Raw genomic sequence first — 72,089 nt, 5'->3', positions numbered from 1 at the left:
TGTCCCGACCACGTGAGGCCATAACATGCCAGCTTTGCTCTTGCCTACATACCCGCTACCTTCCTCCTCTTCCTGAACACGGTGACCCCTCACAGCACCCCCACAGCACCACTGCCCTGGCACACACACTGCAAGGAGCACAATTCAGAGCCACGCTTCTGCCGGGTGCTCCCGCAGCACACACAGGTCATACCCACACCCCACGGCATCGCCCTCCTTCGTGCTACACTGCTGACCTGCCCAAACGAGGCAAACAGAGCAACAGCTACTGAGTTTTAATGAAAAAAATGAGAAAAATAGCTTTTTAAAATGCAAACCAGGCATCTCTCCCATTCTTCCTGGGCAGTGTTTTAATAGGGAAGGGTGGTCACGCAGAAAGCCTGGTTCGGGGCTGGCTGAACACTGCAGATTAGAGGAACGCAACCATTTTTCACAGATGGCCAAATGCTTCTTGCAAATAATGTTTTTTAGCCACAAGGTTGATTTTGATCTTGAAGACCGAAGAAACATCAAAGGGAAGTACTTGTGGGTATACGCTAGTGCTCTTCGAACAAGCACGGGCTCATGAATACCAGTTCATAAATATTTTACTTAAATATTGTAACATCTCAGCACAGACCACAGCCATGTTCTCACCTTATCTCTGCCCTCATCACCTCACCACACAGCGCCGCAGAGACTCACCATCCCAATGGGTACACCCAACAAAAAGCCATCAGTAGTCACCATCAGGAAGGCTGGAGGACAGCCTCAGCCCAAGCCCCTGCTTCAGGGCTGGACCTGTATCACTGGGTAGTTGGTTGGTTGGTGCCTTTTATATCCATCAGCTGGTACCCAACCCTTCATCACACACCTGACCTCTTCCCACTTCATTTTCAGCCCCCAGAAGGACAAGGTCTTGTTACCAGCTGCCCCAAAGAGGAGACTCAGGACCTTCTCCCAAATACCTGCCCAACGCCGCTGACGCTGCTGGGTCACAAATGCTGAGGACCTGGGAAGCTGACGGGTGGCAAACACTCCTTGGGCTCCAGCACCCCCAGGTCAAAGCTGAAGTTCATTGAAGTGCTTCAGGTCGTTTCTCACCTGGAAGTCAGCCCCTCGTTTCCCAGTCCACCTGCAGTTTTGCTGCTGAGTTAAGGCTGGGCTGCGCAATCCCATTTATAGGCTGGCTGTGATTCTGTGACGGTGAAGGGCTTTTAGAGGCAGCTCTGTCTGTGAGGAACAACAAAACACTTCCAGCTGAAATTATCAGTAGCCCAGGATGAAACCCAAAGGTGGTTACTGGAAATAGCTATTATCACTTAAAGTCATTTCACAGCCAAGTGTGCAGCAAAAAAGAGAACCTGAAAGAGTGCTTCCTGAATGCATAAGCTTTACATAAGCTTCCCATTAAGAATTTCCCATGGTGTGCAAAATTAATTTTGATTTATCTTCTCCATAGCTGTTTTAAGAACCAACTGAAGAACGGAGGGGGGTGCTTAATTTCATTTAAAAAGCCAACTGTTTTGGGACAGCACTCACTAGCTTTGAAAAGCTGTTTATGTTCATGTTCCCTGAGTTCTCCTTTAAAGACCTGCGTTACTTCTAATCTCACCCTCCCCAAATGTCTGCAAATCTGCTACATCACTCCAACCTGAATTTGCAGTCCTCTCACTAGCAGCCTGCAGAATTGCCATATCAAATACTTTCCCTGCCCTACTAGATTTTAAAAGCAAGTTTGTAAAAATGAGGGTCCATAAAAAATCTAGTAAGTCTCTAAGAAAATGTGTCTGTTTTCCACACCGTGCTGGAAAAAACTTGGAACGTTGAAACAAGCAGGGGTCCGGTGCCAGCAGAAATCAGTCTCAGTTAAATAAAAAGGAAAATATTAGTTAAAAAACCTGTATCTGTGCATACATAATATAGTTTTTGCAGTCAGGAGCTTTAAAGAGCTGCAGAAGCCTGACTCATGGTTGTAATTAAATTGTTCTGTAACGGTGGTAATTACCACATCAGGTGAAGCACAATGGATTGCAGCGCAAACCTACCTTATAATTGTTATTTTAAAATTTTCATTTCACTTTTTGGAGGTTTTGCAGATTTTAAGCAACTTCTTAGTGCCAGCGGAGCCCGAGCTGTGAGAGCAGCCCCGCTCCTCGGAGCTCAGTGACCGTCTCTCTCTGCAGATGCCAGCTCTGCTTGAAACTTCTGGAAAGCAACCCAGCACATCCCAGCTGCTACTGCAAGGACAAAGCCCTTTGCAAACGGGTTTGAAGCACCTGAGCTGAGATGTGCTCGTTTTTTATATTTTTTGTGGGTGGGGAGGTGTGAGGAGCTGCAGCAAGCCAAGTACCACAAGGCATTGGGTGATTCCTGCAGCTCCGAGGTCTCCATTTCGGCGATGCTGCAGAGCCTCCTGCCCGTGCTGCCTCCTGCCCTTGCCTGCTTCCAGCACGAGAGGCTGACAAAAGCTTTCCAGTGAGCAGGGCGCTGATCCACCACTCACGGCTGTAACCAGCATCATTTCACTGCCCTTCTCAGCAGTCTGGGAGCACGAATTATCCCTCTTCTCTTCTTTCAAAACCTAATGGCACGTCTGGAGAACGCCTAACCCATGCCAATTCCCTCCATCTTCCCCGCTTTCAGGCAGTGCTTTGCAAACAAAATTCGCCCTTTCGCTTTGGAATGGGACGATAAAGATGATGGATGCTTTCTGGAGTTTATTTTAGATGTGTCCATAAACATTCCCCTAATAGCTTATCACAGCTGATGAGAAGTTTTGAAAAGCCAACTGCTGTTGACTGAAAATATCTGACAATTTTTGTTTCAAATGTGCCGTGCAGAAGGAATTATTCATATTTGAATAGCGCTTTCCTGTGATCATGAAATATACATATTTGTCATAGTTAGCGCTGGGACCAGCGGCGCGGGCACCGTTAATGAGCTTTTATTCAGCAGTCCTCTTTTAGGCTCTCTCAATTCCAATCCCTTCCTCCCGGGAGGCAGCGTGCAGCTCGAGATGTTTATCTGGCATGGTTTATTTTCCCCTGCATGCTGAGGTAGTTAAATCACTGTGCCAAACTCAAGGCAAGAGCCGAGGTGACACCCGCTTGCTTTTCCTAACCCGAGGGGCACGCTGCGAGCGGGATGTTGTGGAGGAGCTCAGCCCTGCCGTCCTCTCCACACTCACCTGAAAGCCACCTCGGGATGTTTGGGGCATTTGTATGGCTGCATTTCCAAAATGCTCATTGGTATCCACCTCTGGAGAAAGCAGTCCTAGAGATAAAACGGAAATGCCCAGGGTTTGGTGTGGCTGAAGCCCTCCAGAAGGAGAAGCGGGTGCACCTGTTAGAAGCACCGTTTCTCACCACGATGCCTGGCTTTCCGGGAGGGAAGTGAAAGTGAAAAAACATCAGCAGGATGTTGAAAAAGGGGTTTGAGCAACTTCTCCCACGGTCTGCTTGTTGGCAGAAGGAAAAGAAACGCGCAGGGGTGGATGAAGGCAGGGCCTGGCGGAGGGGACGGGCTCAGCCCCCGTGTGCCCCCAGTGCCCCCAGCACCCACTGGACAGCAGGGACAGGCTGGGCGCTCCCTTTGGCTGAAATGCCCATTGCTTTTCCCCAGGGGAGAATATTGCATCTAGCACCCAGCTCTCTGAATTGCGTGATGCCTTTAACTCTTCGTTCCCTTGATTGCAATGGTTGGGCTTAGCAAGTGCTGCAAAAGGCAAGTTGCTGCTGTCACTTAGCAACCTAAAATGTTTTTGGGAACAAAGATCTTTATTTCTGGAATCGTTTAGCAGCAGTAGCTGACGAGGATGGAGGAGTGCAGGGGAGGTGCGAGCCCAAGCCCCTCTTGCTGCTGTCCCCTGTGCCCACACCGAGCTGCCCCGTCCCCTGCAGCTTCCTGCCCTCCTGCCAAGCTCCTGAGCTTTGTGGCACGGGGCAGGAAGGACAGAGAGAAAATTTAGTAGAAAGACAGCCAGCTGGTGTTCTCATGTGGCTGATGATGGAGCAGAAAATTCGGGAGCCCTTGCACATGGACTGAGCTACGGGTGGCTCTGGGGGGAGCTCAGCACATCGGGCTTCCCCGGCCCCGCTGCAGCCAGGTGGGCGAGCCCAGAGCCGCTGCTGACTGCACTGGCTCTTCCTCTAGCCTGAACTAGGACACATTTAATTACTGCCAGCTTTAATTACTGTCCCAGCCTCCCAAAGGGCCGTCAACCTATCTCGCTTCTCACATCTCAGCCCTGTGAGCTCCTCGCTTCTCTGGTTCGCACGGTGGCAACTGCGGGAGCTGCACGGCGCTCCCAGCCCAGCGCAGGACGAGCAGAGGATCCCCATAAAGTGACCAAAGTTGAGCCTCATAAAACTGGGAATTTGTGTGCCCTGTCTGCACACCGCTGTGGATGAATGCTGCTTTAATGGGCAATGTAAAAACAAGCATCCATCATGAATTTGGTGTTGGTCACTTGCTAGAAACAAACGCTGCCCGCTACTTGCCTTTTTCTGCTTGTGTCCCCTGTCACCACATACACCAGGTCAACTCATCAAACTATGATAAATCAGGATACCTTGGTGATCAATTAGCACAGGCAAGAAAGTATGAAATACAAAGTGAAAAATGAAAAGGGGAACCAAGGAATCCACAGCGTTCATAATAGCTGAGAAGTGACATTTACCTTCTCCTGAATTCTCCTCCTCCAGGAAAGATTCAGGATGACTTCTACCTCTTAAGTCCCATTAACCAAACTGAGATGTTTGAAGAAAAATAGGAGAATATAAAATAAATCGTATAAAATAACGTGCTAGAGTAAAACGTGGATCCTAACTCAGGACGCTGCCTCTCATCAAAGCCTGTTATTATTCCAGCCAGGAACTCTGTTATTATTACAGCCACATTCATCGCACTGCTTTGGAAAAACAGTTTTTTGCTTCTGCATTTTTAAAAATTTCTGTTAAGGACAATTGAAGAGATATTCATTTTATAATGAACCAGTGTCAGGTATAACCAAAACACCGAGGAACACGGAACATGACGATGAAACCAAACTGTGTTCCGTAAAGCACACCTGGAGTGCAATGCCAGTGAGCAAAGGTTATTGTTAGAAACCTGAACATGTCCTTTCCCAAATGCCGTTTTATTTTTGTAGCCATATCTCTTTATTAATGTGGTTTTTTTACACATCAATTAACTCCCATGATTGCCAAACCATTTTGTGACCCTTTGGAAGGAAGAACCTACCCAAATACCCTGACACATTCAGGCGAGGACGGCATTCCGAGGTATCAGCACTCCTCACAAAAGTGACCTACTTTAAAATGCACAGCAGAAAGCAGTTTCCCTTACAACAACAACCGTCTGGCCATGTGCAAGTTGTCTTTAGTGAAGTTTTCATTAAATAAGATTCCAGCCCCACTGAAATCAATAGGAGTCTTTCTATTGACTTTGGTGGGCGTGGGGTAAGGCTCGTGCAGCTGCTGCTGCTCTGAAACAGAGAGCATGTCGTTCCATCGCAGCAATTTATATTGTTTAAGTTAATTTGCCCCACTATAACTATGCAGATCCGCAGAGAACTGCGCTCCTTTCTGTCCCCTTTAAATCCTGCACACATTTTCCTTGGTTAAAATGTGCAAACGAGTGTCGTTTCTCAGGCTCAGCCAAATCCCAGGCTGGTCCACCCCGCAGGTTTCCCTGATGTCTCGTGATGCCACTGCTCGAAAACTCCCTAAACATAATGTCTGAAAGAAATCACAGGTCAAAAATTAGACAGCTTACAATTTATTCTTACCTCCTATTCACTTGTGCCCTTCAAAAGAACTCACCCCTGGGGAGCTGACAAATAAAGATAAATTACCCTTCTGCAGCGTTCTTTCTAACTAAGCCATTGTAGTGATTAAATGAACCTTAGAAGCCAAATTCAGCTTTGTTAGCAAAAATTGGGCGGAATTTTTTTGCCTTGTTACAAATACAAAGCTCATAACTTCCTGGCATGAAGACATGATCTCAAGAAATTTTCCAATTTTAGCATTTTCAGGGGGGCTGGCTACATGTTCATTTCTCCGGGCTCAGTCACATAGAGTAGATACCGAGACAATTTAGGCACGCATCTCTAAATATAATCATGCCTATATGCAGCTGTGGGCCCAAGGGACATTTTCTGTGGCTTTTCCTTTTCCTCCATCATGTAAGAGATTCAAACCTTTCCGGTGTTTCTGGGGTCCTCAGAAAGGTGCCAAGAGGTGTAAGGAAGCTTTGTACCTCCCCACTAAGGACACCAATGTTACTACAGCAAGCACGTTGTTGTAAAAACCACATGGAAGGCCAGCTGAAGATACCAAAGAATGATTCAAGGCCTGCCAGGGAGAAACTGGGAAAGGTTCAAACTGGCTTAATCAAAAACAAGACTGAGAGATGACTTGATTACACTACATTACCCAGACTACTTTCAGGGAAAAAACAGCACTGGAGGGTTCTTCACTCCAGTACCGAGAGGCACAAGAGGGATAAAGGACTGGATGCTGGAAGCAGACAAACTCAGCACAGAACACCCTACGAAGTTAATCAGCACGGCCAGCTGAAAGCTGGGAAGTGGCAAGTTCACCATTGCCACATTTCTGAATCAAGACTGGGGCCCTTCAGGAAGAAATGCACTTGGCCAAACACAACGTGTTTGCCTAAAGGGACGGGTGGGTGAGCAGGAAAGCAGCTGCGTTTCTTGCACCCACATGCAAGAGCCCGACAAAGCCGAGCGGTGCCTCCCAGCGCCTGATCTGCACCGTGAGGTGCTCCCTGGGGAGAGCTCAGGCACCTCAGCCCTAGGTAAAACTGTTAGTAAAAAGAGTGAAAATTCCTCAGCCTGAACACTGATTGACCACCCCCAGCCGCCTCAGCACAGCCGCTTGCCTTACTCTCGTGTTGGGGAGGCGGTTTGTAACCACAGCAGTGCTGGATGCTTGCAGATGTGGTGTTTAAATAGTGAGCACCCAGAGCTGCTGCACAAAGCCCCCGTGAAGCCAGTCACACTTACCTCAGCACCAGTTTTTGTTCGTCCTGGTGCATGGACTGCAGTAATAAAGACAATGTGTCTACACACTGCAGGCCATAGTCCTGACAGAATACTTCTCGTTTGCAGAAGGGCAGGGTTTGGTTTTATCCAGAGAAAACGAGATGCTGTGCTTGCACTTTGAGGCTGGATAAAAGACAAGATTAATTATTCTCCTTTTTAGCCTGAATTTTGTTGCACTCAAGAGAGGATATATAGAGAAAAATATATAAAAAAGAGGATATTAACCCCCCACACCTTTGCCTATTCTAATAATTCTTATAACTCATTAGGCAAGCTGCACCGCTCTGTTGCTGGTAATTAGGTTCAGAGTTTGTGTCACTATTGTAATGGGCTATTGATCACTTCTCAAAGAACTTCATAGTTCCTGCAGTTTGAAAAAAAAATTCCTCGTAATGAATGCTAGTCTTGATAAATTGGGTTTTAATTACATATTACAAGTCTGGTTACATTTTCTCAACACTAAGCTTTCATTTCTCCTCAGTAACAGCTTTATTTTAAGCTGTCCTCCAGCAGACATTTTTGTTGGCCATTTGTCGGGGATTAAATTTTTCACCTGTCCCAGGATTCTTGTGAAGAGCTATTTTTCAGTCCATATTTTCTAAGAGAGAGCACGTGCCTGAGGATGCAGAAATAGCCTGCAGGGTGCTGTCAGCTGCCGGAGCCGGTCTGCGGACGCGGGGAGCATCCCGTTGGCACGCCGTCCTGGCCTCCCCGTGGCTGCTCCTGTCCATGTCCCCGTGTGAACAGCATCGCGGTCCCCAGGGAGGCAGCTGGACGCTGCTGTCCTTGTGCTGGTTTCAGAGCTGTCCCCAGCAGCTCAGCCCGCAGCCCAGGCTGCGTTCGGGAGAGGTCCCGAGGGCCTTGCAGGAGCAGCCATCAATCTCTGCCCACATAACGCGTGTATGATTACAGATTGCAGCAGTGTGCGATGATCCCGACATTTAATTAACGCATTATAAATGGACAGTTAATTATTCTTCCCATCTTTCACGACGCGGCTCTTTGTTCTGCTGCCATTTCACCTGGCTCAACACAAGCCACGGAGTGGGGCCGGCAGGGAGCGAGGGATGATTTTGTCACCCTGTAATGTCCCAGCTTGGCAAATGGGAGCAAATGCTGGTTAATGGCATGGGGCAGGGTGCAGGACGAGGAGACGTGTCCCCAAGAAGGGCACACGTGCCACCAGCCAGCCTGGCACAGGGATGCCACCACCCTGGAGCCCTCGGATCTGGAAGGAGGTGCTGCACTTGGGCAGCACAAATCAATTAAGTGCTGGAGGAAGACGGGAATAAACACAATTAAAGGAGGGGAGGGATCCCAAAGAAAGTTTTAAAGCCCTTTCTTGCTCCCCAGGAGACCAGAACTGGCACCCGACAGCCCAGCTGGGGGCGGTGGGCAGGAGGAGCTGCTCTCTGAGGGGAGGGCAGGCGGCTGCTGAAGTGAAGGCTTCCCGTGACATCGGGTCAATACTGCCTTATTCTAATTGCATCCAAATATTTATGCCAAACCCGTGAGCTGCCAATGTGCTAACAACAAAAGGAAAGGTGAAAGCTCTTTAACTCTTACCATGGCATGCCCAGACGGCAGCGGGTGAATGCGCTGGGCAAGGTGGATGCACATCAAGCGAATTGAAATTTGCTGTTTTTTTGTCAGCTTAATGGAAAAGCCAACGGGCTTTTTGCTCTTGAACGCTGCTGTGACTCTTCCTATATTTTTAAATGCTATATAAGTACATAGGCAAGCACATTTCATCCTGCACATTGATCTGGGCCCAGCAGAAAGCAAGCTGGTGATGCGGGACCTGGCCATGGGCTCAGCCCCACACACCAGGTCGCTGCCAGCATCTGAGATTTTGGATGGCACTGCCCTGTGGGGTGCCCGGGGCAGCAGCACTACATCCCCCCACCACAGGCAGCAGCCCCTAAGAAGGGGACAACAGCTGAGGAACTTGGAAGCTGCTCAGGAGAGCAGGGGATGGCTGTGCCGAGGGCTTACCCCGTCGTATTCACACCGCCGCAAAGCCAGACTGCTCTTTTTAAGGCAGTCATAAATAACCCAGCCGTGCCTTTAGAGCTGGGGCCATGGAAAGCCACGTCAGCCAGAAATAGCACACAAAAATCCTTCCCGTATTTCGCTCCGTCTGCGTGTCCCTGGCATCTGTACAGCTTCGTCCTCGGACTCTCAGCCCAACAGGGCGAGAATTGGTGTGCCAACCAGGGCCCGACGAGGCTTCCAACAAGGAACAGCAGCGTACTCAAAGGCAGACAGACCTCCGAAAATGCTCCTTCCTGGGTCGTTTCAGGCAAAATGGGATTTTCAGTCCCATCTTGTTTTATCTTTTTGTACGTCACTACACAGCCCAGAAATCACAGACAACTCCCGTAGCCTATTATATCCGTAAGAGTTAAGGGATGCATTTTCTCAAAAAAAAAGTAACCTGAGAGCTTCACTAGAGACAATTTTTCCTTTAATTTATTTATTTATTTTAATAATAAGATCATTTTCTGATGTAAGTATGGGCCCAACTCAAGCCAAAGGTGGAAGGAATACATCTTTAAATAACGTGCAGGATCTAGGCCTTACTCCTGCAGTACAAATATCCTATTTCAAACATAATACTTTATACAGTTACTGCAGTGCTAAAGAGATCATTAGGTTGGGGATCTTCCCTAGAAATAGCTGTTTTCAGGAAGCCAGAACTCACTTCTCTGAAGTTATCTAGGTAAGCATTTAAGAAGTCTGATTTAAAACACTAATTTACATTTGTTAATTCAAGGTTGTTCAAACTATTATAAAAAATTCAAAGAAAAAAAGAAGTGAATAGCTTAAAAGCATCCTTTGAAAACTAAGATATTAGTTGCCTGCAGGATTTTCTTCCCCCTAATCAGAGCGCATAGAAGAGTTGTCATTTCTATCTAGTTCACCAGCAGATACGCTTTAGTTATTAAAATATTAAATCAGAGAGAACAGAGATTCGATTCAGAAAAAAATAGCTCAATCTGCCAAATTGCTACTTTCATAAATTATGTTGTGAACATATTTCGATAAAAAGGGCGTTATTTAAAGATGCGACCAAGTCTGATGATGAATGAGACCCCGTTTCAATTCAATTCTGCAAGTTTCAACTCAATAAATATAAAAGAAATCAATCTTCATGCTGCATTTTCCTTTCCTTCTTTAATTCTTTTTTTTTATTATTATTATTTTTTGACTTTTGCTTTCAGGATAGATGTTTGCAATAAGAAATAGTGTTTACTGTATGTAAAGATTTTAATATAACATCCACAGAGGAAACAACAATTTTGCTGAACAGGGTAACACAAAAGAGAGAAAATTATTGTAAATCTTTTAACAACTAGGGCTGAGCAAATAATTCATCCTGAATAATTTTGTCAACAAGTGGAGCCTTGTTTTATGCTCACAAGTCATCTATAAACAAACTGACTTCCCTGTTTCGATTTCAGTTATTTGTCTTAATTCAATAATTTCATCCTTCTAAAAATAACAACCCCAGAGATGGATTGGGAGCGTTCTCCAACAAAACCACGTTTCTTGGTTTTACTTGACCAGAAAAAAAAAAAAAAAAGCAAGGATTCCTCTTCCCTTCTGAGCGGAGGTGTGTGCTGTACCTTTCGGCAGAGCATGCATACGATGATTTGAAGTCCCTGTCCAGCAGCCGTTTCGGCCTGAAGAGCTCTCACTTGAATGCTCGTGGGGAAAAGTCCGCCCGAGAGGGTAGAGCATCACAGGCCAAGCAGGGATTTACAAGCTGAACTAAATACTGCTGGATTTTTCTTTCTAGCTCACTGCCCTCCCCAAAAAAAAGTTTGAGGAGAGAAAAGGGAAGACCTGAAATACCTTGCTCCAGCAGGGGACTAAACAGCCATGTCGTCAGCAGATCCAACTTAAGGAGGATGAGATTCACAGGAAAAAAAGAGCTGCCACTGCCCTCCCTGGTGCTACTGCTCCAATAACCCGAATTTCTAAGCCATGCAGTGGTCTCCCAAATGAGAAAAGTAAGCACTGCTCCTGCTCTTCCCCGAGCCCTCCTAATGAAGCACCTAGGGACGTGACCTTCACTCAGACAGCGGGGTCTGCAACACATGCATGTGCGATTTCTGTTCCCTCTGAGCGCACAGAGGTCTGGCACACATCAACCAACCCAGCAGGCGGGGAGCTGCCTGGCAGGACAGCCCCCTACCTGCAGGGCACTCGCAGGGTCCCCATGGGCACAGGGCTGAGCAGGCAGGAGCTGAGCATGGCCCGGGGCTGGTGCTGAGCTGCAGGTGCTGCCCAGAGAACCGCAGCGATCCGCACGGCCCTGCCCACGCCAGGCTGCAAGGAGAGCTTCTTGCCCCCCTTTCCTGCAATCTGCAATTTGTTCGGCAAAACCAACAGTTCTTAACCCCAATGGAAGGGCATGTAACTTTTGATTTTACAGAGGCTTTCCATGCACATTACTGCAATCAAATTAAATTCATTCCCTTCTAGTTGAGCTGGCACTCATTGCAGATTGAAGTGGTATCAAATAATAGCCCCTTTCAACTGAATTGCAGAATGAAAGTCCAAATCAAGCCCTGCTTAAAGCAACTTCACATTCGGACCTTACCCGGCTGCCGGTGAAGAAGATGCACACACAGCAAGGCTAATGACATCGTTAAACTTTAAATTGGTTGATTCATTTCACGAGTTCATCACCGGAATGAGAACGTCACTTTCTCATAATATTGTTTTTACGATCATCGTTGCCCTGTGACTTACTGGTATGCTGAATACTAAAACTTAAATTTCAAATGTCTTCTCTTAATTAGCCAATACACTGATCATCTCATTTTAATTTCAGGCCATGAGTTAAAGGAGGCATCTCTGCAATGCTTCCAGTTTATTTCAATAAACTGTATCGTAATGGTCTTCTGGGGGGCACATCAATCTCCAGTCTGAGCCCATTTGCTATAATATATAAATAAATGAAATGTTAATATAACATTTAGGGCAAAAGAAATTAATTCTGCTTTAATTCCACATTTACTCAAATGCTGTTTCCAAAGCCCTGACTCAGGAGTATTGTAGCAGTTATGTCGTGCCTTGCAGAAAGGCAGGGAAAGGACTGAAAGAATAAACCAAGGAATGGATGCTGGCAAACTACCTGGAACCAGCCAGGGGACAGACAGCCACAGACCCCAAGCACTTGGGAGGTTTTAGTAATAGAGGTGTGAGACCACGTTTTTCACTCAGCATTTCATCCAAGTCTGTGATATCTGGATGCTCCAAGAAAAAGGTGAATTAAAATCTTATTTTAATATAAAAATTAACACCCACAGAAACACTCTCCGTCCCTTTTGTAAGCAAAATCCTTGTCGCCTCATCATCCCAGAAGCACCTGTTGCAAATAACTTCAACTCTTCCCAGATGCTTTCTGGAACTGCACAGAACACCCCAAATGAGGTCGCACCCTGGCCTTGCACAGCAGCTGTAACCTCTCCTGGTCTCTCCTAAAAATGCCTCACCTAACATGTCCCAAAAAACACAAATCCATCACACAATCTTCTCACAGGTGGCTGACAGCTCAGAGCTGGGCCTCCTGCCTGAGACATCTCCAGCCGCTCTCCTCGCAGCTGAGCAGAGGGGATCAGCCACAAGCCGGGCGGATAACTGGAAACCTGCGCGAGAAAATCTGGAAAACTCTTGACTTGAGGTTGCCACAGGTCAAAAGCAAGTGCTATTTAATGTCTGCTGTCTGACCATTTCTCACTGCAGCATTAATTTATTACACAGAACCCACGAGCAGGCAGCATTAGCAGAGGTCACACACTGGAGTATTCCTGACCCCAGCCATTACCGAACCGATTTGGTTTTCCGTAACAGAGTCTCTGAGAGTACAGGGAGGGGGGATGGAAGTCAGCACAGCACCGAACAGAGGCAGAGAAAACAGGAAAACAGCCAACAAAACCATTCAGCAGTGCTGGAAGAAGGCTCAGGCTCAGATCCCCGCAGCTACCTGTGAACATTTCTTTAGGACACAGCTGCAGAGGCAGAGCCACGCGGTGCAGACGCAGGCTCCAGCACCCCGCTGTGCTGACAGCAGAGCCTCCGAGGCAGCCTCGGGGACTTGGCGTGCTCCTAAGGTAAGGGAGACTCAAAAGGCAGCCCAGAGGGCGTAACTGGGGGGTTGTACACGATGCTGGGAGCTGGGGGAAAGGTGAGCTGACCTGGCTGAGGCAGAACAAGAAACCAGGAGGCTGCGGGGTGAGGACTGCTGGCACCCTTGGGTCCCCTCTGCCAGCCCATGAGCACCCCTGGGAAGCTCGATGCAGCAGCAGAAAAATGGTGCATGGAGATGTGCTGGGTGTCTGGAGATAAAGAGCCACTTTCCTCACTCCTAAATATTTCAGCTGAACTCACAGCACCTGAGATGTAGATCTCCATGAGTATTGACATTAGCTCTTCTGTAGAGAGCTGGTATCAAAGGGCATCAGATCTGCTCTTGAAACACTGGGAGCAGCTCGCGGTGCCTCGGCAGTTGTGAAGCAGCCAAACGCACGACAGAGATGGAGAGAGCACGATGGAGATGTTGGGAATTCAAACAGCTGAAGGGCAGAGCACGTGGCGCAGCTGCTGAACAGAACAGCATTACCAAGCCATCAGGCTGAGTTCAAGGCCCCCAAAATGCCTCTCTGCAGACAGGGCTGCTGCCAGCCAAAGCCGCAAGGAAGGGACCCCCGGGTGCGTCCCCACAGCTCTGAGACGGGCACACAGCAATCGCTGATGTTTCAAGCCTCAGCAACGGTGAGCCAGCAAAAACCAGTCACAGAGGTGTGAGTGTAGAGGTACACACATCACAAAGTCCCAAACAACACTTGTGGGCTCCCCGGTTAACCTCACAACGTCGCCACGCGGGGCTGTGGGATGTCACCTGCCAAGGGATGGTGGCACGATGAGCGGGTCCCAGCGTCAGCACCAGCGGTGGGATCTGACAGCCAGTGCTAAGATATTATTTTTTAATGTAGGACTTAGCTTGGAAAAAGAATAAGAGGAAGAGAAATCCCGTTTTCCTTCAATCTCACACCTTTCCGTATATTTCACCCTCAGTTTAACCATCCCCAGAAATGTGTTGTGATATGATAAAACTGATGCATTTCATTTCCTTTTCAGTCCCGCGTTAAATCTCCCGCAAAAGACAGACCTTATTTATGTCGGTGGGGAGCTCAGCCTCCGGTGGCAGGTATTTATCGAGGTGATTCTCCAGGTGCCATTTCTCTTCCCGCAGCCACACGCGCGTTTCCTACCAACATAGCTTTGCTGAAGCACCCGGTGGGTTATCAGCTGGCAGGCACTGAGCACCGTGCCTTGCTGCCGTTTTCTGCTCTAGGTGGAGATGAAGGTGTCTGACTGACTCACCTCCCTTCTGAGCAGACGTTCACAAGGAGCCCATATGAAGGAGCTGTTACCACCAGAGTGCCCGCGGCGTGCTTCAAATTGCAGCGGGCAGCAGGAGGGGATGCTGCCATGGTGCTTCAGATAAGAAGTGTCTCCTGCTCCTTCCTTGGCACTTAGGTTGGGAAAAGCAAACGATCACTGAGCCTCCAAACCATCCTTCTGCAGAATATTATATATATATACATATATATTTATATTGTCTCTGAGGAAGACACTGGGATGAAAGCGCATCGACGAACAGGCTCCTCCTGAACGCCCCACCGCACACACAGCCCAGAGCAGATGATGGCAGGGACAGCCAGCTTGCTATCCCTTAATGTTCCTCCAAATATCCTGAACTCATTGACGCTTTGCTGGCGTCCTGTATTTCCTCGGGATGAGGCAGTCTTCAATCTGCACTCAGAACAACGTAAGGAGAATTGAAGGTGACTTACTGCCTGCAGCATGAAGCATGCTTTCCTATTTTCCTTCAAACACCAGAAATTCACCTTTCCCTTGCTTTTCAAAGGCTCTGTGCTCAGCAAACATCCTGCTGAGAGAGGCTGGCACTTCCCAGCCATCAGAGGGGATTTCTGCAGGGGAGCGTGAAGCGTTCATCGCATGCTAAGCGCCGGCCCGGAGAGCAGGGGCTGTGCCGCGGCTAACGAGCGCGCGCAATCAAAGCAAGGCTAATGCTCTCCTTAAGATCTGGGCTTGTTAATTTCAACAATACGCTTTTACCAGCCGTAGGTAGTAGTTTTTAAAATGAGACTCCTCAGTCATGGTTGCTAAAAGCCGGTGCATTCCCTGAGTTTCTCTGCTAGCAGCCGGCGCTCGCCACGCTTCGCGGAGCATCCTTGAGGAAGCGGCGCGCTGCTCTGCGGCCAGCGGCAGGCTTGAAGTTCCTGGGTCCCTCGCAGATCAGAACGAGCTTCTCATTCTGTTTTAAATAAATGAATTTAATTAAATATTGAGGAAAGTGGTACTGCAATCCATCCTGGGCTTTCGAAGGAGAAATTCGGGGATGCACAATTATTTTGTTCACTGAGACAAGGAGGAGTCAATTTTTAATGCGCCATGAAGGATTTATAAAGAATATATCTTACAGGAGAAATAAATACAAGTAGACATCTTTATCTCCCAGCGTTGATTCTGTGTCCATCTTTGCAGATTTCAACTTCTTTAATTATGTAGATAGAAGAGAAAGAGCAGAGAAAAAGCTAAAAGTAGTTCCAGGCTCTATATGAAAGCCTCATGCCAGGACGAGTGGTGCAGGCACCCAGCAGCTCCACGACGCACGGGCTGCCACGGGAACCACGGCAGCACTGGAGGAGTTAAACAGGCAAACAGTGAAAATCTGTCATGAAGCAAATACCAGCTCTGGGTGAGGTTAAACAGTAATATTACACGGGAATCGGGAAGGGGAAAGGAAGGGTAAGATTTCAAGACCTAAGTGAAATTGTACCCGCCCAGAAGCAGCACCGGAATTGAGGTTAATTAGCACCCTTTAATTCCTTCTATACATTGAAGAGTTCATATTACAAAACAGAAAGAATAACAACCGTGTGCTTATATGGGAAATTGTGGGGAATTAATGCAAATCTGTAATTTGCTCAAGGGGCTCTAAATACATCATAAGCTTCGAGAGCACAATTCAAAAGATTTACGGGCGGTTGTGGAGCCTCGTGGGGGCGTTAGCTGTAGGTCCACAGCCGTCTCTTGTACTGGCAATTTACGCAATAAACTCTGATATTAAAGAGTAATTCCACGGGTGGTAAGAAAACATGTTAACTTTCAACTTTCTAACGATTTTCCCTCCCTTTGAACGCACAGAAATAAACTCAAAAAAATACCCGCTGCATTTCCCGGCGCTTTGGCAATTTTCCGCCAGCACCGTGGCAATTCAGGCACTTAGCGAGCAGCAACCTGCGGGAACAGCTCCTCTGGGCTGCCAGGTTGCAGAGTTTCCACGTGTCACAATCTCAATGCAGGTTTGGGTTTGGCCAGGAAGGGGATGAGTCCTGCCGGTAACGCAGCCCCCCCGTGCCCCCAGACGCTCCCTGCCGTCGTGCCTGCTTGTTGAGGGCGAGCACACGACCCTTGGGCAAACACCAGCAAGTCAAACCAGCACTAAACACTGTGCCCTGCCATCCACCGTGCTCCTCCTGATGCTTCAGCCACGCGTTTCTACTGTTTTAAGAGCAATACAACACCAGGGTGATTTATTGCCGAAGAGTTCGCTGATGGTTAAACTTTTATAAGCCATAATACGGCGGGTCCCAAGCTCCAGTGAAATTATCAGCTACAAAAGTAATGACTAAGCTTGCAAATAATTTAGACAAGGAAATCAATCAATTCTGCCCTACGCAGTAATGCTCAGACCTTAGCTGGCAGCACCAAGACTGCGTGTTCATTGCTACTCCAAATCACCCATCACGGGAGACCCAGCAGCCAAAAGCAGTTCATTAATTTTACTGGCCTTCGCTGGGTACTTCCTTACGCCTCACTCTCCACCATAGCAGAAAATGCTCAGCTTTCCCCAAAAAAGGACAGGTTTTGGTTTTTAATGATAGCTAGTGTTGCATTTTATGTCAGTTGTGGATGTGTATATTTTAAGTAATGATCTGCCCTGCAAGCAATTCAGCAGCGTTCCCACGGCCGCTGCTGGCACTGGGGTGAGGACTCAGGGCGCTTCTGCAGGGTGCTCGGAGACCTCGGCCAGGAGAAGCACCCAAAACACTCACTGCAAGGGTATGAGAGAACTGCCATTACAAGCAAGAAGCTTTCTGTGCATTTTGCTGGTGGCACACGAAGCACGAAGAGCCTGAGCAGCTTGCTGAGGGTGTCGGTGGGCAGCCAGGAGAGCAGTACCCAGACTGAAACACGCGTCCTGCTAAACACAGGGAACGAAGAACACAAAACTACATGAAAAAAAAAATAAATAAAACTTTTTATGCTAGAAATCCAATACCCGAGTGTTCCCATTACCGATTTACAGCCCAGTGAAACTCTCTGGTGCTGTGCTGGGCCCCTTCCTACAGCACTGCTGCTGAGCCTCTGCATGCAGCGGGTATGCTAAGCACTGCTGATACGGAGATCTATTTTCACATCTTAGGAGAATATCAATATCTGTCCTTCACCAAAACAAGTGACTGATAACTCTTTGCCTGATGCCTGCGTGATGAATTTGCAATGGAAACGGCCTTTGGAGGAGAAGAATTGGCCGCGAGTGAGCCATTAATATCGGTGCATTGCAGCTGTGTCAGACGGTACAATATTTAAATGAATAGAATATCACTTCTTGTACTTAACCACAAGGATTGTGTACACACATACCCAGACCAGCGCTGCGCAGACCACACCACGATTTTGCACTCGGGGACAGCTCGACAAGACGACTCAGAAATCACTGCTGCAAACCTTGGAGCACAGCCCGGCGGGGCACCAGCCCCTCGTTTCCCAGGGCAGTGTGCGGGCTGGGTGTGCAAATCCAAGCTGAGGAGAGGAGGCACCAGTAACACGCTGCTTTCACCTGAAATCCGTCGTAAGGTTTAAAATCCCCTTTAAGGAGCTGCTGAAATGGAAAATTGCAATGATCCGAGAAGGTTACAGCAGAATAACCCTTGATGTGTCCGAAACGCTCAGCAGTAATGTGCTTATCTGCCATGGGTGGCTCGGCTGCTGCAGCGCCCGGCCGGACAGCAGCGGGTGTCAGGGTCTGCCCCGGGGGTGCTGCAGCCTCTGAGCTGCCCCCAGCCCTGCCGACGGGCCAGCCACCAGGTGCCCATGCACCCCGCTGCAAGGCAGGGAATGGAGGCGTTGCAGAAACAAACAGGTAAAATTCCTGCGATGCCAGCTGCCTGCTACAGCATGGCCCACGTAGGCTCCAGGTGGGGACCAGAGGGAGCTGCCTGAGCTGGAGAGGAGCCGGGGAGGACTCACAACAGAGAGCTGAGGTTTGATTCCCTCTCAAAAAGGACACCACGGCACATCCATGCACACAGCATTAAATACAGGCACAGCTGCTTGCCCTGAATCAACACCTCTAAAGCTCTGGGACCTCTGCAGGGCCGGCAGCCTGCCCACGGGGATCCCAGGGCAGTCCCGGTGCTCCCAGCCGGGACGCAGAAGTGCTCAGGGACACGTTACGGACTCATTTCTTGAAGAACTTTGAAGCCCCAAATATCCCATTCTGAACCACCCAGCAGGCAGCATCGGCCGCTGTTTATTTTCTGCAAGGAGGATGGTTTTTAACGGGCTGGTAATCTTTCAGTACAGCTCAGGTACCGTAGGGTGAGGCTTCCACACCCCAGGAAAAAATATTTTTCCAGTGCTTCCCTGAAGACCTCTAAAACGTGGGCCGAGACCCACCCATGAATCAAGCTCTTCAGCACTTTGTTTCTCTGCAAAGTCCTCCAACACCTACGCCTTAACAGCGGCCAGGGGAGCCCCTGCTCCCACTCGATGCCCAGCTATTAGCCTTTCATCCCTCGCAGGGATTTCCAGCAGGACGGATGAAATGGGTTCCCGAGGATGCTATTCTGAACCCTAACCCGAAACCCAACCTTAGCCCTAACAATACCGCAGTGATTTACAGCTAACATAAAACTCGGTCTTCAGGGACATGAGATTTAATCTTAACTGAGAGCTTTCCATGGGCAGCAATAAAGTTTTCTAGCACGGAGCGGTGATGATAGCATCGTCCTCAGCGACGGCAGCCTGAAGAGCCGAGCAGAAGCCACTCACTCATGGATATCAACCCTCGCCCTGCAGCTCTGAACCTTCACCCCAAGGCCTCCACCTCCAGCTATTTGATTCCTTACAGAAATCCAGCCCCGGCTGAGGTGCAGGATTCCCTTGCAGCCATTCCTCGGTTAGTCCTCGTGCCCCTTGAAGGAACCAGCAAAACGTTACCCACCTAAACGGGATCTTTTCTACGAGAAATGCGTATGAATTCACAGAGCACTCTTCCAACAAATGTTTGCTGTGCCCTTGTGGTGTTTTTATAACCTGCATCTGCCTGTTTGGTGCATCCAATGCAGAATGGAGAAACGCCAGAAAAGTATATAATATGTCACAGATGTTCACACCGCCCCAGTGAATGCAAAAAGATTTAAAACAATCATGAGAGTAACACGCAGAGGATTATCAGTGAAGGAAAGACAGATTTAAAGTGTGCAGGTAAAAGCAAATTATTTTTTCCTGAGCCCTACGCACTAACCTGGGTTTCCATAGGTCTAACACATAACAGAAATTCCTTACTACAGCCATGGCCAAGTCTGTATGTCATATTCAGATCCCGATACCTAAAGCTGATTTGTGCAAATGTCATTAGTTTTGGTGCCCTAACTAAATGACTCAGAGCTCTAATTCAGTAACCAAGCCCTTTGGTCGGAGGCAGGCAGCTCGGTGTGCCACCAGGCAGCTCAGGGACTTCAGCAACAGGAGCACGGAGCCCCTGCACTGGGGGGAGCTTACACAGCAGCTCCCCAGTTTTTTCCCCAAATCTCTGGGTAAAAAGCATCCGGGAAGCACAGGACTGATCTCCGTCCAGAAATCTGCTTCTACCCCTTAATTTCTTTTAAGTCATCTCCCTTTCACTCTTGGATCAGGTAACAAGCCTACACAGAGACCCAGGACGCTTCGTGCTGCTGCTCCAAAGGATGCTTTTTTTTTTTTTCCTCTCCTTATCACCTTTCCCAGCCAAGTACAAAACTATCATTAACTGCACATTATTCCAACACAAAGTCGGGGAAGAATTGCTGTCAGGTGGCTCAATGGCTTCAGGGAGAAAGGATTTCATTAGGAGCAAAGGGAAGGTGTTGGTGGTGGAGCCTTGGCCGCCGCACAGCCCCTCCATTGCCCCCCCACTGCACCCAGCCCCGCTCAGCTCCTGCCCCAAGGCCAAGCCGAGGGAGGCTCTGAGGTTTTCTGAGTTGTTTTGAGGAGGGATCAGCATGCTGAAGATGCCATTGATTGTTGGTCCCTGTCAGTCAGTGGCAGGCACAGTTACGATGACACCAAAGGCAGCGTGTGGCCACCGATACCAATTACAAGGACTGATCTGTGTGCACGAGCACAGCAACACAGGGGATATGGCCTTATATTCAAGGACACCTTATTAACTAGCTGCTCTATGCAGCAGTAAGACACCAAACTGCACCGAAGCAGAAATGTAATCTCCACGGATTTTCTTCATCCCCACAAAATTCGAGTCCAGCATTGATTTTTTCCTGTTGAACAAACATATCGCGGGGCTGAAACGAGATAGGTGGATTCATTTGGAGTCTTTTCCTGCTCAAAAAAAAAATAAATTCCTAGAAAGCAGGTGAGGGAGCCCCGTAATTACCCAGCCAGGCCTAAGCCAGGCCATTTGCAGGGGCTTCATTAAATTGCAGCACGGCTCCCTCCTGGCCCTCCTGACCTTCCTCCAAGCCCTGGCACTCGCTGCAGCAAGGCAGAGCAGCAAAAGCTCCCTGGGGCTGCTGAGACCCCACGCAGCCGACGTGCCCCGTGAAAGCTGCCACATGCAGCAGCCAGGCCCTGCTCCCCCGGGGCACAGCAGCATTTCCTCTCCATACGTTTTTTGCCTGTTTTCTTTCCGGCTATTTAGCTGCTGTGAAAAGTTAAGGAAGCAAACAAAGTAAAGAGCATCCCTAAAGGTTAGAGCTTGGAGCCAATCTCAGCCTCGCTGCACATCAGAGCAGTTTTTCACTCCCTCCTCCTGGTGACACGTCAGGCTTTGGTACCAAGCAATCAGCAACTCCAAAAGCATTTGGAGAAGTGGGAAGCCACGCTGGATGTACATCCCGCAATGTCTACTATTCCTCCTGTTTCACCCCATTCGGCGAAAACCATTTCAAAGGGTAGTTTTAAAGAAGCGAGGAATTATTTGAAGGCTTGGAACAGATAAAGGATAAAGGCACAATATTTCTATGCCAAAATAAAGTTTAGTGATGCATATGAAATTTATCTCATAATGAATTTGGTCAAACATTTGAAAGGACACAGCTTGTGGAAACCTGCTAAGAGAGATATTTAATGCTACACAACTCTATCTAATTTGATGTAGAAATATTGGAGAATTTGTAAAGTACCTAAAAATCCTGAAAGACACGCTTAAGGACGGCGTTTTGGAAGCTTCCTCCAGTACAATACATAACACACAAGGCCACGATGTTTTGCTGAGAACAGGAAAATAGAAGTTTTAATGCTTTGATGGGAGACAGCTGCGTTGATGTGAGTCCAGGGGAACCAAAACTCTGCCTCCAGCTCCTTGCTGACCACCAGCCCGTACATCGTGGGCACCCCCATCTCACAGGACCAGCACCCGTGCAGCCCGAGCCAGGCTGGAGCCCTCTGGGGCAGATCAGTGGTTGTGTGGCTGTGCACATCTTGTGGCTGGGCTTCTCCATCAAGGGCTGGAATTGCTCTTTGCTTGGGGAACTCGCGGAGATCAAGCTCAGGGAGGAAAAGGTGCAGTGGAAATGACAAAAAGGGGGGAAAACAATTAATCAGAGCTGCAAACCACCAGCTGGCCAAATGGTGAAGCAAACAGCACCGCGGGGCCTCACCCTGCTCTGCACCCAGCACTGAGGGGCTCCATCCAGAGCTGGCACTGGATGGAGCAGGCACAGGGGATGCTCCAACCCCTGCGAGGACAAAGCTCGGGACCTGCCCCGCTCCTGAGCAGACAGCCGGGACCACGACCGAGATCGCAAAGCCGAGGAGCCACAGGAGGCAGCTGGAGATGCCTCTTGATGGATAATTTCCAGCCCGCAGCCTGTCACATCTGGTTCCCATTATTCCCGATGACGAGGAAAATACGAGCCTCTGAGTACCATCAGTCTCTGTCCAGGCTTAGCACAGAGTCTGGGGAGCACAGCGGAGGTTTCGGAGGAGAGCATTTTCCACGAGCGATACGCAGCCCTTCCTGGTCTCCATTTGCTGCTATCCCTCACAACGCCAGCCACAGATAAAGCTTTCCTCAGCCCTCCGATGATGATTGATAAGGAAGGATAAAGTGACACGAGGTCGTACGTAGCGGTGCTTTAAGCTGGAAAACGGGAAGGCTCCGCTCCTATCATTTTGCTTTGCTTTCCGAGCCCTGTGGCAGCTCCTCGACCACTGCCACAGGAGCAGTTTTTAGAACTGGCATCCGAATGAATGCAGATAGATGTTAGTGTGAAAACTGAACGGATCCAGTGCTGCCCGAAGCTTTCGTTAAACCAGCAAAATGTATGCTCTCACTCCCCGAGCTCTGTTTTCCCCTAATCCAAATTCAAATGAGACAGAAATTCAGGGCTCAGGCAGGGAAGCTCTCATTAACTTTCCCGGTGGTGGCAGCCCATTCGGAATCGGTGCGATGTTAATATTGCATGAATCTGACATTTAAATTGATTTGTAAATATATCTCGCAGAGGAGATGGAGGGCTCCAGCCATTACAGAACCTATAGGGTCTGTCAGGAACCCACGCACACATCGCGTCAGGGTATCAGTGCTGGAGCCGCTGCCCTGCCCTGATTTGCCTAATTACATACCTCCCTAGAATTCTCTTTATAGCTTCAACTGGATATGATAATTTCTTCCTATCCTCTCCTAAAAACGCTGTTAATTGTCCTTATGTGATGTTAATCAGCTGCAGCATCCAAGCCCAGGCCTAATTTGTAGCAAGCATTTACTTATCTCAGAGAGGTGTTAACGCTGCTAGATTGAGGATTTCGGATGAAATTCACATTTTTAATGTAAATTAAGCAGCACAGCAGAGACAAAAAAGCTCAATAATTATTAAAAGCTCATTTTAGAAAGACCCAATACCTGATTTCAGCTATTTGAAATTTAGATTCGGTGACATCGCGCACGCAGTAAATGAGACGTGGAACAAATCTCCCAGATTTTACCCGGAGCACTTTGTCTGGTTTCCTTTTACGTGCTGAAAGGAAAAGAAGTTTCCTCTGCTGCCCTTCGGTCAACAACCAGGAGGGCAGGAGGGGGGCTGCACCTTTCCAGGGCTGCATCTCAAAACCACCCAGCAGGAAGGTCCAGGCACGTGCACAGGAGCCTGTGGCTCCCCCAGCAGCAAGGGGTAACTCCTCCTAGACTGAAGCAGTCTCAGGCTCTTTGCTAGAAGGCAACCAAAATTTAAAAGCTCTGCACAGATGCCTCTAGCGGGTTCCTGCTTGTCTTTATGCTTCCATCGCAGCTATTCCTACGCCACAATGTTATGCACATGGTAATTTTTGATTACGTGGGAAACAGCTTATTTGATCAATTTGCCCTATTTTTCTGTTCATGAATTTAGTGAGCGGTTTATCATTTTCCCGAGTTTATTAGAAATGATCTGCCAGATATAATTGCAGTAAATAAAACTTGCCGTGGAGCTCAGGCTTGTATGGCTCGAAACAAATGCTTGCAATTACTGCATTCGTGGAGCGTGAGCTCCAGAGAAAACCCAAGTGAAGGAAATTAGTCCGGGGTTTTAAAAGGCACCGAGGGGATATAAGTGCCCGAGGGCCCTGCGAGCACGTCACCTAAATCCCAAAGGGCATGTTGAGAAATCCTGCCTTACTTGAAGCCTTTCTGGTTCCAGAAATGAAGCAGCGACAGTGCCGTGTCGAGGGGTTGTCTCAGCTGGCCTGCTCCCCTCTCCCGCATTGTTTCGGGATCTCCTGCAGATCCTTGGATGCTTCCCCTGTTCAGCAAAGCTGTGAAATTTTCCTCTTAATTTGCTGTTTTCTGTAATAGCTTGAGCTGTCTGCAGCACGCTGGTGATCTGGTACCTTCTCCTGAAAGCGTAACGCCTTTTCTACCCGTTGACACTCCTGTCTCGGGCTTGAGCAACATCCAAGTCATGCCTAAAACCCACATGCAACAGGCTCCGAGGCCAGCTTTCATCAGCAAAGTAACCAGACATCAAGGCAGAGAGTCAAGTGGAGGCATTTGTGTTTCAAGCACAGCCAGCCAGGACCGTGGGGGTGGCGATGAGCCCTCGGGGATGAGTGGAGCGGGATTTGGGGTTCCCTGCTCGAGGCAGCTCGTGGCTGCGGGTGGGGACCCCGGCACCCGGTCCTGAAGCAGAGATGGAAGTGTGGGCCCAAAAATACCTGCAAGGAATAGCACCAGCCATGCTTCCAGTTATTCTGTGGCCTGCTGTGAGAATATATTAATTATTAACAAGTCATTTTAAATAGGGGCTACTTGAGTGTGCAGGACCAAGGAACTGTGTCTGTGTAGTGACAGGCAGTATTGCCAGTCTGGCTTTCCTGGTTAACAAAGACGTTCAGAATGTCTTCCCTCATAAAACCCTTCACTCCTGTCGTTCCAATGGCACCAGCAATAGAAATGGAGAGAGCGTTTGGGTGCCCAGGGCCAGGCGGGTTTGGGATGAGCATAGCGCTCAGCGCCACCCCGGGGAGCAGCGCAGGGCACCACAGCCGCCAGCCTTGGCAGGCAGCACGGCCAGCAGGTTCCCCCCGTGTTGCATATTGTACCTGTGGGTACCATGAGCAGGTTTAGTGTCTCTTTTTGCAGTTCTCTCACTGGTTTTCCTCCGAGGATACTACACACACACCAGCGCCCCAGCCGCACGCGCTGACGTTTCCAGCTCCAGAACCTCCCAGGTGCGTGTCGCTGTCAGAGCAAGGCCGTGGTGTGACACCCGATGACTTAATCCTACAAAGGAAAGCCTAATTTCTTCTGGAGGAAACACTAACGGTGGATTACTTCATTACCAGACTTAGCTTTCCCTTAGGACCATGAGAACAACCCTTGTGCTGATAACAACGAGTCTTTATTTTGAGACATCCCCCTGCATTTATCTCAACGCAGTAAATAAGACTCACACAAAGAGGAGGGTGATTTCCTACAAATCATGGTCTGCAATTAAACAACAAAAAAAGCCCCTTAGGTGTTATTTCTAATAAATATCTCTGAATGCTGAACGGAATGACTGGAAAATGCTGCGTGTACTTTACTGTCTTCCTAAAGGAAAAGCCTCGGTACATATTCTACAGCAAGACACATCTCCGAGGTCGCATATCATGTCACAAGATCTCAATAATCCTTTTTACATTAAAAAATAATGAGCTTCGTCTCATTTGCAGATTCTTAAAAGCACAGAATCCTATGGTCACTTGGCAATGTGAACGCACATCTCATAAATAGTGAATGAAAACAGAGCTCTCTTACCTTCGCACAGACGCAGGACTGAAAGCTGTGCAGTCCCACAGGGAAATATATTTCCTTCAGGAAGCTTTCATTTCTGAACTTCTAAAAATGCTGCTCACAGAAGCTCGTTCGGAGGAAGAGAGGGACTTAAACTGGACATTTTAAATGTTTGTTTCACTACTCCCATCTTGATAATTGTCTCAAAATAATGTAATTCTTTCTTACAATGGAGAAGTGCCAGAGTTCTTGGTAAAACCCAAATCAGTCATTTTTATGGGGAACCTGCACAACGTCTGTTTCACCAAAAAGCAAATTTGGGAAGCATCAACAGTAAAGCACAATATAGCAAGTCACTGAAACGTGTGCCCAAAGGCAGCTGCAAGCAGAGAAATGAGAATTGTAGTACAAAGCTTTGCCAAAAAAGTAGTCTTCTCCCTTTCTCCCCTTTCTTCCCGATGTACTTGTTCATCTTCTGTTGTAATAAAACCTCCCCAGAACACGCAGTCCTCATTACAGATGTGTGTGTTCTGCCAACGCTTTGGTCCAAGGATGAGGTTACTGCAATAATGTGCCCAAGACATCACGAATAAATCTGTTTGATTTAAAAACAAACCCCCAACTTTAAAGAAAGGCTTTTAGTGTTTGATAGATACGAAGCCAATTAGATGCTATAGGAGCAGGCTCCATCGAAGCTGCTCTTACAGCCAGCCCAGCAGCCCTTAGGAGACAGCCATCATGCTCTGCTACGGCCAATTACACACACAAAATCCATAGGAAAGTTGAGTTTTCCATTATATTTACTATTCTACCTTGTTTCACCATGGCTGTGCTCTGGCATCCAAGGGCAAACATCCCTCCACAAAGCCATTGGGGTCCTTGTGTGCATTTTCAAAGCAAGCCAGCTTTGTTTTGGCACAGCACATTGCCAGATTTTGCCAAGTGCCCGTGTGCCAGGCACTGCTCTCCCAACGCGCTGGGTACCCAAACCTTGCTCAGGGGCGTGCTGCTTGGAGGCCTCATCCTGTGACTCCGCCATTTGTACAGTCCCCGTTATTTTGCTATTTTTTTAGCAAAATAACCAGGAAACTGCTCATGGGTTGGGTACAAAGTGGCGTCCTCCAGCAGATGCTTTTAGAGTTGGGTGCGAACAGCCCGAGACCCTGTCACTCATGCCCCATTTCTACTGAATGCCAGGAACAGCAGAGAAATGAACCACGGATTTAAGTCATTTTGGCTGAAAGAACCTCTGTTTTTGCTAGCAAGATCTGAAATTGATGCTGCCTCCATGCTCCCTATTTCCTCTTGCCCCAGATTACAAGACCAGTGTACCCCACCCTACCCACCTGGGATTGTGGCCCCGCAGTGGCACTTGGGCTGCAGCCCAACATCCCCAGGCACCGAGCAGCAGGCACAGGGCCGAGCCTGGGACATGAAAATCATGACCCATTGCACCAGGACGAGAGCAGAAGGAGGCTCGAAAAGCCTCCATGGTTAATAAAACAGAGGAGTGTCACGCAGACGTTAATCAGCTACAGCTTGCAGCCCTGAACTAAAGGGCACGAATTAATAAATGGCATAAATAAGCAGCAGAAGTGAGTAGCAACAAGTGCGTGTTGCAGAAGAGGAGGACGCAGGGCAGGTACAGGATTCCTGGGGTCAGCAGGGCCGGATGCCAGCAGTGCTGATGCCCGGAGCCATGGCATGAAGAAGGGGAGGCAGCGGGGTGGGATGCGAGGCCCAGGCTGTCCCGCTGCAGATCCAATGGGGCCACGAGGGACAAGGTCAGGCAAAGCCCGGGTACATCTGCTGAGCAGGTAACCAAGCCTCTGCCGATGCCAGCAGGAAATGAATTCTGCTCAGCACATCGGGAAATACCATCCGTGTGATCCCCTCACTTGTCAGAGGGCAGGGAGGGTTCTGATCTCCTGGCGTAACTCTGAGGACTGAGGGGTGCTCAGTTTAAGATGCCCTGCGAGCTGAGGTGACCAAGGAGCTGGGGGGGTCTCCCAGGCTCCATCCCAGTTGGTGGCAGCAGGACTCACGTGGGGAGAAACCGCTGCCAGCCTGTCTTGACACTGGCCCTTTCCCCTGTAAGCCACACGCAGCAATTCGTCAGGATCCCCTTCCCCAAACACAGCACCCTGCGATGCCTCGCCCTCACCACAGCCTTCCTGCCGTGCTGTACAGAAATCCACGCACACCGCACGCAGGGAGGGTAGCCCAAAGATGTGCAGGACCCCGCCGACTATGGACCCGCTCTTCTTATTTCTGCAGGACACACGGCACGGCCGCTGCCATCTGTAACGTGCTCGGGGCGTTAGCACAGGAGGATTTCTGCCTGCTTAGCACCACACACCACGCCTCTGTCCTGCGGCGGGCCAGCTTCCCCTGCCGCTGGATTTTCACAGTGGTAGGAAATAACAGGGATAAAGGGATTAAAAAGCAATGATTTTCTGTAAAGCCTTATAGGATGTCTGCTATGATCTCAGCTTACTTGCCTCATCTACACCAGTAAAACACTATCGGAGCAGACAGATTTATGGATTAAATGCAGACGAGTGTGTAAAATAAATATTTTGCTCGTAGCTTCTACACCCTTTTAAATATTCCCTGTGATTGTAATAGCTCCTGAAGTCGCGTTGCAGTGGGGTGAGCTGCGGTTCACACGCTGGGACCGGGGAGCTCCTCCTGGCTCCAGCACGATGCAGAGGTCGCGGCTGATGCACGGTGTTTGGCAGCGCCCGGTGACTGTCCCCAGGTCTCAGACACGCCACGCTTTGTCACAGCTGCCACCTAAGGTCAAAGTGAATTTAAATTATATTTATCTTAGTGTTAGTAGCAGCTCAGGCTAAGCCATGTGAAATGCAGTTCTCAGGCTCTGTGCCTGCACCCCCTCGGTCACCCGCGGCCCAGGCGCAGGTTGAGGTGTGGGCACGGAGCGCAGCCTGGCCGGGCCTCGCTCCTTCCTACAGCCTCCCGAGCAGCTCTCCCATCGCCTTGAGACTGCAGCATCTTTGTGAGTGCCCTCTCGGGAGCGCTCTTCATTTATACATGCAAGAAACCTGAGCGACCTTCTCTAAGGCACCTCCAAACCACGGCCTTATGAGAAGCTGCACCTCCACGGCTGACTTCATTTTGTCAACAGAACTTAAGCAAAACGCGGCACATCTACACGTGTCCAGCCTTCCTCCCTGGGAAGGAAGTGGGAACTGCAAATTCCTACATGGTACTGCTCCTTCTGAGCCTCGTGGCCATCATACCTTGTGCCAGAAGATGCAGCGGGAAGCCTTCATGGCTGGTCCCCCACTAGCACGTGATGGGAATCCAGAGGAAATGGGATTTGTGCTCTGCGTGTTGCCGCTTTTACCCATGGAGTAAACACAAATGCCAGGCTCGCAATTAAACTCCCCGATTTTCTTTAAGGCGCTCTGGCTTTCTAAGAAGCTTTGGGGGGGTTCCCAGCAAAATGATGAAATGAGCTCCGAGTCCCTCCTCATGAAACATTCACGCAGCAGTTCAACTGGGAAAAGATACATCAACCACAAGGAAAAAGCTTCGCAATTAATAATACATTAGAGAAGTGAGATGGAATGGTGTGCGAAGTGACTGACCTGCTTTAAAAACACTGCCTGGTGTCGTTCTAGCTCCTCGTTATAGAGCCACCCACACAAAGCCACCCAGAGGTAGGCACCTGCCCAGGGAAGGAAGGGGGAGCCCCGAGACGTGGTGCTATCGAGGAGCTGGTTTATTGCCTCGGAAAAATGCAGTTGCAATCAGCAGGTAAAACGATGCCTCCGGGTCAAAACAAAGCCTTTAATTCTGGGGTGCTGTGTGCCAGCGCCACGGGGACTGGTGCAATCGCTGCTCACACAGAGCTGGGGTTTTTGGCCCCCCCACGAGCCTGCAGACACACTTTTGCACCTGCAATCACTTACACCATTTGTGCACGCAATTATTCTATCTGCATGCGTAATTGGGAGTGCATTATGCAAATCACCAGTTCTGGATGTAATTGGCCATTGGCTTACCCAGTTGCTCGCTGGCAATTTGCATGTGCAGCGCCGGCACCTTTCTGAACAAACCCAGCCCGCTCGTGCCATTTTGCAGATAACTGCCCCGCGTCTAACAAAGCAGGCGAAGAGAAAACCTAGCGGTGTTCCACCTCGCCAGCAAGGAGTGCCAGCTGAGCGAAGAAACTTGTTGGCACCAGATGCAAACTGCAAAGCCTCCTTCTCTATTTAACTCACAAAGGAGCGCTCAGCAATAATCACCTCTCCCCAAAATTCCAGCAAACCGGTGCTATTTTTACAGGCTCGTTTCAATCTCACATGGGCTAGGAGCTATTGCTGCTGGATCACAGGGCAGCAGATCCTCACCTGCCAAGGCCCTTTTCTTTTATAGTTGCACGACTTTACAGGAAGACGTGTTAGAGTCCAGCAGCACAGTTCGGGGTAATGGATTATGCACACACTGGGGACGTTAAGCAGCTTAATGCTGGGATGTCTGCTGCAGAGAAAGCACGCCGTGACACGCGGGGCAGGGCGCCGACAGCCGGGTTGGTTTGGTGTTGTCCAAAGTGCCCTGCCCAACCCCTTCAGATGGTTTAAGTGGTGGAAATCTCCTTTTTTCCCGTGATCATTTTTAAGGCCACTTGGGCAGAAGTGTTGGGGAGGAGTACCCAGTTTTTATTTCTTTTAATTCCCATCTCGGCGTTATTCTCATTCCAATATTGTAAATGTTGTGAAAACTGTCTAGAAATGAAGACATCAGATTGCACGATTTTAGTGGCTGCTGTTTTGTTTCCTTTTTGTTTGCCATATAGGTTTTAGGTCCATTGGGTTTATGCCTTTTAAGCTTTTCTCGGCAATCAGAAGAAATCAAGCCTTTTTTTTTTTTTTTTAATGAAGCTGGCATTTCTCAGCATAGCGTCATCTAGAAGCATGAATTTTAAAACGAGCACAAACTACCAGTCGTTACCCTACAAAACCATGAAGTTTTACGGCACTCCCAAAATTCTCCCAGCGGCACCACAAAACAAACCTTTGGGGTCAAAGATAGAGATTAGGATTTAGCTCCTAACGAGCAGCCCTTGAACAGGACAAACTCCACAGGACCCCGTGCTGAAGCTCGGCACGCAGCCTGTGCTGTTATGGGATAACTGCACCTGGTGCCAGCAGCTCCGGGGGGGCTGTGAGGTGTCCCCGTGGGTCCCCAAGGCCATGCTCCTGTCCCTGCCCCGGGCAGGAGGTGAGCCCGGTGCCAGCTGTCCCCGAGGGGAGCCGCACCAAGGCAGGGATGCTGCAGCCATCCCCGCCTGCCTGGCAGCTTGAAGGCGTAAGCTGCGGTGTAAAAGTTTATTTGTGATCATTTGGTGCTCTTGGCAGAGAAGGGGGCCTGTTGTGCGTGTAATTTAAAACAGCAGAAGCCTGGAACAGCGACAGCGTCGCCTGCAACGACAGGCAAGTGCTCAGCTGCTCATGAAATCAAGTATGGAAAGCGCCCGTCCTGTCCTGCCCTGTCCTGTCCTCCAGCAAGCCTTCGCTTCGCTTCTGGGGTTGTGCGTACGGAAGGTTCGGCAGCACTCCCAAACACCCAGGCAGGCCTCCTTGTCAGTGGCACTGCCAGAGTGCGTGGAGCACAGAGCAGGAGCCATTCCCCTGGACATGCATCCTTGTTAAAGGGCTGGGAGGAAGACAGCCACGTTGGGGCCAGGTGTGGGGCAAAAGAAATTGCTGAGAAGCTGTGTGACGATGGCATGCAGCTGGTACCATGTGCAGGGACCCCAAGAAAGGGAAAACGCATTCTCTGTGCTGAAACAGCAGAGAACAGAAACTATACACCGAGTATTTCCCCAGAAGCATCAGCTGTGACAATACTTCCACGCCAGTGACACAGGAGATGGGTGAAGTCACACCCTGGGAGCACAGCGCTGCGGGAGGCAAGGCGGCTCCTCGGGGAGGTTTATGAGTTCCTTTGAAAATTCAATTTCCTTGCACATGAAAAACTTCACTTTTAATGTTACCCAAATGACCTTTGGGGCTTGCAGAAAAAAAAACATAAATCGTTGCCTTGAGAGGAAATCTAGGGCATCAATTGAAGACCACATTTGCTACACATTTAACTTATTTTTAAACTCATTTTAAGCCTTCCTCGCTATAAATTGTTTAACTGCTGTTGAGGTAATTTCCTGGGAAGGTAGCACGGCAGCATTTCCAGCAGCTCCAGGAGAGGCATCGAGGGCAGCTTGCCTGGACAGCACCACCCAGCCAGCTCTGCCTGCAGGACCACGATGAGTTCAGGTAGGGACCGAGGGTGAAACCCTCCCCGATAGTTGCCGGCTGCCTGCTTTGTTGGGGGTTTGTCAGTGAAAGCATTCGGGCTGCTGAGGTGTGCAGAATTCCCATTACCTTATGTTAATAAAGAACATGCGGAGCGAGGCAACATAACAGCCTCCCATCACGGCCTTCCTTCAGCTAGCTAAATGCATAATAAAAGGAAAGAAGAAACAGAGATTTAAGGCTGTGAAGAAAAGCTGGCTTGTATAACGATGCTAAAACGCTGGTTGGCCTCTGGCATCGAGCTCCCCATTCTGTCTAGCCCAGAGCTGCTGAGAACCAAGCGTGGTTTCAGGCAGGAGATGCTCTGAGGACACGCGGCTTGGCGTGCCCCTGCTCTGCCCTGCGTGGCTGAGGGTAAACCTGAACAGCAGGGCCTCTGCAGGCCAAGGGCAGGCACAGAACAGGAGACACAGAAACATACAGGTCGGTAACTCCATACTGAGACAACCAAAACCAGAGACAAAACAGAAACCTGTGAAGGAAGGGGAACAGAACCCAGCCAAGGGCTTACAGGGGCGGTTTGAAGCCCTGAACGCCAGGCTCCAACCACTCAGAGCCGATGCGGTATCCCATTTTTCTCCTAGCTAATTCATCCATCTCTTACTCAAGCAGCCACAGAGGATGCATGAATGTGATTTCGGTAAGTAATACCGCTTCGCTTACCTCAGGAAAGCGATCCTATCCCTCAGTGCCTCGACTGGAAAGGGGCTGCGCTGAGCCCCGGGGCACCGGGAGCTGCTGCACAGGTCAGCAGGTTTCTGGCCCTGCACAGGACAGAAGCTCAGACATGATGCCTCTTGGCAATATTTTAACCCAGCGAGGCCAGCTCAGCATGCCCCACTTCGGCACTGCACCTTCAACCTGTGCATCAGGAAGGTGGTAAAGCAGCTGAAGCAAGGATGGGAGGGGAGGGGGGGTTACCTCCCTGGGTGCCCCATCTTCTGGAGCTCATAAAGAGCCTCCAGTGCAGCCAGCAAGGGAAGGACAATGCTGTGACCTTCCAGCAGCTGTTCACTCCGAGACCTAACGAAGCACTAATTAGCACCAGGAGCCCACACGGAGGGCAGAAAGCTACAGGAGAGCACCCGGCTGTAAGCACCTTAACGGGAGGCCTGGGCTGTAGGAAAAAATGAGGTCAACTGCGGTTGTTCGGCTTTCCTGAGGGAGTTTTTAGAGGTAACTGCAGAAACCCAGCACACAGGGACGGACAGATGGACGGACAGACAGAGGGTGCTGGTGCCCTGAGGAGGGGGAGCAGGGGCAGGTGCCGGCCTCCTCCCCTGGCCACGGGTGCCAGGACACGTGGGGAAGGGCACGGAGCTGCACGGGGGGAGGCTCAGGGCGGGCATCAGGTGAAATTTCTTTACTGCAGGGCGCGATGGGCTTCGTGGGGCAGAGGTTGGTGCCTGTGTGTGTGACAGCGCTGTGGAGACACCTGGACAATGCCCTAATGAGGTGCTTTAACGGTCACTGCTCCCTGAGGCGGCCCCTAAAGGCTTCAGGACACTTCTAATGTAAGTGCCCTGCCCTACAGGCCCGTAGGGGCAGGGTCCCGCTGAGGCCAGAAGCACCCCGGGGTGCCCCTGTCCCCCCACAGCCCCAGGGGGTGCCCGGGGGCCGCCTCCCCTCAGCGTCCCCTCAGGGAGGGGCGCACAGAAAGGGGCGGGGCCTTAACGCGAGGGGCGTGGCCTGAAGAGAGGGGGCGTGGCTGCGAGGTGGAGGCGTGGTTGCGCACAAAGGGGCGTGGCTGTGAGAACGAGGGGCGTGGTTAAGCGGGAAAATGGGCGTGGCTAAGCATCGCCCCGCCCCTCCGAGGCGGCTCAGCCAATGGCGGCGCAGCGCGTCATGTGACTGCCGGCCCCTACCCAGGTGCGCGCCGGCGGTAGCGGCACAGAGCGGGCGGCGGCGGCGGGCAGCGGGCGGCTCCGGGGGCCCCTCCGGCCGCTCAGCGCCGCCTCCTCCTCCCGCAGCCCTCGGCCGCTTCCCCCCCGCCGCTGCATGGAGCGCCCCGCCGGTAAGTGCCGGGCCGGCACCGGGAGGGGAGGGGACGGGCAGCGGGGGGAGCTGCGACCCCCGTGGGGATGCCCCCGGTCCGGCGCATCCCCGCGGGGGAAAGTTTTTATTATTTTTTTTTTTTATTCGCTATTTTTTATTATTAAAAAAAAAAAAAAATTCCCTCTCTGATTTGCATGCGAATGGGAGCGTATCCCGGCAGATGTCTCGCCTCGCCCATTCAGCCGCAGGGGGCTGAGGAGGCTGCGGTGCAACAATAGCCCCTGGGAGCCGGCGGGGAGGCGCAGTGCTGAGCGGGGCCGCCCCCTCCCGAGGCCGGGGCCGCCGCTCCCCGCGGCGCTGCCGCCTGGCCCGGAGCCCCCGGGACACCCCCGGCCCCGGCTGTGCCGGCAGACCCCGAAACATCCCCGGTTATCGGAGAAAAACCGGTGTTTTTATCAAATTTCGCCTAGCTCATCGCGCTAACCAGCCTTTATCCTTTCAACTGTGAAACCCTCGGTGTTATTTTTTCATTATCGGGGCTGTGCTCCTGCTGGGAGCACCCAAACTTCGCAGCAACAAAGTTGGGCTCGGGGCTGTGCGGCGGGGCCCCGGGTGCCCGAGGTGCCTCGGCCGCAGCTCAGGGGAGAGCTGCCCAGGGCCATATTCCCCCAGCGGAGCCTTCCTCGCCCTGCCACGATCCAAAACCTGGTGCCCGGGCACCTGGCGAGGCGCTGGGGCTGGGTGCTGCCTGCCCCTGAGACGTGGCGCAGGCAGGAGGTGATGCTGCAGCCTTTGTTCGACTTCGCCCCGGCATCGCAGCCCTGCGGGAGCCCAGGAAAACTTTTGCTCATCGCTGCCTTGGCGGCAGCAGCAGGGACACGGCGAGGAGAGCGCTGGGTGGTGGTGGGGATGCTGGAAGCACCTCCAGTGAATCACGGCCCCGCCGAGCAGCGCGGGGGCTGCGGCTCGCCGGGGTCGGCAGCTGCCGAAAATGCAGTTTGTGGTACTGAGGCTACCCAATTTCTGCTGGAGTTGGCCTTGATGGTAGGGGTGATGGAAATTCCAGGTTAATTTAAATGAGCATTTTTGAATTATAAAAAAAAAAAATCCTATATGAATCATTATGGAGTTTTTATTTCTGTGCAAGGTATCAGTGAGTAAAGAAAGGGTTTTTCACCTCGGTGAGCAGGTTAGAGCTTTCAGGCAGGTTTTTTCTGCCTGTTCTGGAACTGCTGCTTGCCCAGGTGAAGCCTGGTCCCAGGCTGGGCTTTGTGTCAGGCCCAGGCTAGGATCAGGCAGCAGAAAGAGACAAAACTGCAGAAAAAAGTTAAGTGCCATTTAAAAAAAAAAAAAAAAAATGCTGTTAACAACCAGTGCCCTTCCATAAATCAGCAAAATAGCAAGATGATGGAAATGTTTACTGGGGAGCCCAACGTTCTCAGAAATAAAAAATCACTCTTTTCCTGCAGACTTGATATCTACAAGGATGACTGTTCTTTGAAGCCCTGATTAATATAAATGAGTTGTAATTTTCTGGCCAAGCCATCCCAGTTCACATATATTATTCCATTGGCAGACATGTGGTCTCCACAGCTGTCCCCTCATTTGTGTATGAAATGGAAACACTGGTGGCATTTGTAGGTTACCATAGCTACACGAACAATACACGTGTGATACTTCATCCCTCCAAGCTCAAGATTTTTTTCTGGCAGACATTTTGTAGACATAGAACCAAAGAAAATCTACAGAAAGTTTTTGGAAGCGCAGGGATCCATTCGCCCCCTATCTCTGTGTAACACCACAGCTCGTGGTGAGCCCGCGTTTCAGGCTGATGCCAGTGAATTCTCTCTGCCCAGCTGGGAACGCCATCCTGCAGGATGAGGTTAAGTAATTAGCGGGGTCAGGCCTTTAGTGCTGTGGCAGGCACAAGATAGGATTTTCCTACAACCAACCTGTAGCATAGCAAGGGCTGGGCACAACCCAGCGGTGGGCTCCAGTGGGTGCCAGCCGCCTGCCCAAACAATGTTCTTGTTTTCATCCTCATCTGCAGCCAACACCTACCTGGCTAGGTGAAGAAAATGGGTGCGTAAAAAAAGCCATGAGGCTGCCTAAGGAACAGCTTTTGTTGGTATGTGATAAAACCAGTCAGTAATCTTGCTTCCCTGAGACCGAGTGCTTAAACTCTGAGAAGAGAGAGCAGAGGGCTACTTTGATAGCAAGCAGCCTGCTGAGCCTGCACTGGAATTAGCCTGATTTCCTGGCTTCTCTTCTTGCAGCTGAGGATGTTTAAGCCCTCCACTAATGGGCTTCATGAGGCCAGGAACAGGACGGCCTCCAGACAGCTCTAGGAGGTGCCCAGATGAAAGTTCCTCCCAACTACATCCTCTCATTCATTGCTCCATGCAACTTTATTCAAATTTTGTTTTCCAATTTGGATGTCATCTTTCATTTTTATCCATATGGCACTTAAGAAAAATACTGGATTGGCCTATTTTGTGTTGGCCTAATTCTCTTCCTCTTAAAGACAGCAGAAGTCTTTGGCATCAGTGGGAAGAGAATTAGTGTCTGCTCCTAAATTGTGCTGCAAAAGGTTAAATGTTCTGGTACCTGCACCTTCTAATTCAGGTTTTAATTGAGTGATATAAGCCAGCCTCTTGGTCTTCCAGTTGACTGAATTCCCAAAACAAGGGGAATAATTTTTACTTGGGATACAGTTTCTGAAGATCAAGTATGCCAGATGGGGTAGACACCCGATTTGTTCTGGTTTTGTTTATTTTTACTATGATTATTGCTCAGAGACAAGGCAAAGCACCTGTAAGTAAATTTTGAAATACTTAGAAGGACGCTGTACTGAGAAGGCTCCTAAGTTCTCTAAGTACCATAGAGAAATGGCTCTTTCTCTGGTTTTCTTTGGCACGATGATCTTGCTATGTGATTGTCACACAGTGCTGACCTGGAGCCCTTTGCAGCACTGCAGGACAGGGCTTTCCCCGGCCACTTCCCAAGTGTAGGTGGCCCGATTGGAGGCAAAGGGCGCTTGCACGTTTTAGTTAGAAATTTCAGAGGCTGTCAGCATCTCATTTCCAGGTATTTAACTTAACGAACTCTGTGACTACAGCACTTCTGCATCTGTTGACTGTGATTAGGGCAGGAATCCCAGCTTTGTTTTGCAGCCAAGCCTCCCTTGAGGCAAATGGCAGTGGGTGCTTTTGGCTGAAGCAGCGCTAGGCCTGGTCCTGCAGTGGGCACAGCCCTCACCGTGTCCCCGTACGTCCCCATTCTGAGACCGCCTGATCCACTTCAAGGCAAAGGCTCCTCTTCTACTACTGGAGTTCAGTACATGCAATAGAATCACAGAAGGGTTTGGGATGGAAGGGACCTTAAAGACCAACTGCCACAGGCAGGGACACTGCCCCCTAAACCAGTATGGTCAAAGCCCCGTCCAGCCTGGCCTTGAGAACTTGAGGGACGGGGCCCCAAAACATCATGTGCTCCTTGGTCTCTCTTTGTAACTACATTTCTGCAGTCAACATAGCTTAAAAGTCATTAGCAAAATATGATCTTAGGAGTTAATTGTTCTGTAGAAGCAGGTTCCCACGGAGCTCCCTGTGAGCTGGTGGCCGCAGCAGCACAGCCCCGGGCAGCCACGACCCTTACACTTGCTGATGGCCTGGTCCTTCTGGACAAAGCTCTGTGTTTCTGTGTTTTTCATGGATTGGCCCACAGCATGGCAAAGAATCAAAAATGAGCTGCTAACAAACACAAATGGTATCTGGGACAATGACTGAGTTTGTCCAAAATCTGGTAGACTAGCATTAAAAAAAAAAAAAATCAGAGCTTGGATTGTCCTTTTTGTAATGTGGAGATGTTTGTCATTGTTACAATGGATCCTGCATATTCCTTTTTCATGCATCATTTCATTTATTTGATTAAACAAGTCCAAAAATACCTAGCAAATGCATACCTTGCTAATGTGCTGCATATAATTACTGGGATGCAGATGAGCTACTGATTGGCCTTGCTAAATTTTTAAATTACAAATGATCCATCACTCTAACAGAAATAGAGTAAATATTGACAGTTACAGAGATCCACCACTCACAATAGACGCTGCAGTGAATTGTAAATGCATTACAAAAATAACTGACATTACCTTACAGACGAACAACAGTTAAGGGAAGTAGTTGGAAAGGAAAAAAGACCTTTGGAGCAGGTCTTTAGGATGAATTCACCATAGTGTGAGGCACTGAGCAAAGACAGATGGATGTTCTCCATGAATTAGTTGGCAAGTAGGTTTTCCTTTAACTTTTTGTCCCATCTAAGTGAAAGAAGTCTAGTATATAAAAATTAAACACTACTGCACCTGGATAGATAGCCTTAATTAGGCTAAGATTTACCTATAAAGGTTTAATAACTTAAACTTTTGAGAGAAGTAACTTCTGTTTTCTGCGCTCTGCAGCAGTTTTGCAGGCAGTTATGAAATAAACCCATCTGCGGAAGAACTGCTGACTTGGCAATGACAAGACCGAGGACTAAAGCTAACGGAACAATTTACAGGTCTATTCTTAAACATACAAATATATTATTCATATATATCCATCGCGTGAACTCCTCAAAGCAAGAATCATGATCTGATCTCTGCATAAAACAGTCTCAAAACGTAGGTGGCAGTTCAGATTGAACAAAATAGCTAAATACAGACTATTAATATTTTGTCCAGTCTCAGTTGACTGGCTTTCCGATGGCGTGGTCGATGCCCTGCTCTGCGCTTCAAGCAGTACTTCTTTACCGCTTGTGGAATGAAATAATGATGGAAAATGTGTATTTTCTCACTACAGCGTAACTGATGTTATCAGTTGTGAGTGGAGGACGTAGCAGGCCCAGAAAAATGGGAAACAGAGAAATAGGAAAACTTGATGTAGAAACCCACCGCAAAGCACAGCGAGCCTTGCTGGAAGTGGCAGCAGAGGGTCATTTAATACAGCCATCTGACTGCAGAGAAAATAACTTTTTTCATAGATCCGAGTAAAACCTTACCACAGCCTACTACCAAAACAAATCTGTGAGCACTTAATGGAATTACTTCTAGCCCATCTCAGCTTGGTGGAGTTCCAAACCTTTGTCTTGGTGCTAACAGGCTCTGTGTTAGATCTCTCAGCACCTCCCGTGATAAATCGAGTTGTTGTTCCTGGTCTGTTCTCAGTCTTGAGTGAACAATAAGGGGTCTCCGTATCAGGCCATTTGATAGATGGTTTTATTAGCAATTATATGTAAATATAGCTCCAAAATAAAGAATTGGATCTCGCAAGCACATAACTCCTGGAGAAAATCGATAGAAGTCTATTTTATTCTAGGGGCTGATGTCCGTTAAGCACACTACACGTATAATGTGAGTAGATATAGATGTAGGCTAATAATAAAATATAGATTAATACTTAATCACTTATAATTGAAAACTAAATACATAGTGCAGCCACGGGAAACAGAGTTACCAAAGGAGCAACAAGGACCAGCAAAAGGAACTGAATTTCTTTTTTTTCCTTGCTTGAGGATACAGGACAGAAGCTGTATGGGACTTACTCTGTACACGTGTGTACACACACACACACACACACACACACACACACACACACAGTTCTCATAACAAGTCGTATGCGTTTCCTAGAGCCCGCGCTATTATGTGGTAGTTTTAAAAATACATACTTAGATACCGATGCAGTTCAGATTTTATTTATCGACTCCCATTTCTAGCAAAATGTTCTCTGGCATCACTGCTGTAGTAACAACTGCTTACTGCTGGGGTCTTCCCGTCTGCGGGGTTCCCGAATGACTCATAACGCCGGAGCTTGATCTAGAACTGGGTGGGAAGTAAAGTAATCACGCTGCCAGAAAGCCAGTCAGCAAAAAGAGGGGAAGAGGATTTTCTGTTGCTTGGTGAAAATCCCGTGGAGTTCTGGCATCCATTTTTCTTGTGGTTAAAAATATTTCTTCTGTGCTCCTTATTTTATCGTTATTAACACTTCACTAGCAAAGCTGCCTCGTCTCTCAGAGCAGTCAAAAAAACAAACCAGAAATTCTATTCCAAAGCCCAGCCCCATCTCCTAATTCTCCTGTTCTTTTAGCGCTAATTGGGGTTTGTTGTGGTGGTTGCTGGTTTTGGTTGTTTAAATTTTAATTTGGACTGTACTGACTGATAGTCGCTGCCTCCTCGTACCCGCGCTGCCCCAGCCGCAGGTAGCCCCACGAGTAACAAGCTGTTCAGATCCTTCCACTCGGATCAGAGATGTGGAGCGTGCCAAGACCAAATTCTGCCCCTTTCTGTTCTTTAATTAGAAGACTCAGTCAGATTTCTCTAATATTTGTCTTCTTTCATTCTTTAGCCAGCAGAAACGCTAAATGCAAAAAATAGTTGGAACAGGTCTTCCAAAATTGGTTCTGCTCTGTAAATTTCTGACACTCTACAACCTAAAACCAATTAGGTTTAAATTCTCCCTAGCATTTAAAATATACAGAGGGATATGAATACATTACAGCGAGTACAGTTGGAAATGAACAAATCTCCATAGTGCTTCATCCCTCATCAAGCCCAGTATCTCTGAGCTGTTTGCAGCGAATATTTGGGTGTGCTCACGGGTAGCAGGGAGCTTTGCCACCTCTGTGCAGCCGCCCCAACCGCTCAGCACCTCTCAGGGCGAGGGCAGGACTGGGGCAGGCACCTCGCTGCCCAGCTTGCTGCAGGTACTTGGCTTTGCAGGGCAAAGAGCAATGAGGGAAGGCTCCTGGTGTTGGCTTTTAACCCAGTGATGGAAACTGTGTGGCTGGTTGTCAGGAAGGCCAATCTGCTGAATTAATTTCATCTGGTAAATACACAGAACGAGGCTGATCAGCGGGGGCATGGTTCTTCTCCAGTGAATGAAATAAAAGCTTTACTACTGCCTTCGTATTGAGTACGAGCAGACCCTGTGTAGGAGGAGTGAAAACGAGAGGCACGGGCAATAAAAGAACAGCCTACATTTTCTCAAGATTTAACTGTTTCCCTATAAAAATAAACATTTTCTTATGAAAATAAACATAGAAATTAGCAAGTTGAGTTTCCAATGCACGACTATTACTACTGAACAAACATATCTTTTTAGGTTTTCGAGGCTTTTAAATGCTTTTATGAGTTTCTCTTTGCTAAAGAACAAACAAACAGACTATATAATTTGACAGCCCGTTGTTCAGAAGCACTTATTATTTCTGATGTTTCTAATGTGACTTATTAATGGTAATTTGCAAGAGGTTTTCAGACAGATGACAGGAGCAGGGGCACAATTCCACGGCTGATTTGCTGGGCCATCAGGATACAGGGACTGAGCTCTGCACTGGAGCCGTCTCCCTGTGCTCAGGATCAGTACCTGAATGAAAAGAACCTCTCTGCTACAAATTTACTTCACTATTTTAATGAAAAACATTGTATCAGATGCAAGTCTTAAAAAGAAGCCCACAATAAATTACAAATTTTAAAGATGTCAGATTTAATATGTTGTTTCTGCGGTGCGAGTATTATGAAGAGGACGCTCTTTGCATTTCTTCTACGGAGATAAGACTGGTATTGTTCAAAAGAGCCCAGATAAAGCGTGCTGAGGTTGTCTTCTGAAATACAGCGAAGCGCTTTCTCATCAGAGCTTTCCCTGCTTCCCCAGAGCTTTCCCTGAAATTAAACACTGACTGTATTTTGATGGAATGTGCGAGCAGACAAAAAAGAGGAAGATACAATTTTAAAAGCAAGGCATTACTTGCAGGAAAAAAAAATAAAACACAACAAAACCTTAAATATTACAAATCCCTGAAGATGTGTTTTGAAGCTTTCAGACCATTATTACATGTTCTAAAATCCCTTGTTTATGTCTCTGCTTTTAATAACAAACTCGGATTTTCAGATCCTGGTATACATTTTTAACTGACTTGCACCCTTCTAGCTTGACTTCCCTGTGTTTTATACAATTCCGTCTTGTGAGTATCTCATTTCCTGATGACATCTGAGACTTTAAAAACTTTAATATAAAAGGCTTGCTATCAGACACGATTCCTCAGTGTTTTTCTAGACAGACAGGACTGCACTGGTGAATTTGATTCCTGGGAGAGGAGCTCCTTCAGCAGGTTAGCCCTAAGTGTCCCTGCCCTTAACCCCAAATCCAGCCTCCTCCTCTGGGATGTGCGCAAGGTCACCGATGCTCTTGGCTGCACTAAGACCCGATGATGGTACCCCAACGCTCCTGGTGACATTCGGCATTGTGCTCGCTGTGTAACCGCTTAGTGGGCGCACGTACCTGTACTCAGGAGCTTCCCTGGCACTGAGGAGGGGAATCGAGGCAGCTGCACGGGTCACTAGCACAACAGCACAATGGACGGGTTTCCAAAAGGAACCTGGGTTTCCAAAGGGTACCTATGTTACTGAGGTTCAACACATGAGAATGGCACCGTGGGGAAGCAGGGAGGTGCTGTGGGTCAGTCCGTGCTTCTGGCTCACAGCAAGTGCAAAATAAGTCGCTTGTCTTAGCCTGAGTAATTTTCTTCCCGTATCTGATCCCTTAGACTTTTACCTGGGCACGTGCAGCATGCATGGCTGCCTACCCAGACCTGTGCTGATGCTACCTGCAATGTGAAAGAAATTCTGCAAGAATGAGCCCCTTGACTGTGAAGAGGGGCAAGCTGTTGTGTGGCAGCACTGCTGTTTCAGGGCAGACATCCAACTGTCCCCGTGCAACCTGTATTTCCTTTTCAGCAGTTTTTAACAGTGACCACTAATACAGCTGCCACGGAAGTGACAATGCTTTGCCTTCCTGCAACCAAGACAAATTTGACATCAATTTCTGTAGCTGGGCAGTTAGCTATGAACACTTTTGTGAACAGATTCTTTTACGAGTATTTCTCCATGGTGTCCCTTTACTGCACTGTGGATTTAATCCTACTGTTTTTTGGATCTCCCAAACACCTGGAGGACCTCTAGCAGCCTCCAGCAGGGCTGCCGGCACACACCTCTTCCCACCAGGCAGGAAAGCTGAAGTGAAGGACCTTCTGCTCCAGAACCCAACGCCCCCCATTTCCCTACCCTTCTGCTTTCTTTGGCCAAACAAATTCTCAGTATTGAGCAGTTTGTTGAACCTAGCCAGAAAGGGAAGCTATGCACAGACTGGTATTCGGGTTCTCCCCAGTGCGTTTCCAAGAAGGAAGACACAGGAATGATGTGAACTTTTTCTGTCTGCAAGAAGTATGAACAAGCTGATAGCCCAGAGAGCAGCTGTGATTTGCTTACTGGCTAAAAGGTGGTTTCTTAATGCACTGGGTACTGAGAGGTGCTATGGAAAATGTATTTATTGAGCCCCTGGAAAATAATTCCCTCCATCTCTCTCTTATAAAATTAAGCAGTATTTCTGTTGATATCAAGTTAACACCTGTAATGACTGTTATGGTGGGCTGGTGCACTAGGAAATAGGATTGCACTGAACTAGGAAAGGTACAGGATGCTGGAAGCTGATGCCCAAAGCCCAGAGCTGCTGCCGAGCTTCTCCAGGAGCAGCTCACAAGGCCAGGGCAGCCTGCAGCTTCCACCACTGTCTCACACCCCCTCAATATTTAGGGGAAGTTTCTCCACCCAGTATTTTAAACAGAAATACATTTTTAACACACAGTTAAAACAAGTGCCAAGGATCACAAGACCCCCATTAAATATTATTTTCAGAAGAAAAAAAGCTAAGATGTTCTGACCTGATCCATCTATTTACTTATAAGCTTGTAGTGCGCTTTTTCACTGAATTTTTAGTTCCCCAGAGCGATGGATGTGGCTGTGCAGCACAAGCAGCAGGTACAGCAAAAGTCCATGGTGTGGCTTTTCCCTTACGCGGCGGCCTCTTGACCATCATCCACAAAGCACGGCATTAAAAGGGACCGGGGCATGTGGAGCTGAGCAGAATTTACTTTTTGATTGCGCTGCCTTTTCATTTATAGCCTCATCCATGCTGCCCTGGGCTGGAGGAGATCGGAGACAATAATGTGCGGGTCATCTCTAAAGAACATTTCCCAGTTAAAGAGAGTTAAATCCATTGGCAGTAGAAAATAACTAGAGAAGAGAAATGTCACTGGTAACTTGTAAAATCATACGTCTGCAGTGACCAAACCCCAGAAGTCTGTTCAGTGAACCCAGAGATGCCTTCTTGCCGAGGAGGAACAATAAACGCACCGTGCAAGTAAGAGGATAGAAATATTCAACAAAGAAAGGTTCCAATTATATATTTTTTTAAATGTAGATGTGTTCCCACAATTTAAAAGAAGCTTTGAAATCTTTTTTGGGCAGTTTCATTTTTAAAGTATTACACAACTCATGCAACTACATCAGAGTTAAATCAGCGCTAAGGCATCCGCAGGAGTAGCGCTTTCGGAGGCAGGGGCTGCTCCCTGCTGTCCTACCTGGAGCAGAGGGATAGGACAGCCTCTGGAGGAATGCCTCTTTGGAGCCACATCACCTCCTGCAGCGGTACCTGCGGGGTAACTGGAGCCAGAATGACTCAGTGCACATCAGCTTCCATCACTCTGCAGTAATAACAGATATTGTTACTTTTACAGTGCTATTAGGATTATTTTTTTAATGCAGTTAATGTCTTAATTTTTGGATCAGGTGGAAGTTACTTGACAAGGAATGCTTGTCCTACGTTTGGCTTTCCCCCCTCCAGTGGGGTCTTCTCATCCCAAATTGAAACATTCGCTACCAGACCGAAAATCTAACTCAACAGGGTCAAATGCTTTCCACCTACCATTCCTGCTTCCCTTCCCCCAACACACACCCACAGAACACGTCAACATGCCAACAGAAAAATGCTCTTTGGTGTGTGCTGCTTACAGTGTATAGTAACCTGAAATAAATACGGTGTCATTATTCAATATGCTGACCAGATTGTGGAATAAAATTGTAATATAAATGTTGTGCCTGTTGCCATTATCTAGAGGACAAGAACTATTTTAAAAGTTGTGTTTAGTTCTGTTATTTTATATAGCAGTGTTTTTTGTGGGCTTTGATTAGGTTCTGGTTTTTAATAATAGCTATTTCCCTCTTTCTACTATTAGTCTACCCGTGCTACATTCTCACAGACATAACACAACTTGATTATTTCAGTTACCAAAAAAAAAAAGAAAGAAAAAAGCCAAAACCTCATCTGGATCCCTCAACTGCAGTCACTGTAGCACGAGATACAGAGCGTCACCTCAAATTCTGAGAGGCCTGATTTATAAGTCATTATTCAGATTTGTTGCGTGCCTTGCTCAGGTATCCTTTGTATTTAATTCAGCCGCCACCACAATCACCAGGGGGAGAAAAACAGCTCATCCAGCAGAACCGAAAGCAAGGCCCGCCTCTGAGCTGGAAGTTCAGCAGTGGTTGCATTGAATGGCGCAGACCTCGCGCTGCATCGTTGCACATACAGGAGAAAATCTCATAATTGTATCCGTGCTTGTTACAGCACAACAAATAGATGGGTTTGCATACAACAGACTGTTTCTTGTAGTTTACCTTTTCCACAAAGAATTGGAAAGATTTTATCAAGTTTAGTCATTTCCTTGAATGTGTGCTTAGACTCACAACACAACAGGTTTTCTGGTGTACACTGGACACCATCGGGTTAATTTAAACATGCTCTTTGATGAGTAACTTCAGGCTAAAAGAGATACGAATCCTGTGGTTTATACAATGCACTGGAATCGGGGTAAATAATCCACACGTGACACAATGCAGAACGAGCAGCTCAAATAAGGGCAGTACGTTCATTTAATTACATTTAGTGTTACTGTGTGGTGCTTAGCTGGATTAAGTCTAAACTGTTATCTGGAACTGATCTGATTAACTTTGATGAATTTTGGCAAAGTTCTTATGCATTTGGCTTGAAACTTATAAAACGACATCTTCCTATCCCATAAATACCTGAAATGCAAGGCAGTGGGATCCCGATGGCAGCCTGTCTCTGCCTGGGATCGTGTTCTGAACGCTCCTTTGGGACCCACCCATCCCCACACGCATATCCTACATCCTTGGCACTTCCCAAGCTGTTCAAACAAATATTGCATAGTAAAACTGAAAGATATCTGAAAGTTTTATCTTCAGCTGATTACATGTATTGTTAGAACCACTTGGGAGCTATCAGAGTTCCAAAACGTACACACTTCACCAAGTAGGAATTTTCCTAAGAGATCTAATGTTAATTTACTTAAAACTGTCTTCAGATACTTCTCTTTAAAGGATGAAGAAATCAAAGAATATACTGAGTGTGTGTGAGCTGAGCATAACATATATCCCTGTCTGTTTTCAGGAACATCTTCAGGCACCGATTTGCAGAAGATCCTGGGACACAGAGGAGCGGCTGAGAGCCTTCAGACCATTTCTTGTCTTCTCTAACCTTAGAAAATCGACTTTCATCTTCTGGATGACCAAGCCTTTCACCCTAAATTTTAAGCTTTACATTTTCTTCCTGACAACAAATTACACGCTCAATTTATTGTTACTTTAAGGGGCTGGAGAGCTGAACTCACTAGCTGACCAGCATGGCTAAGATTAGATTGGTTTTAACTGTTTGCCAGTTGGTGCTAGAATTGTTGATGAATTCACTAACTGAGTCTTCCGTACAGAGCAATGAATGTCCACAGCTTTGTGTATGTGAAATCAGGCCATGGTTTACACCGCAGTCAACGTACAGGGAAGCCACAACAGTTGACTGCAATGACCTTCGCCTAACAAAAATCCCCAGCAATCTTTCCAGTGACACTCAAGTCCTTCTGTTACAAAGCAACAATATCGCAAAGACCACAGATGAACTCCAACAGTTGTTTAATTTAACAGAATTAGATTTTTCACAAAATAACTTCACAAGTATCAAAGACGTGGGGCTCTCAAACCTTACTCAGCTAACGACCTTGCACCTGGAGGAGAACCAGATCACGGAGATGACTGACTACTGCTTGCAAGACCTTTGCAACCTTCAGGAGTTATATATAAATCATAATCAGATCAGCAGCATTTCTGCAAATGCATTCTCTGGTCTGAAGAATCTTTTAAGACTACATCTCAACTCCAACAAATTAAAGGTTATTGACAGCCGTTGGTTTGACTCTACTCCTAACTTAGAGATTCTGATGATCGGAGAAAATCCAGTGATTGGAATACTAGATATGAACTTCAAACCACTCTCCAATTTAAGGAGTCTGGTTTTGGCAGGTATGTATCTCACAGACATCCCTGGCAATGCCTTGGTAGGCTTGGATAGTCTTGAAAGTCTTTCCTTCTATGACAACAAATTGGTAAAAGTCCCTCAGCTGGCGCTTGAGAAGGTTCCCAATCTAAAATTTCTGGATCTCAACAAAAACCCCATTCATAAAATTCAAGAAGGTGATTTTAAAAACATGCTCAGATTGAAAGAGCTTGGAATCAATAACATGGGAGAACTCGTTTCCGTCGATAGGTACGCGCTGGACAACCTGCCTGAACTCACCAAGCTTGAAGCCACCAACAACCCAAAGCTGTCTTACATACACCGTTTGGCATTTCGCAACGTTCCTGCCCTGGAGAGCCTGATGCTGAACAACAATGCCTTGAATGCCGTCTACCAAAAAACAGTGGAATCCCTCCCAAACCTGCGTGAGATCAGTATCCACAGTAACCCGCTCAGGTGCGACTGTGTCATTCACTGGATCAACTCAAACAAAACCAACATCCGTTTCATGGAGCCTCTCTCCATGTTCTGCGCCATGCCTCCCGAGTACAGAGGGCAGCAGGTGAAGGAGGTGCTGATCCAGGATTCAAACGAGCAATGTCTTCCAATGATCTCGCACGAGACCTTTCCAAATCACTTAAACTTGGACATCGGCATGACGGTGTTTTTAGATTGTCGGGCCATGGCAGAACCCGAGCCAGAAATTTACTGGGTCACTCCTCTGGGAAATAAAGTAACTGTTGAAAGTCTCTCCGACAAATACAAGCTGAGTAGCGAGGGTACCTTGGAAATCTCCAACATTCAGATTGAAGACTCGGGGAGGTACACTTGTGTGGCTCAAAACATAGAAGGTGCTGACACGAGGGTCGCTACTATCCGGGTGAACGGGACGCTCTTGGATGGTACCCAGGTTCTGAAAATCTACGTCAAGCAAGCCGAATCGCATTCCATTTTAGTTTCTTGGAAGGTTAACTCCAATGTCATGACTTCCAATTTAAAATGGTCATCAGCTACTATGAAGATTGACAACCCTCACATTACATACACTGCTCGGGTCCCCGTTGATGTACACGAATATAACCTCACGCATTTACAACCATCTACAGATTATGAAGTGTGTCTAACCGTGTCAAACATCCATCAACAAACACAGAGGTCCTGCGTTAATGTTACAACAAAAAATGCAGCTTTTGCGCTAGATATTTCAGATCAAGAAACCAGCACTGCTCTTGCGGCAGTGATGGGATCAATGTTTGCCGTTATTAGTCTTGCCTCCATTTCTGTTTACATTGCAAAAAGATTTAAGAGAAAAAACTACCACCATTCCTTGAAAAAATATATGCAAAAGACCTCTTCAATCCCACTGAACGAGCTCTATCCTCCACTTATTAATCTCTGGGAAGGTGACAGTGAAAAGGACAAGGATGGTTCTGCAGAGACCAAGCCAACCCAAGTCGACACATCCAGAAGCTATTACATGTGGTAACTCAGAGGATATTTTGCTTCTGGTAGTAAGGAGCACAAAGACTTTTTTGCTTTATTCTGCAAAAACGAGAAGTTGAAGACTTTTGTATTTTTGACTTTGCTAGCTTGTGGCAGAGTGGTGAGGACAGGTGGATATTTCAGAATTTTTTAGTATAGCGTATCGCAATTGTTTGACACAAATGGCAGCTTCACCTAGCTCCCAGTTTCTTTTTTTTTTTTTTTTTCTTCCTTCTTTTAGTTATTGTGCTAAACTTAACGCTGTTCTAACTACAGTGCTGAATACAATTAATGAGAGGCTGGGGTTACCCCGTGATTCAAAAGTAGCACAACCCCATTCCTTTGAAGCCATCAGTAGAGTACAGTATCTTGCAAAGCTAACATACAGTTTTGAAACTGCATTGAACTAGTTTTGTAACACTGGTCTGAGGACTCAAACCGAGAAAAGGAGACCCTGAATGATGTTAGTTGACTGTACTGTAATGTTGTATCAACTGATTTGAATGTTTTTGACTTTGAACAATGAATTATATTTTCATTTTCTTTTTGTAGTTGTTGAAAAGGCTTAGGTAAAGCTAACAGGCAATAGAAAACGTACATCCAGTTTTTTAGTGTAACAGACTAAATGTTAATTGTTCTCTTATTCTTTTTATTATATTTAGTAGACACTTTTGAAGAATACTAGACTTTTGTTGTGCTTAAGCCACCAACACATGGTGTTTAATGAAGGCGGAGCTATAATAAATTTAGTTTTGTTCTGATTTTTTATTTTAGAAGTCACAATAATGTATTGGTTTTAGATGTCACTAGTTTGACTGGTGATCATGTTTTGACATAAAATATATCCAAAACGTTATATAAAAATATTGTGGTTTTCTCTTGATGGAATTACACTTCAAAGTTGCAGGGATGTTTGTTTGTTTTTTTTTAAAACACATTTTTTTAATAGCAGTATTTTCTGCACTGGATGCAAAATATTGAAAATAATTTAGAAATATATATATCAGTATGGCTTTTAGACTGTAACATGCAGAATCAAAACTGTTTGGCATAAGGCACACAGCAAAAAAAAATCATTGTGAAAAGAAGAAAAGTTTCCTTTTTGTATATTCTTCTGTTTGTATTTTGAGCTAAGACAGAAACGAAGCTGACATTTAGCTGTCATTATGATCAGTTAGAAAAACAAACAACTCACTGCTACCAAGCTGAAATAAAACAGTTGAATTCTGGCATACACATTAAAAAAAAAGAAAAAAAATGTGAACTGGATTAATGTTCTTTCAAAAGCAGAAATTAAGATAGCTAAAACTATCAAAACAGTAAAAGTTTGGGTCTGATATAGAACTGTATTTGTTACAGGCTTAAAATTAAGCAGTACTCTCAGTATTTTACTGAATTAGTACACTAAAAGTGGAAAACCTCCAAAAGCAGTGGTGTTTGTGTGCAAGCACTGGGTATAATCTAAATGCATAATTTGCAGTTGAACCTACAGAAGCTTTGTACCTTGTCTGTTCTGAATCCACTCAAGTTCTCAGCAGGGACTGCACACGAGTCACAAGCAGGGTGGGTTTCTGGTGAAGCATTTGGTTATGGTTACACGAGATACTTAATCAGCAAGCACAGAATTTTCTACGCTTTATGACCACTTTATGTCAGTGTGCAACCTTTTCAATGTTTTTACATACCAAATAGGTTTGTGGTGAGTAAAAGTTAATTGTTAAAATAATGGATGTGCCTGGATCTTGGGGTTGAAGTTTTTTAACTCACTAACTTACCGAAAAAATAAAGAAAAAAAGAAAAAAAAAAAAAAAGACAATTATAGAGCTCCCCCAAAAATTTCATAGACAGCTTCAAACTTCTTTCTCCTCTACAGCCAACTGTCTGAAAATGAGACAAGTTATCTGCATAGTTCACTAATACAGTGCTTTGGTGCAAAAACTCCAGTATGCGTCTCAGAGACATGCCTTGTTGATCTTGCATTTCAATGTAAAGCTCAGTGAAGGTATTAATTATGCATTTAAATCAAGTACTTCTGCTATACACAATATTTTATATGTTCATGAGATCTCAAATTTTTAATCACGATAGTTGTATGTTGGGATTAGGCAGGCGTCTTTTAGTCATGGAGGAGTAGCATGCTGAAAACATTTATTGTCACCTTCTCCTGTACTTAATTTTCATGTTAATGGAAGTTCTCCTCTTGCCTTCTCCTCCAGAAAAGCTTCAGAGCAATAATTACCATCTTGTCTATATGCTATTCTCACCTTAAAACTGCCTCTATTATTATAACGGTGATGATGAATTAAAACTGAGATCTCTTTTGCAGTGAAGGTTCACTCTACTTTTTCCAGAGAAAAGACACAGCGAGGACGAGGTTGACAGCAAAATTACGGCTCCCAACTTGCGTGACATCAGAAAGTTCTCTTAGAAAGTAATTACTGAACAGGTATCAGAAGCTGCAGAGCAAGCCCCTTTCTCCACCACCTGCCTGCAGCACTCGTGCAGCTATGCCATAAATACTCGGTACCAAGATCACGCCAACCTCTCGGCCCCCAGTCGAACCGCTGGAGGAGCCGTGGAGCAGGAGGAAGGAGCAACTCACCAATTTGATCAGCAACCACCCGACAGCAGCTGGGGGTAGAGGAAGCAGAGCAGCATTTAATATGTTCCCTTCCACTGGGGGAATTACGTGCCTGTTGCTCCCTGCAGACCTATTTGGCAGAGTTATGTCATTTGTTATCATTAGAGTGATGCTGTTCAAGAACAGCAAGAGGAAACGGCTTCCTGACAGTCATACCCTTCTGGATGTGCTGGTCTGTAATGTTTCAGGGTAGCTGCTGTAGCTGGGGCTCTGGCAGAGAGATGCAGGTTACCTGAGAAGAGCTGAACAGCCAGAACCCCCGAGCTAATGCTGCATTTTCTGCACATACAGCCACCAGTGATAAGTATTTTCAGCCTTGTAATCTGTCCCCTTGGAGCTCTGTACGGTTCTCCTGGAAACTTAAAATTCTGCTAATAAAAGAAAAAGTAAAATAGCGGGTAAGAGATTAATGACATGTGGCATACAATCTTAGCAAATAACCTTCAACCTTGTCCTAACAATTTTGTGCTTGCAGTTCATTGTAAGCAAAAATAAAAATACTCTGTTTGCCTAATTGCCTTCAAAATGTATTTGCATCCACCATTTGCTGCAGACAAAAACACCCCCAGTTTGCTCCAAAGCAGAGATTGAGCCTAGCTGCTTTAAAAACAGCATGGGAGGAAAAAAAAAAAAAAAAAAAGAAAGAAAAAAAAAAGGAAAAAAAAAAACATTGTTATCTTTGATTTGGCTAAGAGTTTAGAAATGAGTAAGAGTAGATATTTCATACCCAACTAAACTTTTGCAGCGTTATTTCCACTTGATCGCCCCCAAATGAAATCTCTCTGTCCCCTGAAGAGTAAGTAGCTCAGTCAAGTGTGGTACTCGGTGCTCCAGCTACATGCATTTTGCATTTCCTCACCTAAATCTGAGCCTCCTCTTGGACTGAGGGGATATTTTCACCCATGGGCCCAGGCTCCTACTGGAGATGGTCATGGATTACAGAGCAGATACACTTGATGCTTTTGGAAAGCTGTGCTCTGCCCTCCAACCCCGCCTCCTCAATGCATACTGCTACTGAAAGGAGGTTACAAAGAGAAAAGGCCGACAGTTTGGACCACTGGTTTCACCGTAGGTAGATCTGAATAATCCTGGCTACACCCTGCAGTCCTCAGTTTCTTTGATAAACACTACAAAACGTGCCAGAACTGGAAAAAGGTCAGCATGTCTGAGATGCATTGACAAGTACATAAACTTGCCCCATGACAGGCCAGGACACAAGTGATAAAAGTGGCCTCTGAGTTCTGCCAAGGAAACTAATTGGGCAACTCCCCTCACTTTGTGCTGGCAACCTTGAAAACAAGACTGAGGACAAGCCACCATGCAAAGAAATTCCCAAGATTGAGTGCGATAAGCAGCTGGGGGCTGCTGCTGCAGGGACACCCAGCAGGGAATGGGACATTTTGGGGGCAGATGGCCCCAATCATCTCACCATCCTGCAACCCAACGTGATGGACCTGAATCCTACCCAAGGGCTCCGACGGACACAAATTTCTGCCGCAGCGGGGATTTGCCTTCCACACTCACTGCCGGCAGCACAAGGGCTGCAGTCCCGGTGTCCACAGCCATGGAAACCCCAAGAGCAAAGGGCAAGGTGGATGTTGGATGTGCTGACATCGAACCTCTTTCTTCAGGAAAACCCGAGTGCCTGAGCTGGAGACATGGCACGCTGTTGGACACAGCCCTTGGTAAAACACTGCCACCGTGCCCCTGTAAAACAGAGCGCCGCTGCCAAAAGCTCCAGATAAGATCTCTGCGGTGTCAGACAGAAGTGAGCGTTTTGTGTTTCTCCCGAACTGCCATCCTCCTGATATTTTACTGCAGTTTCCAACTATTGGGATTTTTAATATTGGAGAGCTTTCAGCCCCGCACTCCCCAGTCCACCTGCTCTGCAGCCCGCCTCTCCTCCTGCCCCAAACCCTCCCACAGCCTTGGTGATCTCCAGATCCCATGAGAGCTCACTAAAGGACCTGGAATTTGTATTTACCTTTGCAGCTACCCGTTTTCCCTGCCAGCCTTTCTCCCTTCACGTACCTCTTATGCTGTTTTCCTTTCAGCTGTTTCCCTTTGGAGACCACAGCTGCTGCTGACTGTCAGCAAGCCTCAGATCAAGGCAACACCTCGGCGGTACCGTTCTGCCTCCCCTTTACTCTAACACACAGAACTTCCTCTTCCTCTTAATGAAAAAAGCTAAATGTCTTCCCGTGGCTCTGCTCCAAAGCTCTTCTCCTTCCTTGTGAGCACCCTGGGGAGTCTCTGTTATTTTTTCTCCTGGTATAGAGGTAACAAAAGACTCATTTTTCTCTCTAGTAAGGTAGGGGAGATTTACCATAAAATTTGCACCATTGTGTATTTATGTAGTGTAGACCAAAGGAATGCTGAATCAGATCAGTAGGTTTTGAAACACAAAGAAACACACTGGAAAAGCTGGAATGGGTCATTACGCAGAATTCTCCAAAGCAGCAAGAGGAGCTACGAGCTTGATTCTCCTCAACGTCAGCGAAGCCTTACTGCACGGGCAGGCGAAGCAGATCCTCACGGAGTGCTTCAGGAAGCATTCATTGCCTGAAATTCGGAACAGCTCTGAAACATTTTCAGTGCAATTCTGTAATATGGACATTTTTATTATTTTTTTTTCTCTGTGAAAATCACTTGAAACCATAATTTTTCTTTTCTGTTCTCCCCATCCCCAGAACTGGATTTAAATCCTATCCTCCTCAGTGGAGTTACTGATTTTCAGTAATCCAAATACGATCTGCATCTTTCCAAACTGCAGTGCCAGATTTCCGCGCACAACCACACAACTGGAGTAAAAATTCTTACAAGATTTTTATTTTTTTTTTTAACAATTGCTTTCCCACAGCAGCCTATTCAGCTGGGCGCGAGAATTAAAACATCAGAAAAGACCAAGGTGGGGAACGATGGAGAACGATCCCTGGAGTATCGCCTACATCCCATTCTGAACGGGATCGTTTAATGGGAGAAACCACGAGACCCTGCAGCACATTTAAGGACCACACAGACCCTAACACAGCAGGTCATTGACAAACTCACCGCTCTAGACCAGGAACAAGTGCTCATAACTGATCTGTTATTTTGGTTTCAGGTATGAAATTGTCCTATTATACTTGAAATTCCATTTGAAGAGGTCTCTATAACAATAATAAAAAAATCCAATCCCGCATCCCATTTGCAATTACATGTTTGTTTTTCATTGCAAATCAGAGCACACCCAGGGAATACAGAAGATGTGCAGACAGCTGCTGCAGCCCGCAGTGAGCCTTCTCACCGAGACTCAGAAAAACAACTCCAGCCCCTGTGTTCGAGGCTTAAATAGTCACATTGCTCACACGGCGACAGAATCGAGGCTGCCACACCACACACCCCTCAAAGTCAGTGCATAGTGTAATAATAGATGATGGATGATACCCTTTTGTTACAAAACAATCACTACGTAACCTATTTCTGCTAAAAGGCTCAGCAGTTTTTGTTGCAGTGACTGCCAGGGATCCGGGCTGTGCCCAGATGCCAAATGCTCTGGTAACTGCTAAAATCACTCAGTCATGGCACGCCGTGCCTCACAGGAGGTGAGAGGCCCTGCTCCTTCCAGAGCAAGGCAAATACGGGCAGCCTTGGTCGTCTTACCATCCAAAGAGTAAAATTCCCCAATTTCCTCTGAATTCGACCACAGGCACACCGATGCATGCAGGCAGGGCACAGGGCCGGAGGCAGCCCTGCTCTCAGTGCAGGCCACAGCCCACGAGGCACCACGTCCAGCTCGGTGGCACCCCCTTTGCCCTCCCCAAAGCTGATGTGCCCGATGTACCTGCTGCACCACACGGCACTGCCCTCCCCTGCAGTTTGCACAGGACGAGTGCTGGCCCCGCAGGCCGGGCGGCTCCAGGTCCCTTCACTTTGCTTCCTCCTCCCTGCTCCTCCGAGCTCTCCTCCAAGCTCTCCAGCGCCTCGTTTGCAGCAAAGCGTTCCTCAGGGGGCTTGCAGCTCCCTGGACGGTATTAAAGCATTTTGCAAAACCGGCTGGATTCAGCTCCAGAACATTACTGCAGGAAAAGGAGAACTGTTTAAGTAGATTAAAGCCAAGAGATCTGGGTGCCTAATTTCATTTCTCTGGGCCCTTGAGTTTTCAGAGTATTTTGTGCTCAGACAGAGCTCCCTTGGCTCCCACGCGCAGCCGGTGAGGACATAATTCATATTTTCATAGATAAAGACCTGCTTTTTTCTGACTTGCCTCAAGTCCCGGAGCAGCTCTTGTCCGTGGGAGGCCAGGACTCGAGAGCAGCGGTGATCTGCCTGCAGCCACCCGGCCTCGTCCCACGCGCCCCACACACCGCTCGGTGCATCCAGCCTGGCCAAGCTCACTCCTGTCCTTTCTGAGCCTTTCTGGCTGTTCTCCTGTAACACTGCGAGTCCCAGGCTACCATGTCCTCCAGGCCATGTCCAGGCTGCTCACCCAGCCCATCCTCTCCATCCCGAACTTCTCAGACCCCCTCACGCTCCCCTTCTCTGTCCTCTGTCCGATATGCTGGGCTCGCTCTTTTTTCAATGACCTGTGGCAAAGGGGTATTTCTGCTTGAAATTTGGGTGGGCTGGGAGCAATGCTGCTATCACCTGGTAGCCGAGGTAGCCAGAAGGATGTAGCTCCTACATCATAAATAATAAACTAGCAAACCCGAGATTATAAAGCTCACAATACCTGTGGCCTGTTAGATGTTCCAAAAAGCGGAACAACGAGAGCTTCCTGGTTCCTAGGAAGAAAACGTCTCCAGAAGGAATCGTCCCTAGAAAGATACTCCAGATAGTCCCTGTAGGTTTCTTAAGGCAAATGGTGAAAGCACAGCAGAATTAGGAGCTGCAAAACTCACAGCAGGAGCACCCGCACGCCCCGCGCTGTGCAGTCACCGCGCTGTCTCTGCCCGCAGCTGCTGCTCCCTCTGTTCCCTCCCTTCCCCCTCAACCACTGAGCGGGGGAGCAGAAACATCAGAGGCAGCAACTTTTCGGGGCTGACCTGAACGTATCTCGGCAAACAATTAAATGAAGGTGCAGGTGTTTAAGTGCACTGCTAAACAGCGCTTCCAATGATCATCCTCAATGGCAAGAGCTATTTAAGGCCATTTGCAAGTCTCTAAATGGCAGCTTAAAATTGGGTTTGTGGAAAATGATGTCGTTAGCAGTTATTGTACTGCTCCCCATCCTCCCGTAGCTCCAAGTTTTGCTGTCACACATCACACGGGAGCAATGTCACGAAGTGGTTTCTGCGCCTTCCAAGCTCCTTCACGTCAGGGCTGAAGCTGTCGGCGGGGCTGCGACCGCTCAAGGTCATCGACCATAAGGACTTTTTCTAAACTAAGTCTCACAGACAAGACTTGGAAAGTCATCCTCCAGCTTCAGTTGTATTTTTATAGGACTTCAACACCTAATTTTCTTTATAACAACCTGGGGATCCCATCTCAGAAGCTTTCAGTTAGCACGCATTCCCCAGCCATTCGCTCTCCTTCATCTAATCCCATGGATTCAACCCACACGAGGGCTCAGATCCTCATGTTCCTCAATGCCAACAGACCTTTTAATACAACTACACTAAAAAGTCATACTCCAACTGAACAAATTCCATAAAATCACTCTAATTAGAAGTCTCAGACAACTGCTGTGTGAGGAAGCCTCCTGTATCGTTCTCTACTCCCCCATTACCCCATTTCCCACGTCTGATCAAAATCTGTCCTGACTCCTGGGCAGCGAGTGAGCCCTGCCTGTTATTCCCGTAGCAGACAGCACATAATTCTCCTGCAGAGTAAACTCGGCACTGGGAAGTGTCAGGCTAAAGACACAGCAATGTCCTTCCCCGCTCTGTTGCGGTATAAAGGGCTGGTGCCTTGTCTCTATTACAGTCCCCAGCAAGACAAACACACCGGTTATCCCGGCATAAAGAACATAACCTTGTGTCAATAAAGGCAAAGAACCTTTCTCTCTTCTGACACACTGAAAGCAGAGCATCTGCTCAAAGCTCCTACCTGGTGCTGCGCTCACATTTATCCAGTAGGCAAACAGCGGCCTGATAGCGTAGGTCAAATGATCAGCAGAAAAAACACACGCTTTGAAGATTTTGCCTACAGTAAATCATCAAAAAGCTACTCAATGATTCAAACCACATGCAAAACAACACTAGCATTTAGTAACAATTTGTTTTAATCAATATATATAGTGAAGTCTGCATAGAGACTGTCAACATTCAGTGGCAAAACTGGTATTAAAGGGTTAACGATATTTCAGATCTTGTCATCAAAAAGACCTAATATTTTCCAACACCTTGAAGCCCAACTGTTTCTTTACTTTCTTGTGCTGAACACACTTTTCCAGGACCCCACTGGCAGCAGGCAAGCTTCTCGTCCCTGCAGAACCCCCAGAGCACAGCCATTAACTGCTGCCAGTGCCAAGCAGACTCAGCCCCTGTTCTCCTGGAACCACCTCCATTCTTCTTCCAAAAAGAGACAGGCAAGACCTCCAAGGTCTCATTTCCTCAGAGGAGAGATTCTTCATTTTCCTATTCCTTAATCTTCTGTGTGGGGAAAAATTGTTTACACATAAAATCATTTATCTTAATATTTTTCAAATAGTTCTGCGCAGTTGTTTTAACCTCTGCAGTGAATGAAAGCAAAAGCTGTCAGGAAATAAAAGGCCAAATAAATCCTCAACGATTCCTCCAGAAGATAAAGTCTGGAAAACCTCCAGCTCCTCAATCAAGTGCATACTCCAACTGATTCAGTCCAGCTACATAGCTCCAGAAAGATTTCTTATCATTTTATTTAAGCAGCTAATTGATCGATGGGGAGCATGAGCATCTGTTAGGAACAATCCAAAATTCTCCTGGTGCAGAGCCTCAGCATCTGGTACCGGTGACTACCCTTCCATTTAGGAGCAGTTGAGTCTTCCAAGCACAAAACAAAATGAGACTCAGTGTGGATGAAAAGGAAGAAGTCCAGTTGCTATTACAGGGCCAGGATGCCTCTTCTTATGAGCAATGGGTGACAATTCCCAAATGGGTTAAATATAGGAAAAAGCCAGGAACACTTTGTGAGCTGGAGATGTATTTATGGGAAGATTCCCCGATCCAGAGGGAGGAAGGAAAGAGACCTTCAGACCTCACAACCTGACAAACGCTAACACCATCTTGGAAATACCCGAGCATTTGGGAAAGGCTGCTGCAAAGTCCTACACATGGGGTACAAGGAACTTCATAGCCAAAAGCAGTCACGGAGGGAGGACTGCAGGTGACAGCGAACAGGAGCACAAAACAAAAAGCCAACAGCATGAGTTCTCAGGAGGATGTTAAATTTCAGCAACCCACAGCTATCCCTGCACACGCACCTTGATTTCCTCTGCAGTTTTGATCCCCCAAGCAAAAATACCTGAGCCAACCTGAACAGCTTTCTGTTAAAGAAAAGAAATCAAAACAAGCAACGGAGCAGAGAATGTGATTAGAAAGAAAGGCAAAGGAAAGGGAATGTATTTAGGTCGCAGACATCCCAGGGTGGTTGTGCTACCCATAGCTCAGGACTACGTGTGACAACATAAGGGAGCAATAGGCAGCGTTTGTTCTGGACATTACCAGCAACCTGAAGACCAGACTAATATCCAGTGATGGAAATAGGGCCAGGAGGGCTAGGACGTTCTTGCCTGTCTGCCTGCACAGCAGCAAGCATCAGCGTCAGCTCCTGTTTCCTCTATTAAGTATAAATAAGTGGAGCTAAGCAAGGATTTCAGATTATTTTGTTCAGCAATTGCGTCCTTTGCTAAGCAGCTTCAGTCGTGCATTTTTTTAATGGCCACTAAATCTCATTTGAACTTTCCTAAGTTTTGCAATGTTCAGCCCGTTATTAACACAAATTCACTGTGACAGACTCATGGTGAACGGGCTGCAGACTTCACGTGCAGCATGCCAACCACATCTGCTGTGAGTTAGACACCCACCAAAATGTGAAATCGTGCTGCCACCCGAGCAGCGACGGCCTCTACCCTCATCCAGCACCTCATCAGAATTAGCAGCAGTGCAATTAGCTCCTTACTCTTACACCATTCGCGCTGTGACAGAGAACAATTTTGCTCAAATAAAGATTTCAGCGTTTGACTTGCGAGTTGTACATGTCATGGGCACACGGCCGGCTGACTGATGAGATTCCTTCTGCTTTAATTGCGATTCTGCCCTGGAAGATGGTGTTCCTCCATGCAAAATAGCAATAAATCACAGGCGTGCTGCTGTCGTGCGAGGCAGGAGCGCGTCCCCCAAAGAGCTCCCTCACCCTTCAGACAGGGCTGCAGATAACGCCGCAAACAAACAAGGGCAAAGCCAAACCAGAAACCAGCATCCAAGGCAAAGCCGAATTGCACCTTACAAAATATTTATGTAACAAAACGATCACAAAGATTAATAGGATTAATTTCTAACAATATCCTTTCTGTACATTTAAACATACAGATATGAAGGAGGAGGAGGAGCTAACAGAGACCCCAGGTAATGGGGGGTGGCTGCTTATTGTCCAAAGTCCCTCCTAATTCTCGGTATCTCTGCACATGCAATGATCAACATGTAAAACCCTACAATCCTAAGGGACAGCTCCCCACGGACCTATACGTGTCTGTGTATCACACATTAAAAACTCAAAATGATGCTGCTGTTTCTATACGAGCTCTCTGCATGATATTTTTATCGTATTTTCTACTGAGTACCACATAAAAATCATGAAAAGAGCTAAACTTTATATACTGAGCTGACATTTAAAAAAAAAAGAGCCAGAATGCATAAATATCATTAAGCCGCAGTGCCCCAGGTACAAAATGACTTTTTATGAAAAAAATCCATTATAATTACACAGGAAAATAGGGAACAAAAATGAGCCTACCCTGGAACCGAGACACGTAATAGACGGGATCTTGCCTAACTGAAAATCACAGCAGCAATTAGCAATTAACATCTCCTGGAGACAAATGATTGGTAAAGCCCCAAGCTGACGGGAGTTATAAAGTTTCATTATACCTCTTACAAGACATTTAACTACACCGTAAATTAGAAACGTTTTCATCCCTATAAAGGTACAAGTGAAAAAAAAAAAATGACTGTACAGAAGTTCCTGCTGGATGCCAGTGTCGGGAATGCTTACACGAGGGAATTAGAAGAGCTGCACAGCTCTGGAAACGAAGTTTAAACTGGCTTTTAAATACACACACTGTACTTTTCAAGTGAGTGAGGAATGAAGCCAGTGCATTTTGACTGTGATGGATCTTCAAGTAAAATTTCCAAGACAGATTTGCAATTTGGTGGATTTCTTGCCTTTATAAGAGTCAGGACAATCACTCACTCACCTCGCAGCCAGGCAGCAGCGCTCTGGTGCCGAGCCCACAGCTGCAGCAGCAATTCAAGGGCCCCTAACGCCTGATGAGCCCGCAGCTCCTTCTGCAAAGCTGCCCACTGGTCCAGCCGCAATCTTGACAAATCAAGGAAACGTCATCTCAGAGATACAGAAAAAAACACTCACTAGAGGCTACGTTAATGCCAGCAGACCAGTCTCTGTCTGCAACGGCCTTTGTCCACAGAGCTCCAAAGAAAAGGAAATAATTTCACCACCTGTGCGGGAGCAGAGCCACCCAGAGCTCCTGCTGCTGCAGCACATTGCACGCCTGGGCTGCTTGGTCCCACGCGGGCAGTGCCCCATCCATTGCCTGGAGCACGGGCTGCTTCTTACCTCACCTGTATAACCAATAAACGAAAACTCATTCTGGTTTTGGCAACTAAAGATGTGAACGCTATGAGAAAGTGAATTAAAAAGATGCCAGATGGCCAATAACTGCTAACTCCCTAACTGCGAGCAGAAAGGAGGAGCCTCCTCTGAAGGTGATGCTGGCTGGCACAGCCGGATAGGGTTCTGCTCCCCCCAGCAGCACAGGCAGGCACCGGCTGCCCCAAACCCTGGACATTTACCCCCAGAGCCCGTGGCTGTGTCCTGCAGTGCTGCCAGAACCAGCTTGGTACTTCAGCCCATTAATTATCCTGGGGCAGCCGAGGGGCAGGCCACAGTGACCTAAAAACCCCCCAGATTATGAGTGCGCGCTATGGGAATTACTTCCCAAAACGGATAATAAAGGCTTCATAAATGAAATAAAATCTTATCCTCCTGCTACATCATGGGTTTAGTCCATGCATTACAAGCTACCGCTGAGTGCTTTTTATTTTTATTTTGGTATTTTGCTCTTACAGTATAGGTGATTGCATCATAATGTAAAAAAATTACTCAAATTGCTGTTTTTCTGACATGGCACCACACAACCTGCAGAGCTGTTTTTGGAAACCGGTTGCAGCATGACCAAAAACACACCCTGAGCGCTGTTGTGATTGTGAACCTGCAGAACCAAGTTTTTTGAACCAAGGGATGTTTTTCATGAGCCTCCAGAGCTATACAAGCTGTATCCATTGGATTAAAAAAAAAAAAAAAAATACAACTAATGTCAGACATGCCAAAACCCCAACCTGTTCATTCTTACGCTAATTTGGGGAATGTGTCATGATAAAACAACCCTGTGATCAAAGCAAAATGGTTCTGGCTTATGAGAAATAGAAAGCACGCATCGGAAAAGCGACAAGGACACAATGAAGCGGAGCTGGGCCTGGAGCCACCAGTGTCCGTGATGTCCCAGGCACGGGACTGGAGTTTGGCATTTACTGGGCAAAGTTCTCGTGCCTGCCACGCCTGGGTGGGCCCAGACACCGGTGACCGTCCCATGGGAGCACTCCCACACCTGGCTGCTTCCAGTCCTGCAGACGGGGTTGTTCCTGGGGGTGTCCTGCCCCAAACAGGTCACTCGATGCTCTACTCTCACACAGGGGCTTCATTACCTGGGGCTGCCCCCAGGCTTCAGGCAGAAAACACAGCCAGGAGTGTGCCAGCACGGAGGAGGAGGGAAGCTAGAGTGGAAATCAAATCGATGCTCGCTGTAAAAAACTCAGGGGGGCGGATTTACAGCCTTTATCTCGTTCTGGGAGCTAACAGTGCCATTCAGGTCAGGCAGGCTCATACCAGGTTATTATTACGGCTCCACAGAAGTTGAGATAAAAGCTTTAAGCTCTTCCATAAAGAAGGCAGGCACAATGCAGGGCACAAACAGCTGATGCCAGGCATTACAGTCCCAGGTCTCCCTCGGTGTAAGTGCAGTAACGTGCAGACAGAGCCTGTTGTGTGGTGGCCGAGGACAAACCCACAGCGAGGCACGTGTGGGGACGGGGACACGGCCCAGGCTGGGACCCACGGGGCCTGCAAGACGTTCCTGCTCTGCTCACACCAGGGCCGAGCTACCTGCGAGGCTGTCAGCTCCACACAGCCAGACCCGAGGTCCTTTACAGCCAATTTGCTGGGAAATTCGGCTCCGGAGCGAGCCTGCAGTGACAGCCAGCAGAGCACATCACACAGGAGCCACGGATGGTTTTTGGGCACTTAACACCAAAACCAAACCGGGCCAGAGAGCACTCTGTGTAGCAAGCAGCAGCAGGGGCTGTGCTGCATCTGTAAGAGAAACCCCGGGCTGCTGTTATGTAAGCTCCACGTCGCTGCTGGAAGGAGCTCCTGAACGGCAGCAGAGCTCAGCCGGGCTCCACACTTTAAGGAATAACAAAAAACACAGGCTGGAAGTCACAACCAACACTTGGGTGGTTACGGTGCCTGATCCATCAGGCAGGGAGGCACAAGCAGCCCGGCACAAGCCCTGCTGGAAGCGCAGCCCTGGCCGGTGCCTGGCCAGCCCAGCTGGACGAGGAGGGTCGCATCCAAAAACACTCTGCAGAGCACAGACAGACAGAAGTGAACAGGAGGCAGGGAATGATGCTGCCTGTGTCAATGCAAAGAGGAGTACAAAACGTCAGAGGTCTGCTGCAAGCGGTAAGTGCTGGACAAACCTCTCCCATCTTCTCCAGGGCTCCTGACAGTCCCAGCGGGTTCTCGGCCGGGCAGGACGGCCGGAGGAGCTCCATTCCTCCCTCGTGTCCAGGAGAGGAGCTCCCGCAGGAGGGGGCTCTGCAGAAGCCAGTTGCTGCTGGAGGTGCAGGCGACCATGGTTTGGGGGGCTTGGGGCTGGGTTTCGGGTTTGGTTTTGTTTTCCTCTGAAGGCAGAGAAAGAAAAACAGCAAGCGAAATGGGGTGCAATTTGCTGCTTTTTTACTTGGCTGCTCTTGGGACAATACAATAAAAGCCTGCTGCTCTCTGCAGTCAAGTTGACACATTTTCAATCTCCTCTGGATCAGTTTTGAGCATCTAAATGAAACTTTATCCTAAACGGGAAATAGCACTGGCTTAGCTCAAACACATTTTTATTATTCTCGGGAGTGGGGGTTGGTACAGGAAAAATATTTCCAGCACAACCCAGGCTGGTACGGTGGCATCCAGTAACCTGGGGCTGTAGGGAACTGTCTCCAGGCTGCAGGCAATTGCAATTACTGACCCACTTCAATTAAAAGACAGCGAACCTAGCAGTGCTCTGCCTCCTGCAGCCCCCAGGAGTGCCTGCACAAGGAATAGGTGGTGACAAGCACCTGAACTTGCGTGGGACACTCTTTGTAAGATCTTACTTTTAAAGAAGTCACGGCAAAGTGACGCCTGCTTCTGCTTTGTTCTCGCAATCAGCGTCTGATGCACGCACTGCTACATTTGTTGAAATGTGGTTGACTCAAACAGACACCAAACAAAGCCAATTGCTTTCCCTTCAGGCATTAATTATCGGTGCATCTTGCCTGTTTTCCTGCACTCTTTGCATTCTCTGACGTTTCATCTCTTCCCTTGATTGGGAGCAACCAGCCTATAAATAGATTTTTTTTGGCAGTAATTGGAAATAAAAGTGACTATCGCAGACGGTAATCATTTGGAAAATTTAGCCTCAAACTGAGTAATTGTACTGGTTTGGGATGCCTGATATACTCCCTTGATGCCTCTAAAGGTTGTTCTCCGCTTAATGAGTCTTTGTTGCTTGAAGGGAAGAAAAAAAAAAAAGCATTACGTGGTTTCCTAACCAAGAAGCAAAACTTTGCACAAAACGTTGCAGAGCCTGGAGGGCGCTGAGCAGGGCTGGGCCACGAGGCAGGGCCCGAGGAGGGCTGCTTGTAGGGAGCGCCCTGCGGAGCAGCCTGCAAAGCTGCCACCCTCAGAGGGGCTCGGCAGGGCATGAACAGTAAGAGAAGGGACCGTAACAATCGGCTGCAAGGTAAAGCAGGGGAAACAAGCATCTGAGGAGACACAGCTAACCTCAGCAACGCAGCGTTTCGAAACGTTTATGTTGACCCTCTAGAAGCAGCCCTAGTCACTAAATTCATTTCTTGCAGAATGCTGCAAGAACTAGAAGGGCCATAAGTTAAATCTCCCAGAAGACGGGCCCTGGGCATGGTATCTGGACTAAGAACAACCCAGAAACCCACCTGGAGCATTTTACTGGATAGGTCCCAGTCACCTCAGACCTATTTAGCAAACTCCCACTGATCTGTGCATGCACAGTAGCCTCTCCCTTACTTTTTTTTTTCCCCCTCTTTCTTTTAAATACAGCAGTCTTACACGGCACAGTCTGCTTCCGAAGCCCATCTCCTCACAAATACGTAGCTATAAACTTCAAGGCTGAAGCCTGTAATAACAAACACATTTCTTTTGGAACAGGCTGAAAAACTCACCGCCAGAAGATGCTGGGATGATTACAGAGCTCCTGGAGGGTTTTCTTTGCTTATTTTTCTTTCCTCACCAGCAACATGCAGCAAAGAAAGAGGAAAGATGAAACGGGGAAAAAAAAAAGTAGGCGCAGAAAGTGAACAGATATATGAGAAAAGCAGAAAAGGAATAGAAAAGGTTAAAGAACTAACTTGGGCTCAATCAGCTTAAAGAGAGACCAGAGAGCATAATCTGGGCAATTTAGTAAAATATGGGGAAGAGAGGAGAGCACACAGGTCACGTTTACTGACCGAGTCCTTCTGTGCTGCCCAAAAGCATTGGAAAGCTGCAAGCTCAGTTGAGACAGGAGGGAGCAGACACCTGTGAACAGGCAGGCAGGCAGCAGCCACACCTCAGTCAGGAGAGGCAGCATTTCCATTTCACAGTTTTCCTCCATAAAAAGCCACAGGGACAAGGGAGACCATCAGAACAGTTGTTTGCCAACACCTTCTAAAAGAAATCCTTCAATACCTAGGTAATTTAAAACCTTGCCTTCCATTCTCAAGGCCAGTTCAGGGCCCCAAGTTCCCAAAACCACTGGCAGGGTGCTGGCGAGTCGCTTGGATCCTTCTGCCTGAAGTAACGTCAGCTCTAATAAACACTCACCAGAAGCATGCTGGAAACCTTCTGCAAAGAAAACAAATTTCCACGGACAAGGAAAATCCCTTTCCAGAGCAAGCAATCAAATTGTGTTCATGCAAACTAATCGCTGATAGTCTATCTTTTGAAGTCCCACTGCATTTTGGGGCGTGCAGCATTGCTGCTTTGGCACTAAACAGGATTATCTCTCTTTCAAGCCCCATTTGAAGACAAAGTGGTGACTAATCCTGGAAAAACAGGGGTTTGTTAAATTGTTTTTTAAAAGGATAAATACAACAGCAAAATCTATCAGGACTTCAGTGTGTCACCTCCTCCTTCAGCTCCCGTCTGTACGGGAGTTATGGGCACTGCTCTTTGGGAACAAAGGCCTTACAGCTAGTGCTTTCTTAGGCCAGCGAAGCAATAATCCACGCAGGGAAAAAAAGTGCAAATCCCAGCATATGCTGGCCTCAATGTTTTCCAGACATTTTGAAGTCAGCAATAGCACTGCAGAAATCATCGAGGCCGACCCCAGCAGAAGCCCCTCTGCAGCAGCCAAGGAACCCTTCCGAACCGGGCAGCTCTCAGCAGGCATTTATTGAGGATTTTGCAGGGTTTTGCACCAGTTTGCTCCTGAACCCTCTGCAACGAGCCACTGCCCAGATCCCTGCACATGAAAACCACCAGGACACGGCCTCTGTATCACACCCCAGTGCCCTGGGAGAAGCCCCCACAGACGGGGGATTTCGGGAGCCAGGCTGCACGGCCACCCCCTGCCCTCCCCATCTGCACAGGCACAGCCCGGTAGGATCCCAAGCACGAAGCGCCTGTGCAAGTTTGTGTCTCAGCAAGGAGCTCGAGGCTTTAATTAAGCTGCCACAAAAGGGAAATGTTTGCAGCTTTCGCCCGTTGTGCCAGGAAAACAAAGGGTTTGTGCTTGCTAACCTGTGGAAACAGCTGCAGCTCCCGGCAGCTTTCACAGACTGCAGTAAGGGAAAGGGAAAATAAAGTGGAAAAGCTCAGGCGCCTGAGATTTCACTTATATGTTTTGAAGAAACAGCCTAGCCGTATTTTTAGCAACACCTCTATGAAACCCCATACATAGACCCAAATTCGGATGATGATGATGTACGGCTTCACTTCTGTGTCAGCTTCCTGCCAGGTTTAACATCCAAATTCGTGATAAACTCTGACTACTCATCAGTTCTCCTGAACCAGCCGAGCTGAGCAATGGCATTTCTCGCAGCCCTGCAGAATACATATTTTGCCCAGATCGCTGTACCAAATTGCATTGTTTTGAATAATTTCCCTGACATTCCTGTGCTAAAGAAAACGCCGTTAGTAAATTATAGAAGTTGCATGAAGAATAATAGCTCAGCAAAGCCCAGTGTGAGATAAATTAAACCTACAGCTTCACAAAATTCATTAAAAGCTACCTGTAATGCTATCCCCACGAACCATCACTCAGAGAGGCTGAGCAGGATCCCTGCCAGAAGTCAAGTCACCCTTATCTCAAGCACTTAACGCTACGGCTCGGAGTAAGACTCGGGCTTTGGAGAGATGCCAGCAACTCTGCTGGGACTACTGGTTTTGTGAAGCTGCTGGAATCCAAAATGAGCAGGAAAATCAAATCCCAACTTCTACAGAAAAGGAACATTTTGCTTTCCTTCTGCGGAAGGCACCTGCGTGCTGTCTCACTGTCCCCAGAGGGCCCATCAGGGTCCCATCCGCAGTTCATTTTTTGCCCCCCTCCCCAGGTAGGCGAGCAGCCCACCCTCCTCTCGTCCTCGCATTAAGGATACGGCTACACGAGCATTTTGTATGTTTGCACATTAGCAAGGGCTGATGCTTTCTCTCTCCTTCAGCCTCCAAATTCTTTAATATTTCAGGTCTTTGCACATTACTTTATACCTCAGAGACATGACCTCGCATCACGGTGCAATCATTTTACTAAATCTGTTGGCTTTCGTACCTCTGTTTTGCATATCCTTAGCGCTTTATTATTCTGCACAGGGTTCTACAGCCAAGAAATGTATGAATTAAATAACATCCACGACAGAGAGTTACGAAATGAAGGCATGTCATCCTCAGACGTTCATGTTAGCGATACAAACAACAGGGAGGAAGAAGTCGAGGTGTTTATGTTGGAAATTTAGACCTCCTGGGCTCCAAAATCCAAGATGTTCTCTACCCTTAGCTTATGTTGGAGGGAGAGCTCTGGAAATAATCTGTCTGCTCTGAGAAACTGAAGCATTTTGGTCTTCGAGTGCCATTTGTTATGCTAAGCCCTGGAGAAATTGAAAGTTGGCTGAAAGAAGGTGGGTAAAACATACAAATGGATTCACTGCTGACATTGTCTCCGAAATTCTCACTCAAATTCTCTATTTTACTGCAAACACAATTAGGAGCAGCCTAATAACTTCCTGCTACTTTTCAACTGATCACTGAGGCTTTGGGTCTTTTTTAAAGCTCAGGAATAGGAGGCAAAAAGGCAGCGGTTGCAGAGGGATCCTGGCATACAAATAGGACAACAGTCAAGAAGGCTCCTGGAAGACCATTTCCTTGGTACTCGGTATCAAGCTCCTTTTTCCACCTGGAATGTGTTGGTATTTCTCCTTTTCATAATGGAAAGGATGCTGCAGATGAGTGATAACAGTGGCAAGTTCTACTTAAAATGCGATTTTGTTACGGGGATGCGGCATCAAAGAAGTTGGATTTTTGTCTTTGTCCTGTTTTCTCTCCACTTGTTTTGTGTATTTGAGCATTTACCTGGTCAGCAGAGGGACAGTTCCCAGCTGGGGGGCTGCAACCACTGCTGCTCGGCTCTGCCCCCAGAGCTTTTAGCTAACAGCAGGCACAGAGGGGCAAACCATTCACGCTCATTCTGGAGAGCTGCCAAGCTCCCAACAAACCCTGCACGTGCTCCTATGTCCACATCTCCGCTCTGCGTGCAGTTGGCCACTCTCTGTTAGATTTAAGTGGTGCAGAGCTCAAAGGAGTCTGAAAGCAAAGACGTGTACCAAGAATACAGCCTTGTGTACTTACGTAACACCAAGCAAAAACAAAAACCTGAAAGTTGAACAGAGAGGACCTGCTGCCTTCCTTTTATCTACAAACCTGTCCTTCACAGTGCCAGTAATGCACTGACAAAAAAAGCACTCACCGTTTGGCAACGTAAACAAACCTTCACAAATATCAAGGATTTACACAGCCTGCCCATGAAGAACGGAGAGGGTTTTTGTGCAAGGAGAAACCCAGGGAGAGCCCCGGTGCACAAACACCCAACACAGAGGCACTCGGGTGTGCAGCTGCCCCGTACACACCAGACGATGCACAAGCTGCCAGTCACCCACCAGGTATTGAGGGCACGGGCTCAGGTAATGCTCAGTTTAAGTCACCCGTTGTTCCAGGACACGGTTGTGGAGCTCAGCAGTTCGAGGGCAGCTGCTTCAAGGCTTACTGAATTTCACGAAGCCACACCAGGTTCCCTTCACACTGCAAACTTCTGATTGACGGTGGAGATGGTGGCGTGTAGATACCATCTGCCTCCTGCTCACAGAGAAAAGATTAATTGCAAGGCGTGCTGTGCTGTTCCTGCCCCACAAGCCCCTCCGACGAAGCTGCCAGGCTCTGGTTTCCTTACCCACGGAGCAGCAACCTTTTGTTTGTCCACTGGATTTGTGGCTTCACCAAACAGCAGATCGGAAATGTGCTGAAAGCACTAGAACCTCCCACAGGAAATTTTATTTCCAAGGCCAAACTGTTCTGTAAATAATTCCCTATTACAGACGGGAATCACAATAAAAAATAGCAAAGTCATCTTAAGCTTTTAGTTAGAATTTAAAGGAAAAAAAATCCACCCGACCTGACACAATCGATGCAAAAGTCACTCCCAATACTGAGCAAACACAGAACAAAAGAAAAAGGCAGATGAAAACGAGCAGCTGGTTGCTTGAGACCAGTGAACTGTGAAACTAAGCATTTAAATGTTTACAACTGTAATGGTTTTTCTCTGAAGTTCTTTCTCTGCACGGTCTACAACAAGCTGACTTGAGCTACAAGCAAATAAGCTACAGAAAAGCGTGAAAGTCAATCATCAGAACTAGGTACATAACACCCGGCAATACATACGGCAACTTCTCAGATTACCGGCCGTAATAAAGCCCGCAACGCTGGGAGCATCTGGCCATCATTAAAATGAAAGCCTAGGGAAGAGCCTGGGCAAACTTAATCCGACTCATTATGAGAGGAGAACACTGCACACACCTCGCTGCTTCACTCTGCTGTTTGCCTTCGACACATTCTGTTTATGATTTTTTATCTTTTTACTTGAAAGACTCAGACGATGAATCTAACCCAGGAAAACAAACAGCCCTTTATCTCCAGCATCCCCGCAGATCAAACAGCTCTATGTCCTCGGGAGAATATCAGCAGCTAACGATTCCCCATTCCTAGGGTGCCAAGCAGCTTAATTACAAAAAGCACTGTTTTTACAGAAGTTGTTTGTTCAAGTTAATGGCGCACAGCATTACCAGGAGATCCTATGCACCAGCCCCGTGGACAAGCCCTGTGCTGAATTCCCCGGTGTCCTCTCTCCCCACCACAGTGAAGCAAACGATTCCACTGGTAAAACGGCATCAAAATTCTGCTTTTGTGCTCTCTGTTGCTCCCCAACTCTCTCTGACCTTACACGAAACAGTCACTCATTTGCCATTCCTCTGCTGGGTTGAACAGCAACATTTCCATCCCTTAATAATCTGTAGAATAAACCCCTCACTATACCTACTGCTACAGAAAATTAAGCAGGAAATAAAAGGCAGACGTACATCATGGCAGCTTTGGGACTTGCCCAGAAGCCCAGCTCCATTTTATCTATTCGGGTTGCTTCACTTGATGATGTAGAAATACATTTGACTGCGGCCACTTTCCACATATATAGGAATTGAAATCCTGTGGCTTACACGAATCATTTTAATGTAAAATGCAGCAGAATAAAGTTAATTGAAGGTCATTGGTGTTTTGTGTGTGCACTTGTGTTCGTGGGTTTTGTGTATGTGGGTTTTTTTTGTTTGTTTGTTTTTAATAATTTGAAGTGCCTCCACTGTCTATCAGCATGGGGGAAAAAAGGTAATTTTGTTAAAGCGGATGGAATTACTATGAGATAAGCAGAGGTTAAATGTCAGGATAGACAGCAGAGGCTTAATCTTCCTCCACCACACAGCAGACCAGCAGAAGGTACTGGACGGGGGGCAAAGAAGAGCCCATTACAGTTACCAAGTTACCAAGAGCCCATATCAGTTACCATTAATACGAAGTGTAAAGGAAGCATGGAAGATAGTGAAATATAAAATAAGGGAATAATTTTTCTAAATAACATCCTAAATGAAACAGTTAATGAAGCTGAGAAATCCTGGTAGGTTATTCTATAGATCACTGAGAAAAAGAGTTCTTAAATGTATCTGCTTATTCAAGAAGAGTACAATAACATTTCGAAATAAATACAAGTGGAATCGAAGTTTCATTTCTTCACTTCCTTTTTTTGACAATAAAAGTGAGTTATGAAAAAAAAAAAAAAAGAACAGCCTCATCATCATTCTGGCTGCTTTATCTCAAAGAGTTTTGAGAGAGATGATCGTGTGCGTTTAACACTTTTCCTAATTTCAGCATTATCTGTACGAGCAGCTGGACATCCTATCGTTGTCACTCCCTAGGGGCACCTGCCATTGTGCAAGAGCAATAATTTGCCATCGCATATGATAAGCTGAACACTTGGGGAAGGTGGCATTTTGAGCAAAAGCGGCACTGCACAGACTGCAGCTCGGTTCAGAGACAGATGATGGGATCTGAATGTCACTCAATGATACTGCTCAATTTCAGTAGTAACTAATAATTACTTAGTAAGTAAGGAAGAAAAGAGACTGAAGCAGTGATCGTGGATGCCCAAATGAGTAGCACGTGCAGCAAAGATATCCCAGCAACTCAGTAAAGAGAAAGCGAGCGGACTACAGTGACATTTAGATTATTTATAATGAAAGAGGGAACAATGTCCTCCTTACAGAACCTCCACAATGTTTTAATGCAGATTTTTTCTATGATCAAGTTTAATTATGAATGAATAAAAAACACAAGTGTGGATAGAATTTGTTGGGTATTGCAAAAAGGAGTGAAGTTTTCAAGGACAAACATTTCAAATTCAACATTTCCACTGAACGAAGCAGCCAATGGAGTGTTTCACTCCATGGAAATACCTTTTGGGAACCAGCACAGCCCACCGGCTGCAGCCCACCATTGGCCTACATAAGGCATGCAAGCAGGCTACCAATCTGTAATTTTATATTCAATAAAAGCAATTTGCACATACGTCTGTAAGAGATACATTTAATATGCACACAAATTCCTGTGTCATCGTGTATTTTACAATCCTCTAAGAGGGAAGCTCTGACAG

At 47.4% G+C, this 72,089-nt stretch overlaps 1 protein-coding gene across 1 annotated transcript; it reads left to right on the top strand.

The window, feature by feature from the left end:
• Positions 1-33,758: 33,758 nt before the first annotated feature.
• Positions 33,759-51,213, top strand: LRRN1 (leucine rich repeat neuronal 1). Its single transcript, XM_082768559.1, has 2 exons — positions 33,759-33,983; positions 46,303-51,213. The coding sequence occupies exon 2, from the start codon at positions 46,535-46,537 to the stop codon at positions 48,683-48,685; it is 2,151 nt and encodes a 716-aa protein (XP_082624685.1). The 5' UTR covers positions 33,759-33,983; positions 46,303-46,534; the 3' UTR covers positions 48,686-51,213.
• Positions 51,214-72,089: the final 20,876 nt, after the last annotated feature.

Source organism: Aythya marila, assembly GCF_965140915.1.
Source record: "Aythya marila genome assembly, chromosome: 10".
Lineage (NCBI taxonomy): Eukaryota > Metazoa > Chordata > Aves > Anseriformes > Anatidae > Aythya > Aythya marila.
The sequence above is the reverse complement of the archived record's forward strand: the minus strand, read 5'-3'. Positions and strand labels throughout refer to the sequence as shown.

Excerpts from the sequence above, each read along its gene's own strand:
- LRRN1 (XM_082768559.1), top strand. The coding sequence starts at position 46,535 with ATGGCTAAGATTAGATTGGTTTTAACTGTTTGCCAGTTGGTGCTAGAA.